At 45.0% G+C, this 72,089-nt stretch overlaps 1 protein-coding gene across 1 annotated transcript; it reads left to right on the plus strand.

Moving 5' to 3' along the window:
• Positions 1–50,283: 50,283 nt before the first annotated feature.
• Positions 50,284–54,918, plus strand: PCDH8 (protocadherin 8). The gene is made up of 3 exons (XM_087813840.1): positions 50,284–53,092; positions 53,272–53,479; positions 53,949–54,918. Exons 1-3 carry the CDS (start codon positions 50,459–50,461, stop codon positions 54,320–54,322), a joined length of 3,216 nt encoding a protein of 1,071 aa, XP_087669966.1. The 5' UTR covers positions 50,284–50,458; the 3' UTR covers positions 54,323–54,918.
• The last annotated feature ends 17,171 nt before the right edge of the window (positions 54,919–72,089 follow it).

Genomic DNA, 72,089 nt, shown 5'->3' on the forward strand with positions numbered 1-72,089 from the left:
AATAATAGTATTGGCTAAAATGTATCGGCCACCTATTCCATGCCAGGCAGTTATCATTATCCCCACTTTTCACTTGGGAAAACAGGGACAAAAGCAAACCAAGTGACTTGCCCTCAGATTATGCAGCGAATAGAGAGCAGAGCTGGGATACCGATGAGGCAGGGTGGTCACACGGCTGCGTAGCAGAGGCTCCTGTTGTGAAGGCCATGCCTGTGGGTAGGGAGTGGCATCTCTCCAAAGGAAAGTGGAGCAGATTCTCCTAGAAGAAACCAGAATTTGTCAGGTGGCCTAAGATAGGACAAACATTTATCACCCAAACTAGGATACTTTTCAAAATAAAAAGTGGCACTATTAGCAACTATGCTGGGAAAATAGGTGTAAGCCAAGCCAGTCCCCAGCAAACCAGGAGTCTTAGAGGAGCCACCGGAGCTCATTCTGATGGTCTCTGCCACTCCAAAGACAGACAAGAGATAAACAGGGTGAACACAGGAGCTGCAAGGGAGGACAAGTCAACCAGGCCTTAGAACCAGGCCTAGTTGATGATGATGGGTGTTTCTTCCTCCATTTCTGCCTGGGTTTCCTTTATTGTCCACAAACTCTAGGAAAGACTTGTTAAATGTGCCCCTCCCACTCCTCGCCCCCCAGTAGTGAGGTAGAACTAACCAAGAGGGAGAACAGAGTGGGAAGCAAGGTCCAACCCTCCCTTTCTACTGCATGGAAACTCTTCCCGCTGCTGTCCTTGGATGGCCGGGCCTCTGAGGGGGAAACCCTACCTAAAATCACAATTCCCCCGAAAGTCTCTCTAGCGAGGTCCTCATCTAGGAATCTATGACTCTAGACTGACGCCTCGATCATTTTCAATGAGCTCTCCCACGCCTCTCTCATTTGCCCTCTGCAGCACGGGGACAGGCTGCACTCGCTTATTTTATACACAAGGCTCAACAAGAGCAGCCACAGCAACCGATGCGGGAACAGAGGTGATCAGACCTGACGGGGAGCCGGATTGATTGGGCTGGGTCCGCTAACCAGGAATAATGACCATCTCTTTCCTTTAGGAACTCCCGAGGTGACCACTGTGTGGTTCTTCTTGAGTAAATAAAATGAGTGAGGAAGCATTTTTGCTTTGTGCGGAACTGGCTTGAGGCAGCAGGTCCGCGCAAGTGAGCAGCCCCAGGGTCATGCCCAGTCCCGGCTCATCTTTCTTCCTCCTGAAGCTGCCAGCAGATGTCCTTCCCACAGCAGCCCCGGCCATCCAGATGGCACGGAGAGTCCGACTGCCACTGTCAGCACGGAGAGCGCATTCCAAAAGAGGAGGGCAGATCAGGCAGGGGAGAAAATATCTCTTCTCTCTGAGGAGCCACCTACTGCCCGCGTTTAACACAGCCCGCACCCCACGACGCCGCTTCTGCCATCTGTGTCTGAGGGGAAGGACTGGAGGCCCCTTCTTGCTTCCAGGACAGATGGAAGCCATTAAGAAGGGTGCTCTTGCCACTCACTGTGCCAGCCCTGAAGAAAAGACATTAGCCTCAGAGACTAGTAAATATGACAAAGCCAAGTTTTGGTGAATATGTGGAGCATTAGAACTCTTATACTCTGCTGGGAAGCCTATAAATTGGAGCAACCTCTTTGGAAATCTGTACATCATCACCTAGGAAGGCTGAAGATTCCACTGCCTGTGACCCTGCCACCCCACTGTGAGGAACGTGCCCTACGGAAATGCACACCCACGTGTGCAGGACACACAGACCAGAATGTTCATAGTTACCACAAACTCGAAGCAACCCATGTCCATCAACAGTAAGAGGAATAAATAAATTGTGGTAAAGGCAATCGATACCTTTACCATTGTTATTATACAGCAATGAAAATAAGTCATCATAATCTTGAGCAAAAAAAATATGAAAGACAAAAGAACATGCATAGTATGATTCCATTTGGTAATGTTCAAAATCATTAAAAGATCGAAAACCTCTACCACCACGTTATTGATTTAGGATGCATTTGAGTGTGGTAAGCATTAGCATAAAGCAAGGAAATTATTATCAAAAGTCAGTATAGTGTGGATATGCCTGAGGGAAGGAAGGGACTGTGACGGGGTGGGAGGGGTGGGGAGTCATATATGAGGGACAGACACTATTCTATTTCTTGACTTGAGGGAGGTGGCTACACAGGTTTTGCTGAATATGTGTGCTTTGAATTTTTCTGTTGATATGTTACACTTCATACACACACACAAAAAGAAAGCTTTAAAAAGAAAAGCAAAAGTATCTCCTCAGGCCTGAGGGCAGCTGCCCCCTGCTGGAACCAAGGTTCAGATGGGGTGTATTTGGTGGATGGGAGGAAGGGAAGGGCATGAAAGGGATGCAAGAGCTGTGGCCTCAGAAGAATTATACCCACATCCCTTTCTAATTTTTTCTAAGTGTTATTCATGAGTTGTTAACCATTTTGTTTAGCAAATCGGTTTATCCCAATAACCTCTGTGGAGGTGGCAGATGGCACTAAAGAAACCCCCCTAAACACAGCCCAAGTCTGTTTGCTCACCCTCTGCTCAGGCAAGAGTGCAGTTCCCAGCGCTCAGAGTCTGAGTTGGAGAGAGAGGAGACAGGGAGGGAGGGAGGGAGGGGAAGGTTATGTCAGCAGCAGGCAGGATCTGTGGGGCTGGATATAAACATGGCCTTTAAACAAACAGCAGCCCAGAACTGAGCCTTTTCTAAGAAACCCTGCAAATGCACACAACTACTGAAGCCTGGGAAACCTGAACTGCTAAATATAATCCCTGGGGCAAGAACCAGGGGTGTACATGAGAAAAAAGCACAGAGAGCATGAATAGGTATGAAAATCCAGCAAGGAATTGTATGAGAGTAAGGGTAAGAGCCAAGAGGCTAGAACTCTTAGCTCCCCCATGTCGTCAACAGTCCCATCTGGTCCTTCAACTGCAGGAAAGAGAGAGTCTGCAAATCAGGGTCTTTTCAGGACCCTGACAATTCCTCTGAAAAGGAAAGGCCAGAGCAGACATTTTCAGCAGCTTAAGTCCTGACAGGACAGGAGGAAAGTGAGATAGTGACAGGAGATGTAGTTCTATTCTTCGATATTTTGTGAAATGCGTACTGGGACTATTCATTAATCAGGTTAAAATGTGGTTTTCCTCTGTTGTCTAATGTTAGTGGCAACCCAATTTAGGAAAAGAGAACACTTTAGGAGTCCTTGGGTCTGTGCTTTAAAATGACATTTTGCATCTCTTACCTTTTTAAATTTGAAGACGGTTGGACTTTCATAATCTAAAAAAGGCCTCCCCTCAGTTTCTGAAACACTGCATCAGGGACTTTTGAAGCTGTTTCTAATTCGCTGCTTTGAAACAGTTGCCCCCAAGTATACTGATGGTCCCAAGCCCAAGGTTTCAGGCAGCTATTCCAAATCAAAAATGACTTATAAGATATAGATTAAACATAACTCTCTATTAATTCACTAAATACTTATTAAGTACTGGCTTGATGCCAGGCCTAGAGCTGGACTCTGTGACTAACAGGGGAGCTTACTGTCTTGTGGGGAAGGAGGTGATGAGAACACAAAGTGATTTGGGGTGGTAAGAGCTCTGAAGCAGGCAGTGCAGAGCACTGTGGGGGCACATGGAAGGGGCTTTATCCCAGCCTTAGGGGCTCAGGAAAGCTGCTCAGAGAGAGTGACATACAAACCAAGATGTGAAGGATAAGCAGAAGTTGACCAGGTAAATGGCAATGTCCTAAGCCAAGGGAACAGCACATGCAAAGGCCCAGAGGCAGGCATGAGACGGTGCACTCAAGATGCAGAGTGTAGACCTGAGCAATGCTGAGGAAAGAGATCTTAGAAGCAAGAGGCATCAGATCATAAGGGGTTGCAAAGGCCGTCTGAAGGAGTCAAACTTTGTTTTAAGCTCATGGGGGATCTCGGAAGTTATGAGCAGATTTCTAGACTAGAAAGAGTGTGTTGGCTACTGTGTAGAGCCTGGATTAGAGGGAAACAAAAGACAAGCATCAGGAAGATGAGCTGGGAAACCAACTGAGTATCCTGATATGGGATGGTGGTGAGCCAAGCGGGGAAGTAGAGGTGGTATGGAGATACGTGGGTGGGCCTGAGGGAGAATTGATGATTGTTTGACCACAAAAGAGGAAGGACCTACACCTACTATATAACTGTGCTTCAGAGCAGAAAGGAAACACTTTAGAACACAGAGCGTTCATTTCTAATATGAGCAACTGATCATTTTCTTTTAAGTATGATTGTGCGCGTGCTGTGTATTAGGCATGGACCAATACTGGGGATTCAGCGATTCCAATAAAAGGCTCAGCAAGCATGCCATCGTGGCACCATCCCAGCCTAGCAGGCAAGGGTGCTGAGGTCAGGCTGATCTGGGTTCTAATTCTCCTCCGCTCACTCTCTATGTCACCAGGGACAAAACATTTAATATCTCCAAACGCATTTTCATATTTATAAAGTGGGAGAGCAGTGCCTGCCTTCTAGGTTTGCTGGGGAAAATTAAATGAGATAATGTATATAAAGAGTCTAGCTGAGTCCAGGCACAAAAGGGTTGTTCCATAAATGGCAGCTGTTGTTATTACTGGTGGTGATGGCGGTGACCTTTTCAGTATTGCTTCCATAGTTCAATTCTACAAATCCTGTTTTATCATAGCTGGTGAATCCTGTGCAGACATATAAAGACCGTTGCTCGCATTTTTCCTGCGGTTGCTATGCAAGTGAAAGTCAAAGCTGTTGTCCCAAGTGCCCAGCTGACAACACAGTACAGTCCAAACAAACATTGATCAGACCCTTACAAGCGAGGAGACACAGTGAGATGCCACCAGCAGCAGTGTGGTCACTTGAACATGATGGTGATAATAACATCTTTGAAATATAGATAACTCTTTCCTCTCAGATCCCATACCCCAAAAGGTACACAAATGGGTCTGAGCAGCTTCTCCGAGTCAGCACAAGGCTATAAACTGGCCATAAGAAGACTCAGAGCACACCCTAGATTGCACAAAAAGCTCCACCCTCGGAACTTGAAACGTTCCCCAGCAACACGTTGCCAAGAGCTGCCCTGAATGTTGTTGCCAAGGCAGCTGGGCACCCAGTGATGGACTGTGGAACAGGGAAGTGGGAAAACACAGCAAGAAAGGTGGCCCGGCCCAGCGTGGCTCAGGGGTTGACCATCGACCTAGGATCCGGGAGATCGTGGTTCGATTCCCAGTCAGGGCACATGCCCGGGTTGCAGGTTCGGTCCCCAGCAGGGGGCGTGCACGAGGCAGCCGATCAGTGACTCTCTCATCATTGATGTTTCTCTCTCTCTCTCCCTCTCCCTTCCTCTCTCTGAAATCAGTAAAGATATGTTAAAAAAAAAAACCAGTGGCCTGACCTTTGGGAGACTGAAACAGAATGAGGCCAGAGCTGCATTTAGCTCCCCACTAAAAGGACCAGAAGTTGTATCAAACTTTCTTCTTGGCTCTGCTATCTGCTTCTTTAATTTTGTTGTTGTTGGCCAACAGCAGGTCAAAGCAGAATCATCCTCCAATGCTTCAACATTGAAGCAAATCAATCTGCAGCTCAGCCCCACGGGGCTAAAACAGTGTGGAAGATGGATAGAATAATAGCAGTGTAGTGGAGAAATATTTTGAGATTTTAACCGAGGTTCTCATGCCCTGAAATACCCTCTCTCTCTCTACCCACCCCTCTCTCCCCCGGCAGACACTTCCAAATCCCACACTTAGTGCCTCAGGAAATGGATGGCGCAGCAGAAATGCTGAGAGAAAGAAAAAGTCAATTCTTGATTTGGGAGTTTCAAATTTGAAACTCTCAGCTGAGTTTAAGGCAAAGACTTTTGCATTCCAAAAGCGCAGGGGAAAGCTATTGTCCTAACAGTCTCACAGAAAATGTGTGCAGGCAAAGCGGAGGTGAAGATCACAGGACACTTGGATGTGTCTACACCACAGCCCCCGGCAGGAGCAGCGAGGGCCCCATGAAGACCCCACAGGGGTTCTGTGGGTGGGAGAGCTGCCAGGGGAAGCCACACAGGGGTAAGGCGGTGGCCTGGGGGGGCTTGTAGACAGCCAGGCTAAGAGAGCCTTTCAGCACTCCCAGCATGATGTGGCGAACAGCCAGATCTTCCATGCGTCCAAGAAAAGAGCAGAAATAAGCACATAAAAGACAGATCTGAAGAGGCCTTGCAGATTGGAGAAGATAGAGCCTTTGCTGACAGAGGCCCAGAGGGGTGATGGGAATGTGGAAAGGGGGTGCAGGCACAAGGCGGCAGTGGGCCAGTGGGCCGAGATTCTGAATTGATTGCAATCAAATTTTCTGACAATCTGAATAGAGACTTAAAATAAATTAAGGTATAAAAAAAACGCGAAAAAATATTTTACATTGTTGCACACCTGACTGTGTGGCATCGCTGTCATTAATAGTGAGTATTGCAGCTCCCCCTTTGTAAATCACCTACTATGTGCAAGCACTTTATTAAAATTGCCCTCCTTATTCCTCTCAATAACACTCTGAAGGGGCGTATTTAGTCTCTCACTTTTACAAATAAGAAAACCAAAGTAAAGACTTAAGCACCTTGTCCAAAACCTCAGGGCTATTTACGGGCAGATCCAGATTTTACCCAGGTCTTCCTCTGGGGCACAGCCAGGTGGCTTTAGCATGAGTAATGAACCTTGAACAACCACTAGCAGCAGGGATGGGAGAAGGAGGTGCCGAAACTTCATATCCCAAAGGGAGGCAAACTGCCAAGGCCGTGCTCCCAGCCTTCTCCCGTGTAACTGTGTCCCCCGCCCCATGGTCCAGCACTGCTCAGGCGCAGCGACGGGCCTCCCAGCACGCTTCGTGCCCGCCTGCGCATGGACACTTGCACCTGTTAAGCCCAGTCTGGCAGGAGTTAGGCCTTCAAGCCTCCCGATGGCCCCCACAAGTCCCAGTGACCGGGGCACCAGGAAGGCCAGACCCAACTGGAGTTTCGTTTGTGTTTTAAGAGAGATCACAAGGCCCTGCTCAAAGTGCATTTCGGAGTGATTTATCACTTGCTCAATGGGCTGATGGCTTCCTGCACTCTTAGATTTTAGGCCTCTCATCCTGCCTGGTGAAACTGATGATGGGAAAGGAGCAGAGCCCCGACAGAGGGAGGGAAGGAGCAATTTCAAACTTGTGAATAAAGAATCCCTTAGGTAACAGATTTGAGCTAAAAGGGAAGTTTGCCCCAAACAGAGTCATTTGTAAGTAATTGTCAGCTTCCATAATGCACATCCTCTCCTCAGAGTAGTATTCCAGTTAGGAGGTGGTTTTCCCTCTCCCTGGGATACTGGAGGGCCAGCTGAAGGCTGCAATTCAGACTGCATGATTTCAGTGCTTAATTGTCACTATTTACTGTCTAACAGTAAACCCCTTATCTTCCAAATTAAATCCCCCCTTCTAAATCCTAAAACCAATAACTTAAATCCTTTTTTCTTTTTTTCCATTCCCTACCCCTCAAAATCCATACTTTGTTCATTCTTCCTTCTCAGTAATCCCCAAAGTGTCCTTTCCCTGCTCCCCAGTTAAGCCCTGCATTCAAGCGTAAATCTCACCCTGTAACAATGGATCTGGCCCCTTTGGCCCGTCCTCTCAAGTTTCCTGCTTCTGCAGTGCTTTCCCTCAACCTTTTTTTTTTTTTGTAGGGCCCATTTTACCTTCCTCCAGGACTACCAAAGCCAGATAAGCAACCTGTGTCTCAAAAAAGCAACAGACAAATACTTTACCACATGTTTCTTCTGAATCAAATTCAATATGCTGATTCACCTTTCAAACTATTCTACCCCCTCCTGCCCTAAACTATGGATTCATTGTTGGTAAAGGAGATAAAATTTCCTCCATAATATATTGAGTCCAATAATACCAGGAGCATTTATTGAGCTCCTGCTCTGTGTCACACTCCCTGTGCATGATGCCAGGATGGACAATGGATTTTCCATAATTCTTTACGGCCATCCACACACAAACAGATACACACGCAGTAAGCCCGGTCAGGGAGGGAGTAGCCTACAAGCCTCCAGATGCTCCTCGCCCTGCCTGCTGAACATACACAGCCTGAACTGCAGCCTTCGGATGTCCCAGTGTGCAGGAAAACCACCTCCTAGCTGGAATACTGCTCCTTGTGAAGAGAGGACGTGCGTGGTGGAAGCCAATGGCTGTTTACAAATGATTCTGTTAAGAGATATGAAAATAAAAATAATAAAGCACAAGCTCACACTTAATTTGCAAAAGATGGGAATGTTCACAGCAGCACATAAATACTAACTCCAGCTCTCAGCTCAGGAAGATAATCTTCCTCACCGTCTTTACTTCCATCTTGGCTCTTACTCACAGTGAATTGTAATTGGCAGATAACTTACCCATTTCCCCCACTAGACAATGAGTTCCTTGAAAGCAGCAACTGCTTAAGTGACTGATGAGTCCCCAGTATCTTGCACTGTGCTTTGTACCCGGTGTTGACCTTAAACAAATGGGCAGCCAGATATTTCTCCAGCAAAAGGGGTTTATTTGGGAACAACAAAGAATTGCCATTTGGAACATGTGGTTTAAGGATGGACCACGAACAAGTCCAAAGAAAGACAAGAACACTCTTACAGACTTGGGAAAGGCTTGTAAGTGAAGAGTCCTTTGGAGGAAACTGAAAGTTCAAAGTAAAGTGACTTTTCATTCACTGAATATGCAGCCTCCCATGGGCTGAGCTGTTACTGGGCAAGGAGGAATATATTCTTCTAATGAGGTAATGAACTAGTATCACTTCCTGTTCTGGATGCAAGGTGCATCTCTTCCTGTGGGGTCAGTAGTGGGCACTGAGTGACACTCAGTGAGTCCTAGTCTCCAGGTTCCATTTTAAATGAGGTTCTGTTTCTTAATTTTTACACTGGCAATAGCATGTGCTCAATGAACATTTATTTTTATTATTGTTTTCAGAGAGAGGAAGGGAGAGAGAGACAGAAAGAGCAATGATGAGAGTCATTGATCAGCTGCTTCCCTCACACTTCCTGCTAGAGATCGAGCCTGAAACCCCCGGCATGTGGCCTGACCAAGAATCGAACCGAGATCTTTTGGATCATAGGTCGATGCTCAACTGCTGAGCCACGCCGGCAAGGCTGAACATTTTTTTTTTTTTTTTTAATTTATTGGGGTGACATTGGTTCACAAAATCATAATACAGGTTTCAAGTGTACAACTCAACAAAACATCACCTGTACACTGCACGGTGTGCCCACTGCCTCAAGCCAAGTCTCTTTCTGTCCCTCTTTTACCCACTTTGCCCACCTCCACCTACCCACACCCCCTTTCCTTCTGGCTATCACCACACTGTTCGTCTGTGTCGATATGTTATATATATATATATACACACACACACACACACATTGTTGTTGTTTTTTCACTTAATCCCTTCACCTTCTTTCATCCAGTTCTCCCTCATTTCTCCCCTCTGAGATCTGTCAGTCTGTTCCATGTATCCATGCCTCTGTTTCTGTTTTGTTCATCAGTTTATTTTGTTCATTAGGTTCCACATATAAGTGAGATCGTGCGGTATTTATATCTTTCTCTGACTGCCTTATTTCACTTAGCATAACAATCTCCAGCTCCATCCACGCTGTCCCAAAAGGTAAGATTTCCTTCTTTTTTATGGCCATGTAGTATTCCATTGTGTAAATGTACCACAGTTTTTTTATTCACTCATCGACTGATGGACACTTAGGCTGTTTCCAGATCTTGGTTATCGTAAATAGCACTGCTATGAACATAGGGGTGCCTATATTCTTTCTGATTGGTGTTTTGGGATTCTTAGGATATACTTTCAGAAGTAGGATTGCTGGGTCAAAAGGCAGTTCCATTTTTAATTTTTTGAGGAAACTCCATACTGTTTTCCACAGTGGCTACACCAGTCTGCATTTCCACCAACAGTTCAATGAACATTTCTTGAATGAATGAATGAATGAATGAATGAATGAATGAACATGTGATGTACCATAAGAACAAATGAGGCAGATCAGTAAAGTCTTCACAGGAAAGGTAAGACCCCAGCTCTACAAAAGTCTGAAAGTTCTTTGGGCATTTGTGAAACAGCAGGTAAATGAATATAGTGGAGCCCTAGACTGGTCGGGGCAGAAAATTAGGCTGGACAGGCAGATGAGGCAGGGTTGCAAAGGGCCTCATATGCTGAGGAAGTTGAATATAATTCTATGCAGTGGGAACCTTGGTATTTTCTCTTCTCGGAATCCTCTAACCCTTTTAAATTACTCTCTCCTTTTAACAATATCAACATATGGCCATATTTCATTAAGGAGAAGAGAGGGGGTGGAATTAAAAGTTCTTAAGGTCTACTCAACAACAAAAATCTAACCACCCAATTTTTTAAATGAACAAAGGATTTGAATAGCCATTTCTCCAAAGAAGATATACAAATGGCCAGTAAACACATGAAAAGATGTGCAATATCACTAACCATTAGGGAAATGCAAAGCAAAAGCACAATGAGATGATACTTCATACCCATTAGGATGGCTGTTATTTAAAACACACACATAGAAAATAACAAGAGTTGGTAAGGATGTGGGGAAATTAGAGCCCTTGTGCATTACTGGTGGGAATGTAAAATAGTACAGCTGCTGTGGAAAACAGTATGGTGGACCCTTAAAAATTTAAACATAGAATTACCCTATAATCCAACAGTTTTACTCCTGGGTATATACCCAAAAGAACTGAAAGTAGGGGCATGACTAGGCATGTGACCACCCATATTCTTAGCAGCATTATTCACAACAGCCAACAAATGAAAACAACCCATATGTCCATCAACAAATGAATGGGTAAACAAAATATGGAATGGAATACTATTCAACCTTAAAAAGGAAGGTGCCCTGGCCAGCGTGGCTCAGTGGTTAAAGCATCAGCTTGCACACCAAAGGGTCATGGGTTGGATTACCGGTCAGGGGCACGTACCTGGGTTGCAGGTTCAATCCCTGGCCCTGATCAGGGTGTGTATGGGAGGCAACTAATCAATGTGTCTCTCTCACATCAACATTTCTCTCTCTCTCCCCCCCTCCCCCCCTTTCCACGCTCTCTAAAAATCAATGGAAAAAATATCCTCAGGTGAGGATTAAAAAAAAAAAAGGAAGGAAATTCTGCTACATGCTACATAACATAGATGAACCTAGAAAAGAAATTGCTAAGTGAAATAAGCCAGACACAAAAAGATACATTTTGTGTTATTCCACTTATGGGAAGTACCTAGAATGGTCAAATTCGTAAAGACAGGCTCTATAATAGCGGCTCCTAGGAGCTGGGGGCTGGCAATAAAGAGTTATTGTATAATGAGTACAGAGTTTCAATATAAGCTGATGAAAAATTTCTGCAGATGATTAGTGGTGATGGTTACACAATAGAAATGTACTTAATGCCGCTGAAATGTGTACTTAAAAGTGGTTTAAGTGATAAACTTTGTTATGTATATTTTGCCACAATTAAAAAAAACAAAAATTAGAAAGTTCCTGATGCCTTGATTTTCTTTTGAAACAGCAAATTTGAGGGACTGGAGAACATCCTGCGGCTGCCAAATCCCCTTCTTTCTCTCACAATTACAGGGACATGCTGTTCCAGGGGCTCCCTTTCTTATCCACTGTTATCTTCACCTCTTTCAGACTCCTAGTGAATGTGTGTCTGTCCATGACACATTTCAATCACCCCCCAGACCTGAAAGGCTTCCCCAGAGCCCACTGGCCTCGGAGAGGGAAACCTGGCATCTCCTGGTTAGGCTTGCCCGGCTCCCACTAATGTTCTTACCTAAATTATCGTATCCACCTGACATACTAAGTCTTTAGCCCTTGGTGTTTCTGAATACTCAAAAACAACTGTCAGCAGCCCATAAATAGGAAGCGTGGTTTTCCTGCCTGTAGGTGCGCAGGGGGCTGTTGTGAGTCGTGAGGGAAGCCTTTAAATTTGTGAGAGAAATAAATGTCTGCTTCTTGCCCCTAAGAATGCCATGTCGCCCGGCCGGGCGTGGCTCAGTGGTTGAGCGTCGACCTAGGATCCAGGCAATCGGGTTCGATTCCTGGTCAGGGCACATGCCCGGGTTGTGGGGTTGATCCCCAGCCGGGGGCGTGCAGGAGGCAACCGATCAGTGACTCTCATCATTGATGTCTCTCTCTCTCTCCCTCTCCTTCCCTCTCTCTGAAATCAATAAAGATATATTAAAAAAAAAAAAAAAGAATGCCATGTCTGACCAGTTCTCTCTGTGAGGCTCATGGGAGCAGGAGCCAAGAAGGTGGTAGGGGCGGGCAGGGAGGCAAAGAGATGCCCTTGGGGACCTTGGCGAAATACTTCAGTTCTTTACACTGAATGTTAGTCAGTCACAGGTAATCATTTGAAACACTGACTGGTGTTCACCAGCATTTCCAATGGCCGTACTTGCTACCGCTCAGGCAGATGAGAAGTCTACTTTTGTTTCCTCAGGGAAGGCCTGACACAGAAGAAAATGAGAGAGATAGTTTGAGAGAAAAAAAAAGTTTTAAGTTTCAAATGCCTAGGACTTGGGGCATAAACAAAAGATTTGGAGTAAAATGTGATCAGTCAGAGCCAGTTTTTCCTGTTTCTGAGAGCTGGATGAAGTTGGCCCCAGCTAGAGAAAGGGAAAAAAAGACTCAGAGGTTCAGAAAACTCTGAGCCTCTGAGAAAGGCTCTGTCCCCTGCCACAGCCCAAATCGCCCCACCCCAAGAGAGCCCCAGGGCCCTGCCTTGTGCTAGAAGAGCCCAAGGATCGGGCAAGCCCACCAAGCACCTGCATGCCCGGTGGGGTGTGAGGGTGGAAGGCCCTGGTCAGCTTCGTGAGTCTCCTGTGGCCCCAGAGGGACTAGGGAGCAACAATCCCGCCCATATTCCAGAGAGGGCTGAGAGCAGCTCAAAGAGAACCGACTGGGAAAGGGTGTGGTTACGAGACAGTTCCAAGGAGTGATCCAACGGAACAAACCACTGGTCACCGCGGTAACATGAGAATGTCCTAGCAAGTGTATGGGCATGGAACCGGACACAGCGGGTCGGGGTTGCCTGTTGCCAATTAAGCAGAGACAAAGTTGAATCAAATATGAGCATTGATTCCATTATTGCCAGCAAAATGGGAGAGCAGTGGGGTTTGTTCACATAAAATATGCTCTTCCCTTCCCTTATTACCTGGTTGGTTATGTTACCAGGAAACCCCAGTGGCTGGGGGTTTCCCATCCCTGTGTCCAATTCAACGGAGGCAGGGTTGAATCATATAAGGCGTTTATTGAGAAGGCCGGCCCACCAAGAATACGGAGCATAGACAGGACCATCCAAAACCTGCCTTAAGGAATGGCCTGAGGGATAGAGTTATATAGGGAAGTGGGGTAAACTGAAGCTAGGAATGGCATGCAGCTACATGCACCCGGGAGGTCCACAGGTGTCACCCTTTTGTTCTTGGTCATCTGGCGATATCTCTATAAGATGATATCCCGACTCCTGGTTGGGCCGGCCTGACCAGGCCTGTTCAATGATACGTTGTCTACAGCTGCGACCCCTCCTTAATTGCTTCGTCAGGGGTCAAGGGGAGTGTAGGGGCGCAAAGGCCTAGGAGAAAGAAACTTAAGGAAAAAGAAACTTAAACCCCTGCTCACATAAGTATATGTGTTCTATAATTTATAAGTAATATGATTATATTTCAGATTAATTCAGGTGCTCAATCTATGGAAATTGTAAGTGTCCCTATCATTTATATAGGGCTGCATGCAAAGGCGGGGGGGGGGGATCACTGCAGGATTTGTGGTCTTGTTCCAGGATCTTGAAGTTCAGATAGCAAGGTAGGTTAATTTTCAATGGTGTTAAAACCCATTTCGGCCAGTTCCTAGACCTGAGAATGGTCAGCATTCCTGAGGTAAACTCCCAAGATGGGGTCAGGCTCCAGGCACAGCAACCAAATCAAAGGGCATCTTGTCCTTTGTCTGTTCTCAAAATGCATTTTCTTTTCTGAGCAATGGACCCATCCAGGCCCCAAAATGTCTCACCTTTTTACAGCTCTGTTTTCCTTCTTGCAGCACATCCTCCAGTTTCCCAGGGTCTGTAGGAAAACTTCTTATCTACAGTTAGTAAGGTGAATAATCATTACACGACTGTGATCCTGTCCCTATTAGGTGCCCTCCCCCCTTTCACAATCATGGTCAGAGCACGGTCAACATCTCTGCCCCTAACAGGCACGTGGCAACCAGACCAGATGCTTCCTCCCACACCTGTGATGACACAGACCCCCTCCATCCACAGCCCACTTAGACCCCTGTTCCAGGAAAGGTAGAGGAGACTCTGAATTGATTCAGGCTAAGTGTCTACCTATCAGTGTAAGAGAGATACAAAGTAGAAATTCTGCAGTGATGGTGGACACAAAGTAAGTTACATTTCTTTAAAAGGTGAGTTTATGGTCTATGGTTTAGGCCTGCTGCGTATTAGTGTGTTTGTTGCTTGTTAATTAATATCAAGTGGAATCATATTTTACCCAAGGGTTAAGTCCTAAAGTTGGCCCATAAAGTGAAAACCAAGTACCGTTGACCCCAAACAACATGTCTCAGGTACTCCTTCTGTTATCTACTGTTATCTTCACCTCTGCAAACTCTTAATGAATGGGTCTTTTTTCATGACACATTTCAATCATTGAGGGACGGGGCACCAACCCCTGCACAGTCAAAAATCCACATATAACTTCTGACTCTCAAAAAACTTAACTACTTGTAGCCTGCTGCTGACCGGAAGCCTTACCCATAGCATAAGCAGTCGACTAACACATATTTTGTATGCTTGGTTACTATATACTGTATTCTTACAATAAAGCCAGAGAAACGTTATTAAGAAAATCATAAGGAAATGAAAATACATTTACAATATTGCACTTTTTTTTAAATCCACATTTAAGTGGATCTGAGCGATTCAAACCCACGTTGTTCAAGGGTCAACTGTACATTCACAAGCTCTCTCGAAAACCTCTTGAGCTTCTCATTATCCAATACATTCAAAGTGGCCAGCTTTTCCCCAGCTTTGAAACAGATTGCTAGTTTGCATTTTCCAATCAAGCACCAAGTATAGTAATTGGCTTTTGTTTAGAAGTATGTTGTGCCAAAAAAATAAAAAATAAGCATTTTATTTTCAAATGCTAAAATCACACACATGTTATGATTTGCTCACGCAGAGGAACTGAGACCTAGGAAGGGCAACGCCAAGCTGAGCCTTCCCTTCTTACTTCAGGGCATGCTCTGATGAGTGGGACGGAAGGGAAAGCGCACCCACAACTTAAATTGTCATGTTCTGTTTCTCAGACGACCAAACATTGAATTCACAGGAATTCAATGCATTTTGTGTGGTCTCTCACCTTTAAACCTAACTCACTTAGTGGTGAGCCTGTGTGAAAAAAAATATTCGGGAAACTATATGTCAATTGTAGCTTGAGTATTGTAGCCCTAGTATTTCTTTACATTCGCTAAAGGTTAGCAGACATCTTTTCCGGAAGGTTCTGCAGGTGAGTCCTAAGAAGGGTTTACACCACACAGCGCACAGTTCCTTGGCAAAATTCCCCATCTGGCATCCCTTCTCCGGCGCCCTCCCCAGCTCACAGCTGCAGGGCCTCCTTTCTCTCACCCCCATCTCCGTCCAGCATTCCTCCCTGGCTCCCTGCCTCCTCGACCCTGCTCTTTTCCTTCCACATTTCTCAACTTCTCCACCTTTTGTCTACAGACTTTACCCACTCCAACTTATATCCTCCCAATCATCAATCCATTGAGCAAAACACTTCTCCAGCCACTAGAATCCACTCCCTTAAAAGGTTAGGGGTTATGTGTAACCGTTTTCCCCCATTACATATTGGCTCATTATGAATGCAACATGCATTTAATTCACCACCTTAACAGCTACTACTTATTAATGAGCTAAGTCGCTTAATATAATGAGCCAGATATTTTATATGTGTTACCCCAATTACTTCCTAACAGTAACCTCCAGAATGTTCTTCAATTCACAAATAGCAGAACTTAGGGTCAGAGGGGTGAAAATTGTATGTCCAAAATCACATAGCTCAACATAATAGCCATAGGTTTATTCATCACACTACCTTGCCTTCAGCCTGGGAAAAGTAAAATGGTTTTATTACCTGAACTTCTCTTGGTCCAGGGAAGCCAAACATCAGTTTTATCTAAGCAGCCAAATCTTGTCCAGGCAGCCAAATTTTCAGGGAAGCACCCCAGAGTGTCAGGTAACTGAGGATACTACCTCATTTCCAAGATCATGGTTCCCGAGAAAAGAAGTATAACAAAGACTATTGGCCAGCTGATCCAAACTCATCTAGGACCTTCCAGTTAGGAGCAGCCATTTGACACAATTCTAATCAACGAGATATAAATGGAAGTCTAGGAAGCCTTTTCAAAAGAGACAGACTGGCTGACCCTTTCCTCTTCTTCCTGCCTGAAACCCAATGTCAAGTCCAAAGGTACAGCAGCGACCCCGTGCCACGCTGACCAAAGCCCCCCACTAAGAGGATATAGTGGAAAGACGGACAGAACCTCAACAACATGGTAGAGACACATTTCAGCTGTGGGCCACCTACCCTGGTCTGCTTTTTATGGGAGAAAAGTAAACTCTTTGTTTGCTGCAGCCACTGTTCGTAAGGCTCCCTGTAACTTGCAGTCAAATGCATTCCTAACTGATCCACTTTCTGAGCATGCTTTTCAGTTAATAAATGGTCTGTCTCCTGCCGCAGAACACCCCTCAACAGCACTCACTAGCCAACATCTGACAATGGGCCTGTCCCACTCAAATGGGTCTTCCCTCTTCAAATTTATAAGTCAAACTCCTTCCTGGGGTGCAGAGTGAAACTCGTTTAGCAAATATCTTATCTGAATGAATCAAAATTATACAGGCCATACTCAAGGAGGGTGTGATTAAAAGAATTAAAATAATGATATGCTCATGGGGGAAGTTCTTTTCATTTTCCCATAAATTTGTTTTTAATGGCCAGATCCCCCTGGGTAAGTGGTGTCTCTCCCTCACCTCAGGAGGGCTGCTGAGACGCAATGGGCTCTGAGTAGCAGAGTTAAGATCGGAGAGAGAAATTCTGCTGTGTCACTTTGAAACCACTAAATGGATTCCCTAATGATCCTGGCCTAGGAGTTTCGAACATCTAAAAACCAAAGGAGACACCAAGTCTGCCAAAAAGAAACCAGCAGGTTGGCAGGTTGGCAGGTCGGCGGCCAGTGTTCGCCTCACGTTGAATGTCGGTGTTAATAAGAATGACACCAGCAAGCGGTGGGGTTTGCTGGAGTCAAACCAGCATTGAAGGGCACTGACGAGCCCTTGGCCTCTCTGGGCACTGCTGCCGGTCAGAAGCCAGGCTAACAGCGTTGCGGGACTTGCTGCGCCACATCGAGGTTTATACATATCAAAAATGTAGACATTAACCCCTATTTACAACATTTGTTCACAGCATACGGCTGAGAACCTTTTTAGTAAATCACTTGAGATAAGCTGTCTGGCCCCAAAGAAAAGATGTTTGCCAATTTCTTGGTAAGACAGAAGAAGAGCTCTTTATCAGAAGCATATTAGCATATTTTGCCTCATTAATAACTTCACTGCAGCATTAATTTGCCTAATTATCACATTTGGAATTCAACATGGTATCTAATTAATTCAAAACTTGAAAAACAAGTCCAGAGTTATAAAGCACACCAACAGGCCTCTGCTTTAGCATTCCTTCTTTCCTTTGTGCATGTGTTTGTGCAAGCATGTGTGTGTGCCCGGGTGCCTAGTTGGTGACATCATTCCTCATTCTGTCCCATGTAATAGAAATTCATTATTTTAATAAAATGTTTTCTTCTAATGAGATGCTTCTCTTCTAGGCATGTCAGATAGTTTTCTAAGTTACCTTCAGCCCTCTCGCTCTCATTTCATTTCTCACAGGCCTTTCCTAAGGTTTTCAGGAATATATATACTTCAAGAGCAAAAGGATCATGGCTTTTTGGCTCACAGAACTGTCATCTCCTTTCTCTACCAGCTAATGCTTTCAGCACAAAGTAAACTAACAGTATTTGTCCACATTTCCTCTCCACGGAAAGTCAACTGAACCAGTTTTCAGGAGCCTAGGGTAAACATGAGTCCCACACTATCAAAAATAAAAATCAGAGCATATCAACCAAACCTTCCTGAAAGGCTGAGTTTTTAAAAAAATGAAACTGCAGAAAACTTTCGTTTAGGGCTCAAAACAACAGCTTTAGACTCGACAGTAATATCCCCTCCACTCACCCACGGCCTGTTGCTTCCCACAAGGATATCGGATCTTAACAATAGGCCATATGCTGTCCTTGCAGTGCAAAGACACAGAAAAGCCTTAGATCTACATGACATCACAGGGCGAAAAATAGTAGTTTAAGTAAACGGTCTCTCCACGATGCTGGCTTTGGGGCTGTTTTTAAAGCATTGTTAAAGTTGTGGCTAAGAACAGTCAGATCAGGTCCATGTACTAGGAAAATTCAGATTTTAAAAGGTGCTGTGAACCGCCCAATGGGAAATGCAGCTCTGGCAATTTAAGATGTAAAATGTGGAGCCTGCTGTTTTCGGGTAATTCATTCTAATTCAAAGAGCAGCTATTTATAGATGATGAGGCATCTTCTGCTACAGGTCAGATCCCCACCAACAATAGTCTGCTTCCCTTGGCAGATAATTTCCTATACAAACGCATTTTTCAAATACTCATAAGTTGTATGCCTAGTGTTTTTGTTTCCTCTGTACCATACTCACGGCCAAGAATAGTCCAGTCCAACAGTTTACCCCATGAATATCAGCAATGACCAAGGAAAAAATGCAGTTGCTCTGTGAGTTGAGGTTTTCCTTCTGCTATATCTAATGTCCACATGCCCTTGAACCTTCTGAAACCACTTTCAGTCTGCCCCCAAAGAATAGCCTTAAAATCAGTGCAGCAAACTTTCACCCTGCATGATCCTGTGGTAGAAGGAAAACCTATTAAAGTCTTGATATCTTCCTATCTTAAGATCAGATGTAGATCAAAAATTCCAAGCCTTGGGGAAATCATGAGTCAATAATTAATTCTGTTTCATGACAACCTATAAAATAACACCACAGTCAACCCTACCTGCCGTCTACCAGAGACGGCTGAACCACCAAGCCCTACCCCGCTGACAGGCACAGGCTCTGGCTAAATCACCAGTAAACGGGGGGAAAAACACATTAAAGTCTCTCTTGTGCTCCTCGGCAAATAGGCAGGAATCCACATCATAAAGCTGCCACGCCATCAGGAAAGATTTACTGTTTCTTCAGGAAAGACGGAGGCCCAGAAGAGCCAGGCTCTGAAGCTAAATAGAATCAGCAAGGAACTGCACGAGCCACTCTGGACACTCCCCACCTCTGAATCTTCACTTCTGTGGCCCAAGAGACAGCAAGCAGAGGAGGTTTTCTTTTTAAGGAAAAGGAAAGCGTTTTTTTTTAATCCTTCATGCTCAATAAAGACTATGCAGACATAAAATCCCTCATTTAAATGGCTGCAGTTTTAATATAAAATGTATTGTACAGGAAAAAGATTTTATTACCATTAAATGCTTGCTGCAATCCAACAACCAAGGAAACTGACCTTGATTCTGAATCTCCTGCCTTTTCCCCCTTTTATTATCCTGACTGTTACTTACTAAACATACTTTCATTATTTCCCTTCCTTTTTGGAGAAATAATAATTTTCCCTAAGAGGTTAGAAAGTGTGCATTGTTTTCTCAAGACTGTTTTCTCAACAGACTATTTTGCAAAGAAATGCTTATACAAGAATAGAGACAAGACTCTGGAGACCAGAGAAACTCAATCTTGAAAAATAATAATGGAAACTGGCTTTCCCTGGTCTTGCAGACTCAATTTGAGGGGGAAAGAGGGAATTCAGAGAGCAAGTAGTAAGACAAAAAAGGTGAAAGATAAAAGTATAGCCCTTCTGAAAGTTAACAATAGGAAATTCTTAGGGGGAAAAGAGGTCAGAGAAATCACCACCCTCCCAGTACCAACGGGAGTCATCAGTGGGAGCAACACTAAAACATCGACTTCAGCAGCACTAAAGTGATGTACACCTGAATCTGTCAAGGTCTCAGAAGTAAACAAGTGACACACTCAGGCTGAGCAATCCAACTGTCTTAATACGGAAGCTAATTTATAAAAGTGTGGGGGGTGTTTGGGAAGGCACCAGAGGCAGTGCAGTAGCCAGGGACTAGCACCAGCAGAGAGCTGTTCCCTAGTGTCACCACCCCCAAAACCTCATGGGGCCCGGGGAGGGAGCAGTTAAAACCCAGAGAGGGGAGCTGCATGGAAAGGGCTGCCTCTCAGGAGCTGTGGCCTTCAGTAGAGGACCCAACAGAGAGAAAACTTGGGAAATAAACACCCGCATCTCATTTCCCCCCACCCGCTCTCCAATGCCCTGTTTGTGTCTTGAGTTGGACAGACCCAGCCAACTGTAAGCCAAAGAACAAGGGCACCAGTCAAAACAGGTCAGTCTGCCAGCTCACAGAGCAGAGTGGAGAGTGCACCTGAAGGGACTAACAGAAGACATCAGCATCTAAAGGCCAAGAGTTCAAACAAACAAGAAGAAAGCACAAACTCAGTCAAACCAGAACCTCAGAGTAAGAATGGTAAATTCGCATACGCCTCTGAGGTCAGACAGCTCTAGATTCAAATGAAGCCCAGCTACGCCAATAACTGTGATGTTGAAAATCTCACACACTGAGCTTCAGTTTCTTCCCCTATAAATGGGGATAATACCACATACCTACATGACGAATCTTAGTAAGATAGAACCAAGCATTTAATGATTCTCCATGACTATGGGTGTCTCCACCCTCCCCACTTCATGCTCCTTTCCTTCCTTCAGTGACTGTTAACTGAACTGTGTTACATAGAATACAGAAGAGGAGACTGAGTCACTTGTCTCTGTGTGTGTAGGCCCAGCCTCACCACCCATTAAAGGACACAAGGACTCCTCACCTCACTGTTATGGTCTGTGACTTTGCCCAGTCATCTGTAGCCAGAGAATGAGCCAGAAGTGGCCAAACCCAAAGCTTTGAAAGATCATCTGTGTCAGGTGCTCTCAGGCATTCTCCAAGGGCACTAGTTATGGTGAAGTTGCTGCTGGGCAGGTCATGGGGTCAGGCTCCAGTAGGGCTGGCAGGTCATCTTTGCCCTTGCAGACCCAATTTTTCTTTGATTCACCTTGAATCAGAAACAAGAGAGCACTGGAACTGACTGGGCCTGCACAAATCCCTTCTAAGAACCTAATGCTAGGCTCTTTCTTAAAGAACAATGTCTGTCTGTTTCCTTTCGTCTTCTGAGAGGCTACCTGTCATTCCTCAGGGAGGTTCCCCAGCACAAAGATCGCCAGCACTCTAGTTTTCATGAGACGCAAGGAAAGAAACTTTACAGCTCTTCGGCACTAAAATGTAATAACTTTCTCCACACGGCTGCACAAAGGATTTTTCTGGGAACAAGGGAACAAGTTTCACAGTTGCATAAATATAAACTAAAGTAGAAATCCATCTTTGAGTCTGCAGGCACAGTCAACATTCCCATTTTTCAAGAGTCTCAAGGTCATTCTTCACTATGTGTTCTTTCGGCTCGGCTTTAAAGTTAAGCTAGTTTAATAATTCATGACATCGTACCCATTAAAATAGGAGTATTTTCTACAAAAGGAAACAGCCTGTTGGTTTCTTCCCCTTCCACGAGCCCCTGCATAGGAAAGCAATGTTGCTGTGCAATAGCAACTGATGAAGTTTCAGAGAGAGGCTCGCAATTTTGTGTGCCGCTGCACACAACCAGTTTTATCATGAAAAGCCTGTGCCATATGCCAGAGGAGACAGGTTAAGCCTCTTAAAAAAAATGTTCCTGACAACAATGAGCTTTCATTTGTAAAAAGTAAACATCTGCCACACAGGGAAATAATCCACAAAACAATGGCAATGATTATTTGTTTGTTTGATTTATTGTGACAGCACAGGGGGCTGGGGAACTTTGTCCATGATGTGTCAAAATACAAATAGTTTCTTAAACATTTTTAATAAAAATATTTTAAATCTTTTAAGGACATCAAGAGAGCACCCTGCATGCCATAGATACCTACACGGAGGAGATGATGGCTTCGAAGATTAGTAAAGAGAAAGTCTAGAATTCTGCCTGGACTAGCTATGAATCTTGGGCAGATTTTTTAACTTCTCTGGGCCATATTTTCCACATCTGTAAATAAGGGTCAAAATGAAATTTATTCTACCAAGTCAAGGGTTATTATGAGACATCAATGATTTATGACTCTAGAAGTACTTTGTAAATGGAGCAGAAAAACAAATGTTAAGGTGGTGGCTGGTATTAACAGACAAAAGGGACATTTGGCTCTACACTTTTAAAAGTCAATAAGCAGAAGATTTATTACCTACGTGAAAAAGAAGTTTTCTCTTACTTATGGATCTTCCCTGGAAATGGCCACAGATCCCAGCATATCTTAATTTGGCTCAGTGAGCAGGCGACAATGATCTGTTGTCTGTCTCCTGGGAAAAAAATGGACTTGTAGTTATGGCTGGTGTGCTTGGGAAGAAGGAAAGATAATAACAGTACCCATTATCAACCTTTATGGTTAGCAAAAACCTCTCTACACATTTTTTAATTTGACAAATCTAATAGCCGTAAGTAGGCATCCTTAGTCTCATTTAAAAATGAGAAAATTGAGATTCAAAGAGACTCTAGACTATGCATAGCTATCAAGGACAGTATGGAAACCTAAAGCCAAGGAGAGAGAATTTAGTCATGATTGTTCACCCCTTCCTTGTGCCTCGCTGGTCCCTGTACAAACACGGAGCATGGCACTCACAACCTTCTCTATTACTCTGTTTGCACATCTTTCCTCCCCTCCCAGGCTGCAGATCCTTGAGGAAGGAACTGTATCTTGATTACCTTTGGGCCCCCAATCAATCCCTAACACAAAATGTGGCACAGAGCAGACACGTAAAAGGATTTGTTGAATGAAAGAGAAAGGAAAGTAAAAAGAGAGGAAAATGAGTTTCTTTCTTTCTTTCTTTCTTTCTTTCTTTCTTTCTTTCTTTCTTTCTTTCTTTCTTTCTTTCTTTCTTTCTTTCTCTTTCTTTCTTTCTCTCTTTCTTTCTGACTTGTAGAAAAGTCTCTCTACTTCTCCTGAAACTCCTTAGGCTGTGGGAACAGGCCCCTCTCTTGGGCTCAATTATGGAGTCCACAATTAGTTGTAGGAAGCAGGTGAGAGCGAGAAAGATTCAGGGAGGCTCCAGGCATATACAGCTAGCCAGGGAGGTGGTGCAGAAAGGGGGAGCACAGCAAAATGCCTCCAGAAATCGCCCCGGGAACCACTCAGGGAGATGTGTGCCAGACTCTGACCTAATCTGTCTGGACCACACAGGGCTTTATCAGGGAATATAAGCAGCCAGCACTGAATCCAAAGTCGGATACTTGAGCGGTGTAGATACCATGGCCTCTGTTCAGCATGTGCCATATGACTCACATCTTCAAGCAGATAATCAAACACATCTTGCACTTGATGACACTTCTAAAGGAGCAGAATGAGCCAGTTTGAGCAAACCATTTTTTGAAACATTTTTGTATAAAAGCCTGTTTTAGGTTTAACTGCCACTGTCTTATCCCTTTTCCCCTACCTCAAACTGAGCACCCTTCCCAACTTCACCAGCACTTCCTCTCCCAGCTTCACAACCCTGGTCATGTTTTTTGTTTTTTTGTTTGTTGCTGTTTTAATTTTTTAATCTGAAGGTATCAAATATATACAAAAGTAGAAAAACCCATATAATACACCCTCATGTATGCATAACCTAGTTTCAACAATTGTCATCTCATGGTGAGGCTTGTTTCACTTATACCCCGCCCGCAGCCCCTATATTTGATTATTTTGAATCAAATCCCAGACATTATATCAGTTCATTCATAAATATTTCAGCATTTATCTTCAGAAATAAGGGCTCCTTTTCAAAGCATTTCTGGCAATATTTTCTAAGCTCCTTCTTCATTCTTCACACCCAGTTTATCAATAACTAACAATAGTTCTTTTTCCATCATGGTATTTCCCTTTTGTTTGTTTGTTAACATCCTAACGTCATCCTGATCTTGGTTCTCAGCACAGAAGACCAAAGAGCCTCCTGCTCAGGGTCTTAACTCTAAACTCTCCCCTCTACAAGCCATTTTGTGTTAAATAGCCATTGTCGCTGTCCAACAACACCCTTTCATGATCCCCTTGTTTAAGAGTCTATGGTGAGGATTTCTATTTCCTGTAACTAAGATTAGACTAGACCTCCTGCTGAAACAACTTAAAGCTAGACAAAACATGATGTAATTGTTTTCATAAATGGCATGCAAAATCACAAAACTGATTTCTTGAGAGAAAGGAAATTCATAAGTTGAGTCCCATCTGTTCACTAAGGAACAATTTCCCAACTGGGTGACAGTAAGCTGGAGACCAACCAGAGCAGAGAAATCCTGGTGAGCTGGGTGAGCAGAGGTCAGAGTTTGGGCAACTGGAGTGGGTGGATTCTGTGAGGTGGAACACAATAATTAGAGGAACCATGCAAAAGGCTTCTCAGAAGTCCATGTGGAGATCTCTGCAAGTACTTAGCCAAGGATTAAATTATACATGTGTAGGGAGAGTTTAGATGAGACATAACAGAATTTGGTTATTCTGGGATTGAGAGCAGAAAGGAAATACTAGCGGTTAAAAAGTTTTGGGGAATGTTGTCAACAAGAGTGGAGAGACCTTGCCCATAATGGCTCAGTTGGTTGAGAGTTGCCCTATGCATTGAAAGGTTGCCAATTCAATTGTGTTCAATCCCCATTCAGGGAATGTAGGGAAGGAACCCAGTCAATATTTCTCTCTCACATCCATGTTTCTCTCTCTCTCCCTTCCTCTCTCTAAGCATGTCCTCAGGTAAGATTAAAAAAAATAATAAAAAAAAGGTGGAGAGACCTTGATAACACCTCTTCACAGTTCAGACATCCAGCTGAGACATCAGAAATACCGCTCCTCAGGAGTAGGAATTATGCTCCAGAGTAAAGCTTATAATAGGCCTACCTACCAAAGTTTAAAACCAAGCTTGGACAAGATTGTAATACCAGAAGAAACAGAGACTAGAGATAGAGTCTAATAAGTTAACAAGGCTCTGAAAACATGTTGAGATTTTCACATAAAACCAGGCCTACACAAGTTCAAGGGGATCTACCAGTAATCCCACTAGCTACTAAAACAAAAATTAATACAGAAATATCACAAAATCCAGTCTTCACACTGATTCACCCACAACATCCAGTATATAATCAAAATCACTAGACACAAACACACAAAGTAAAATGTAATGCAGAATCAAGGACAAAAGCAGGTAGCAGAAACCAACCTAGAGGCATTACATATATGCAATTTATCAAAGAAGCTGTTATAAATATATTCAAAAAATCAAAGGAAAATATGTCCAAATCATAAAGAAAAACAGTTTTAATGACTGAAAAGGTATATAATCTCAGCAGAGAAAATGGAAACCATTAAAACTGGTACAATAATTAAATTGAAAAGTATAATAATTGAACTAAAAAATTCATGGTTTTTAGCAATTGAGAGTAGCAGAAGAAAATTTCAGCGAACCTGAAGATAAACAATAGGAATTTCCCACTCTAAAGAAAAAAGAGATTGAATAAAAGCCTCAGAGATCTAAGGACAATATTAAACAGTCTAACTTAGGTGTAATTGGAGTCCCATAAGGAGAAGAAGGTAATAACTGGAAGAAAATTGTTTGAGGAAATGTCAGGAGCTCAGCTGTGCTAGAAGAGAGAGACCTGAGCTATCAAGTGTTGGGGTGGCAGATTAAAGCAACAATCCAAAGGTGAAACAGTTAAGCCTTTAATCATGCACTCTGATGGAATAAGCAATAAGCTAAAACTAAAGAAAGCACTAAGGAGTTTTATTTTTCCCTGTGAAATGTTTCACCAGTTGAGAGTTGGTTGTATCAGAACAGACATGGGAATTGTCTCACAGTTGGGAGAGCCCCAAACAAAAGACTCCAGCAATTTTATGTGCCTTGGAATCAGGCGAAAGGAGAGGGGGAAGGGCTAAGAGTGGAAAAGTACCGGGCACTGAGTCAGAGTGGGAAAGTATATTCAAGTTTTCTCTCTCTTTTCACCCCAACCACCCATACCTCAGCAGAGGCATCTGAAGAAGTAAGAAGTAGAAATTTTTAGGGTTGAAATAGGAAATGAGAACTGGAAAGTGGAAAGTAAGAAGCAGTAGAAATTTGACTGTACACCTGGTAACTATCGGGTCATGGAATAAATACTGAAGGTGTGACTCTATCCCAGGATGTTTGGGTTTTACCAATGATTCCTAATAAGACTTGAGACCCAAAAAGACTATCTCGTGATTAAATCAAAGGCTATAGAGGTTGAATTTTGGAGCAGAAATCTTTACCACAACCTGCTGAAGTCACGCATGCAAGGGACAGCTTGCTCAGCTATGTAGGTGTCCAGGCCTGATTCCAATTCTGAATTAACCACAATCTTCAATTTACCAGAACCTCCTTTTCACCATACTATCTGAGATAAATAAAAGTACTTTATTTAATATATTCTATTGCATATTACTTATATTTTGAATTATGTTTTATTATAATGTGTTAAAACTATGCATATGGTATGATATGATATCTTTTAATCTGTTGTATATTATTGTATCTATTGTAAATCACAGTATTTTTTATTACAGCTTGGGAAAAGAGGCCTCTAACAGAAAATGAGCAGAGAATAGAGCAGGCCCAAGAGTCAGCACAGTAAAAAGGGACAGAAGGATCTTAATCAGTTCTTAGAAGCTAAGCCCGTTAGGTCAATGTAAACTGAAAGGAATAACATTGTCATGATTAGTAAACATTCACTCAAAACTTGAAGAAAAAATAAAAGAATTTTCTTGTCAGACACATAGAAGCAGAGGAGAATGGTAGTTTCCAGGGACTGGAGGGAGGAGGCAATGAGGGGTGCTGATCACGGAGAATTCACGAATGAGTCCAAGTGAGGTTGAAGGCAAGTTTTATTAGGTAAAGAAAAAGGCTAGAATGTGCAGCTGTGGAAGAAGCAAAAGCATGTGTCCAAGTGGATGCGGGCGAACTCGTGAGTTACACGCCATGGTCAGTCAGTTCTTGGGATTTTATGTGTTTCCAAGAGTAGGCTGTTTCTGAACTTTGTGGAGCCAAATTCTGACTCCCTCTTTGGTTGTGATGGGATCCTGTTCCTAACTTGGTCCGTTCCAGAAGTGCCATAGCATTCGTCCCCCTCATTTGTGCTGTCAGTTTTCATTAAAATGAAGATATAATGAGCTTTGGGGTCAGTCTCTGGCCAGTTTTTCCTCCATCTCGGATTGATCTGGTTTTAGCCACCCTTGTTGTTGTTGACTTCTTGGACCACCGTGGGAGTTTCCTGCCATAAACTATTTCCATTTGATCACCGTGGAGGCGGAGACTCTGAGGAGAGGCTCTAGTGCTTATCAGCCTGAGAGGTCTGCTTCTATTGCCTCATTCCACTTGTTGGGAGTTTTCCCTAACTTCTTTCTATCCTGCCTCAATCAAAGGGTTGAAAGTTTCAATTATACAACATGCATATGTTCTGAATAATCAAAAGGCCTATGATTAGCAATACTGTATTGTTTAAGGAAAACAATGAAACACCAACAACAAAAGGGATGAGAGGAAACTTTTGGATGTGATGAACGCCTGTGATGTAAGGTTGTGGTGATGGTTTCATAGGTGTATCTTTATATCCAAACCCATCAAGTTATATACATTAACTGTCTACTTTTTCTGTATGTCAATCATACCCCAATAAAGAACTTTAAAAACAGAGTCATAGGAGTAAAACCAAGAAGAATTGAGGCGAATGAGTGCATGCATGCATGCATGAATGAATGAATGAATGAATGAATGAGTGAATGAATGAATGAGAATTTGCAATGACCATGTACCTATCAGTCAAATTTGCCTCCTTTGTCTACCTGCCTCCCTCCCTGCATCAACCTCCCTCTCCTGTTCCCACTCCCTTTCTCACTGCGCTCTTTACCTATTTTACCAGTCTCTTTCTTGCCATTCTCATAGGTCCCCTAAATCATTCCTCTGGGCTCCCTATAAACTTTAATTCTACCCTCCTTTGGGGCCAGGCATTATTTCTTTAGAGCCTGTCAGGCCTAAGTTTATAATGTGACCCCTTCCATTGAGACCATTCCATCCCACAAATATAAATCTGCCATCGTGAAATGAAGATTTAGGTTTTAATCCTGCCATTTTATAGTTTTTTTCCTGACTACTTTGTAATTTGGGTGAATTCTAGCAACAATATACGGATGCCTTGATGTGTTTGTTTTCTGATGGTCCAGAGAGCTACAAGCAGTTTATAAATAGCCCACTTTATTTTGCTGGCTCTTGAATTCCCCAGATGTCAGGACACCAGTTAAAATAATTTCTGATGGCCCGAACCTGTTATCACTTCAGGCCTCAAGCCCAGATCTTTGCAAATCAGTCAGCAGAGTGGGTGGTTTACTATTCTCACATTTTTGAAGCTTTCTTATGTGGATATTGCTCGACTGGGTTTTCTTTTGCTAGAGAGCATGAGATCAGTGTTGAGACATCTGACAACAGCTTTTCTTCATCATCCACAGGTGTCTGGGGAATTGATTGGGCAACTCTGCCTGTGTCTGCTCCCTGTTTCCACAGCTTTCTATCACTGCCTCCAACTTCTCATTCCCAGCACCAAGAAAGGCTGGGTGGGGAGAGGGCGGGTGAGTATGTCCTTTCTAATTTATGTTTCTTCTTATTTATTTTCTGTGCAGAGTGTGTACACCCACTTCTAACCCATTTTTAGCTTTTGGTCAATAATTCCCTCAAATATTAACAGAGTGTCTTCTTCTATCACAGGCACTGGGCAGCAGAAAATCAAAGCTTACAATCAAATAGGGGCAGAGGGCAGACATTAAACAACTAATTATTCAATTAAGGATTTAATTACAGTTGTGAGAAGTGTTAGATGGAAAAGATGCCATGAGGGCATGCAAGTGATGACCCAGCCCTGTCTGGGATATCAGGGAGGGCTCCCACGAAGAAGTGACTTGGAGTTGATTAGAAACTGAGCAGCAAAGTGGCTAGAGGAGGAGACAGAGGAGGAAATACAGGGAATTGGAGAAGCAGGTCAAGAAGTGGAAAGGAACGTGGCTCTTGGAGGCCCAAAAACAAGGCTCCAGGGTGGCCAGGGTGCAGGGAACAAGGGGAGACAGCCACAAGATGAATGTGATGGAGTAGGCAGGGGCCAGGTCATAGTAAGGAGTTAGGGCTCTATCTGGAGAAATACAATGTGAAAGACTTCCAGTCCTTCATATCATCAATTTCAAAGTCAGTTCTGAAACCAAAAAAAGCAAATCCACAGATGTTAAGACATTATCTAATTCCCAATGCCATCGACAATTTGTAGGAACTCTATGCCCTCCAGCAGCTGCAGCTCTGAGGCTCCACTGTCCTGCCCAGGAATGTTCCTGATTATATCCCATTATCTGAAACAGCACAGTTGACTGCAGTTCTACTAAACACGCTCGATCTGGTCCCACCTCGGCCAGGGATAAGGCTCTGCCTTCCTGATAGCATTACCTTTCAGGAACTCTAGCTATCTATTGTACAGCAGGTTGAGTACAGTTAATAATACAGTATAGTGTTGGATGCTGGAAACTTGCTAGGAGAGAAGTTTCAGGAGCTCCCACCAAAACAACAACAACAACAACAACAAAAACCCAGTATGTGAGGAGCTGATATGTAAATTAGCTTGACTAATAATCACTTTACTTAGGATACGTGTATCAACTCATCACGTTGTACACCTTAAATATATGCAATTTTTATTTTTTTAATTAAATTTTAAAAAGCAGGTCTAAATCTTCTGCCTCCCATATGTGGGTATAAACAAATGTGCTGGTGGTCGTTCATAAATAATGAGTGGATAGGGCATTGGACAGAGTCTCTCCGCACAGCTGAGCATCCTCGAAGGGCACGTCCACTGGGCAGCAGGTAATGGGTGGTCTTCTGTTCACCCTTCCAGGTCCACTCTCCACTCTCACTCACCCAGCTCTGTAGCCAGAAGTCAGACCCATGTGGATGACATCCCCAAGCTCCCTTGCCCTCCAGTTTCCAGCTGAAATCAGCCCATGGCAAGCACTAGCACAAAAGCAGAAAATGGATATGGGCAATTATTACTCCCATGTCTTGTGTCAGTCACCGTGAACTGACTGTACCCTCATCTGAAGGTCACAGCTCCACTAGGCGGACCTCTCCAGGCCTCTGTCCTCACTGCCGCCAGTGACTGCTCCCGCCTCTGGTCCTGCAGGCCCGGGAGTCGATGTCAGCTGCTGGTAGGGCTGACCCCTTGGACAGGGCACTGGCCCTTCTCAAACCGCCTACCCTCTATCCTCACTCTGTAAACAGTACCTTTTTAAACTCCTCAAGGCACCTAGTTTAAGGGTGCCAATCTCCCTTCCTGGACCCAGACCCAGGCCCATACAGCACCAGACTGGGAGCAGAGAAATCTCCGAATTCTACCCCCATCGTAGGCCACTGGCTGCCTCTTTTTCCTTTTTTGGCAGATTTTAATTCAGATTCCCTGGTGACTGACCTGTGCAGGTCCTCGAACAAGCTGCCGGAATTTGGTAAGGAGAGACACGTGGGCGATGTTTGCTCCTTGCCTTCCCCCAAAAGGCCCTTCCTGACCTGCCTCCTTCACCTCCAGCCACACTGGTCTCCTTGCTGCTCCCCGAACACTGAGGCACAACCCGCCACAGGCTAACAACTCCTGTTCCCTCTGTCATATCCTTCCCCCTGAAACCCACATGGCTCACTCCCTCACCAGCTGCAGATCTGTTCCAAAAACGTCACCTTTTCAATTAGACTTCCCTGCCCTCTATGATTAAAATTACTCCCTTACCACATGAAACTTTCTAATACACTCTTTAAATATTTGTTATGTTTATTGGTCACACACACACTTTCACATGAATGCTCTACGAACTGCTCCATGAATCCAGGGATTTTTGTCTGTTTTGCTCAGAATTATATCCCCAATAACCAGAACAGACCTCACATGCTACTTGTTGAACAAATGAAATCATTTTGTAGAGATAAGTAGAAGCAACTCCACATCAGTGACCATTTTGGTGCCCCAAATTCTGATCAGTCTCTGAGTATAGCCCCTTCCTGCCGACTTCCCCCTGCAGTAAATGTCCATGGACTCCCCTCAGAACAGAGAACTTAAGCTCTGCCAGGCAGCACCTCTAGTCACGTCTGGTTTGGCTGCACTCATGGGGCACTGATGCATAGCCCTTTCCTGTCTGCATTTCAGAAGCTGAAGACCATTAGAACAATAAATCTTCCCTTTGCCATGAGTAAGACCTACCCTCTGAGCAGATATATCCATTCACACTCTGTGCATTTTGAGAGCTCCTACTACATGCTTGGCTTTGTGCCAGAAGCTGAGAAAGCAAAGGGGAATGAAAGATGGTCCTTTCCCTCCAGTACTGTGACACAGAGCTGGACTTCTACGGGGCGAAAGGAAGGGCCAACACACTAGACTTTGCCGCCACTGGGCAGTGCAGCATCACTGAGCCCATGGAGAAACTCTGCATACCCAGGAGAGCCAGGCCTTGACCCTTAATCTCCACGCATGGCCCATTCCAACATCTGAAACCCAGAGAGAAAAAGCCCAAAGTCCAGGTGAGTTACTGCCACATCCCAGTACTGCAAGGACCCCCCATTCCCCAAGGCGGGGACAGAACAAAAATCATTCCTCAAGTCCAGCACCTGCAGAGTCCCTGGCAAAGAAATATTTGTTGAATGAGGGAATAAATGAATGAGTGAGAAAAAACAAAGCATCTAAAGGTAATAGAGGATTAAAGTCATAGATGGGTCCATAGTATAGATATATCATCTGTCCCTCCTGCACTCTAACATCCTCAGTCCCAAGGGTCCTCTGGGTGTCCACTGAACCCCATGGGCTGAAGGTCAGCACCCAAAGACGGGTTCAACATTAGGAGAATAAACTCCATGGTAAAGATTAGAAACAGAAACAAATCAGTAAATTTAATTCAGAATTAGTGTTTGGACCCTTAGGTGTCAGCTAAGCATTGATTCTTCATTAGATAATGCAATTGCACTCAGCAAAAGGCACAGCAGGAGCCCTGGATGGTTTTAAATAGCAGCCTTGGCTATCTGTACCCTTCAGGCTTGTGTGTTCTGTGAGAAACTAAATGTAGTTTCTCAGGAATAATGCCCAGGCACAGCTTTTTAAGATGGCCATTGAATTGACCCAAATACATCATTCTTTTCACATGCTTTCCATTAAATTTCAGTAACTGTCTCCGCGAGGTTAGACTTCAAGAAGTTGAATCAAGGATGCAGGCTCCAGGATGGCCAAGGGGTGAGAGGCAGGTCACCTACAGGCCTCCTGCAGTGAATTAATTCTCTGAATGCTGGGCCTGGAGGCTTCGCAGGACAGGGCCCCACTTAGGGATCTGCACCCCTCCTAGCTGCTGTCTGATGTTTTTGCTGTTCAGATGGGCTGATCAATACTCTTGTTCCACTGCATCTCAGGGTAGCACCTGGAACATGATTATAAAGCAGCTGAGTATGGAAATGACAATTTTATGTGCAAAGCAGCTGTGTGGCACTGCTGCCATTTTTGGGCATATGCAAAACTTACAGGGTGTCAAAACCTCAACACCACTCTTGAAAACACAGTACCTGTTTACATTTCTAAAATGATGGTTGGCACAATCTTCATTCAATCAATCCCAGAAAGCTTCTATCAACCCCTCTGCAGATGCTTTCAGTCCCGAGTATTTCCAGAAGGAACGGTACTTTTCTTTTAGTCTGCCAGCTGGTCTGAGAAAAGCAGGTGCAGATCTTTTCAAGCACCATATGCACTTGCAGACTCGCCCAGGTTCCCTGCCTCCCGCTGCCACAATTTTGAGAAGGGGTTGTTTGGTGGTTGTGTTTTTATCTTCTACAGAATTTTCCCCAAGACTACTATGGTGAAAAGACAGTTATAAAAACAATGAAAAGCGTTAATAGTAGTGATTTTAAGTTCCCAGTGGATTTTCAACACTTTCTACAATGGAATCTGTCTGTGTCTGAGGATCTGTCTAATCCACGAAGACCAGCCACCGCTGGAAGGAAGAGGAAACTTGACCTTTACTTCATAACCAGTCGGCTAAGAATGACACTGTTCTGTTTGCTTTCTGTGCTCCTCTGTTCTCCTTAGAATTACTGAGGCAAGGAGCCAGTGGAGTACTTCTTCGTGGACTTGCCATCACCGCTATCCTGCCATCCCATTAGATTTTTCATTTTGTGCAGGAATAAAAATAAAGTCGCGAGGCCTTAGCTATCTTTGCTACAAGCCTAGAATAGCAACTAGAGGAATAAACAGCTCCACCGCCTCACTCATTGCTCTTTCAGGTAGAATCCTATTACATTTAAAAGTATCCTTTGAAATTCTGATTAGCCCAAGGCCTTTGAAAGGAAATAGTTATGCAGCAGCCCAGCTAAAGCAAAATTCTCCTGCTATCTGACAGCTCCCCAGCCTTTGACCCTACACCTTCTGGAAACCTTGGGTCAGCCTTCTGCCTCCACAGCCAGATGTGTTAGAGCTCACTGAGGTGAGGGGCAAGCCCTCTCACCCCCCATGCACATCTGAAGCTGGGGACCAAGAGCAAACCAGTCATGTTAGGAAAATAGTGATGCAAATCTATCTGAGAGACTCGAAAGAACCAATGTAAATGCAACCAAAGGGACACAGTCTTCACTTATTCATTCATCCTACAAACATTTATTGAGCACCTACTACGCTGCACAGACACCAGGCAGTGATTAAGCTGCCTCACTTAGGCTGAACGTCTGAACTACACACGGCAGATGAGGCCTCATCTATCATTTCATATATTCTGAGCATTTGTTCTGGGTAAGACAGTGTGATAGTCTTTTATGAACATTACTGCATCCATTCCTTACATCAACCCTGGCAAGTCGGCAGTATTATTATCAACTGACCAGGTAGAGGATTGGATGTGGCTTATGGGTAGCAGTTTTCTGATCCTTGGTCTAGAATGCATGTGCAATGGCTGGAGCGAGAACAGCCATCTTGGACCATGAGGTGAAAGTATCTACTGAGGATGGCAGAGAAACAAGCTAGAAGAAGCCTGAGTCCCCGATTATCACAACACCACCCTATAAGCTAGGTAACTAAGGCCCAGAGAGGTTGAGCAAGGCCAGTCAGCAAGTGAGAGGCTGTGCCATGATGTGAACCTGGGTCTGTGTGATTCGCTCCATCTAGCACCATATCGAATCAGGGATTTGGCACCTTCATTTCAGCTTCCCAGTGTAGCAGTTCATCACTCTGAAGGCTATAATTTTCTTCTTTAGGTCTAATCAAATCTATGTCTCTTGTTTCTAAAGTAGCCCATTCTTTGCTCCCACCCTGCACCCCTTTCCTGAAATATAGGCAACAATTTGCCCATAACTGCTTCATTAGACAACACACCTTTAAATGCTTGAAGACAGCGTGTGGGAACATCACCACCACTCTGCTTTCTCTTCTCCAGAAATAGCAATGCCACGCCATCCATAAAGCAGAAGTCTGCCCCCAGAAACAACTGCAGCATTGCTTGGGGCACAAGAAGAGTGGACAAGACTCCTAGTAAGGGGTGAGCTACAACATTCCAGCAGTTATAGGAAAGGAAACATTTTTGGAAACAGAGTCAAGTTGCAGGGTTTTTCCATAGCTCTTCTCGTAGTACCCTATGATTCTTTGCTTGTGTCAGAGTCCCATTTCCTATGAACTGGGTTTTGGATTTCCCCAAGGAATTCAGCAGTCAGTCCCTCGGACTCAAGAAACCAACTCATTGGAAGAATTACTAAAGGGTCCCACAGGTTCTCCCAATACTACTGATTCTAGAGGTAGCTTTCAACTAACAGCCAAAAAAAAGTGCTAAAACTTGCATTTGCAACTTGTAAATCTCATGAGCATGTGTCAGAGCTGGGTTCCAGTGTGTGGAGCTGGCAGAGGAAGCCTGCTGCCATGGAACATTCCATCCTGCCAACCCTCAGGGCCTGTCAGTTACAGTTATGCAGACTGTCTCTGCATGCCCCTCACAACCCTGTGGGTCTCACTATGTCAACCGCAAAGTTTCATTTGTGGCCTTGCTTAATCTGCATGGGTGGAGAATTCCGGAGGTATACAGAGTACAGAACTCACTCGTGGAAAATGCCTGCTTCATTCCTAGCTAGAGCTTTGGTGCCATATTCTTTAATAGAGCCCTACCTGGTGAGTTGGGCTTAACCACACATGAGTGGTGTATTAGTCAGGATTCGGCTCATTTGCAACTGACAGTAGCTTAAGCAAGATAGAAAATTATTTCTCTCATATAAATGAAAGCCAAAGTTCTCATAGGGTGGCTCTGTGAGAGCTGGTAACTCGGGTTCCTTCTAGCTTATTTCTCTGCCATCTTCAGTACATGACTTCCACCTCTTGGTCCAACATGGTTGCTCTCACTCCAGCCACCACGTATGCATCCTAGACCAGGGATAGGCAAAGTACCACCCACAACCAAATCCAATTCTCTACCTGTTTGGGTAAATCAGGTCTTATTGGAACAGGGCCATACCCATTCATTTATGTATAATCCGTAGCTGCTGTCCAAGTTCAGTGCAGAATTGGGTAGCTGTGACAGAGATCATGAGACCCATAGAGCTGAAAATACTTACTATCTGGTCCTTTACAGAAGTTTGCCAACTGCTATTCCAGACAGAAAGAGAAAGGACAAATAAGGTTACAGCAACCCAGGCGATTTCCCAAAAATCACATGAGACATTTCTGCTTCCATCCCACTGCCAGACTTTAGTCTCATGGCCATACCTAGCTCCAAGGAAGGCTGAGAAATGTAGTCTTGGTTCTAGATGGCCATGTGCCGGATAAAACTTCAGTTTGTATTATTAAGGAAGAAGAGGAGAGGGATTTGGAGATCAATTTGTTGTGCAGAGACCCTTTTTGAACCTCAGACTCAGGCCTGGATAGAGACAGGCTACAGGCTGACTGGCCTTCTTAGTCCTTACCCCAGGTTCATGACTGATGTTGGCCCACAGGTTTTACTTCTCAGACAGGGAAAGAAGTCATGGAAAGTGACCCGAGTGAAGGTGAGTCCCTCCCCACACTGATTGTGGCAAAGCTTCCAGGCCAGGGCTCCATGCTCCTCTGCTCTGAGCCACTCACTGCTGGTGTCTGCTCACCTCATAGAGAGGGCCCCCTCCGAGACAGACATCCCAGACCCACACTATCACACCAGCCACGTGGGAGGAGCATGAAGCAGTGAAAAGGAGATGAGCTGAAAGACAGAGGCAGAGATAAGAAGAGATGCAAGAGAGAGGCCTGAAGAAAACTTTAAGGCAGGTATAAAACTTTGTAAATAGAGATGTGAAAGAGCTATTCATCACTTTATTTTCTTTATTAAATCTAACTCTAAAACACCATCCTGCTGAACTGGTCAGAAATTCACAGTAGTCAAGATAGGGGACCCTCTCCCCAGATTGAGCAAAGATCCCAGGGGCTTCTGAAGACACCAGGTACCTAAGACACCATGGAGTTCCTCAGGTGAGGCTAGGAGAGCTGGAAAACCAGACCCTCCGGATGTGCCACCTCCTCCAAGGCCTTGACCTCTCCCCAGGGCTTGGCGACTCGTTTCCTTCCTAACAGAGGGAAAACTCCAGTCATGCTCCCAATTATATACCCCTTTCTCTCCACCCCCTCTGCTCTTCAAGCAGTTTCTAATTTTGGCCCAGTGCAAAACATAGTAATCAAGGAACTATCAAGAACCTGACTACCTGTTGGAATGGGAAATAATAAGAAAAAGGGTAAATCATAGCGTTTAATAGAGGAATATAGGGATGACTAGGTTTAACATCTGTGTTAAACATCTGCCAGGCTTAGTGTGTGTCTATCTCCCTTACCCTGTAGCCTATTTGCATGACTCTGTGGATCCCTTTAGGTCTTGACTCCACGCTGGGTTTCCTCCTGTTCCAGGGTAGTGAGGGAAGGGGAGCCGGTGGAGTAGTAAATTGGGGGGTTTGGGAAGAAGGAGACATCTTGAGCGCCCCCTTGAGGTATGTCCGCAAATAGCCTGACCTCGCTCTGATGATAACCATACCGAAATTTAAGCCTATGCTAAAGCAAGCAATCATTGATCTTGAGGTCCTTGTTGGACAAAGAAACTGGTGATTGCTAAGTGGGAAATATCCAGACACTATGGATGAGAAGAACTGGACCAAGACCTGTGGAGAGTTCCTCAGAGTGGGATTAGCAGAGTTAATATTCAGTCTACACACATACCAGGAAGGCTGTGCTGGTTATTAAAATACTAAAATATTGACATACTGGTTGATAACCATCCACTGCTGTGAACTCTCAAGTGCCACCCTAGTCCCTCGACTTCTCCCACAACCCAGCAGGAAGCCCATAGATTCTACTCCTAGGTTGAGGTCAGTGTCCATTCTGATTGGTCAGAGCCCATGCCATCCAGTTGCTGAATATTTTGAAATTACCTGACAAGAGAATGTTTTGAAGGGGAGGGGAACATGAGGCACAGAGAGGGCTCCCTCCCAGGTCACCATGCACAGTTGTGCAGGCCGTTCTCTGTACAAGTGCTCCTTCCCGAGGAACAGAATTCCAACCAGTGCTCTGTTTGCCATGTGCCCTGATGGGACTGCGTTCATCCAGAGAAAACAGAGCCTTTTTCTAATATACACAAAGGTTCTGTGTGTTCTAGTAGCAGGTTCACCTCAGAAGCTATTTCAATCATCTAGGCCCAAGTGGAAGAGGCCTGATCAAGGGTGGAGATCATAGGCTAGGAAGTCAGAAATAGATGCAAGTGACATTTTGGAGCATAGCACAACCTTTGGGGGAAAAAAACAAAAACCTGAAGACAGTATGCTGGTGACAAAGAGAGTGACCAAAAAAAAAAAAAGGCGGTTGGAGAAGTGATGGGATGAATTTTGTTTTCTGCCAGCTGCCTGGGAAATTATAGCTGGGTGACCAAACCAAATCCCCAACTAAAAAACATAGACTGGAGCTCAGGAGAGGGGTCAGGGCTGAAGATGGAAAAGCTGGAGTCCTGCACAATTGAAAATCTCAAAGGGGCCTCTGAGAAAAGACAGAAGAACCAAAAGAGAAGATGGTTCCCTGGAGAGCAAAACAGTAGTGAAATTGGGGTGCAGCTTCAGACAATTGAAAGTGTGTGGAGTTTTTGCACCATTAGAATTGGGTTTAAGTTTTTCCTTGCCATTGACCAGCTGGGAGCCCTTGCAGACATTATTTCATTTCTCTGAGCCTCCGTTTCTTTAAAAATTGTCATAATAATACCTACTTTACAGAGCTGTTGAGAGAGTTAAATTAAGTACGTAAACTGCCTAGCACAATGTGTGGCAAAAGTCAAGCGCTCAACACCCACCCGTAACCATGACTGGAAATAATATTGCTATTATTATCAGGAGCGGACTGCGTGCTCAGTGTTGGACAATACTTACAGGCCAGGACAAGGCGAAGAATCAGCCAGGACATATTAAAAGGATGTATGATATGTAACAACCTTCCCAAGATGTGTGCGAAGACTATGCCCCTTTGTCCTAGGGACAGAATGTAATATAGGAATGTGATTTTGATAAATGGCATGTAATATGAGCTTATCTGTGAATGAACTAGAATCAGCTCTGAGCTGGGTTTGGCATCAGGACAGCTGAAGGCTGGGAAAGAGTGATGACATAAAGATCCTGAGGAAGAGGAAAGATTTGATGAAGCCCAGATGGGAGGCAGCCAGGCCTGCCTTAGGAAACTGGCATCAGTCAGGGGGCTTTCGGGGAGGAGCCAAATATTTCCAGGTATGTTAACTAGAGCAAGCAGAAGAGGCAAGGTGTCATTCCAGGCTGGAACTGGGGCCTTGCGTCTGTGGCATCATGACTTCCCCTCAGTGCCGTCCAAGGTGGAGCAGCTTCCTGCCTTGGCCTGACTGGCTTTGAGATGGTCATTGGGCTAAATCTTGAACACTGGGTCTGCCTGGCCACCTCTCTCAACTCACACTTAGTATAAAGTTAACCAATAACAAGTGTTGTTGAGGACAGAGAGAAAAGAGAGCCCTTGTACACTGTTAGTGGGAGTGTAAATTTGTGCAGCCGCTATGGAAAACAGGATGAAGGTTCCTCCAAAAATTAAGAATAGAGCTACCACTCAACTCAGCAATTTCACTTCTAGGTAGTTATCAGAATAAAACAAAAATACTAAATCAATAAAATATATGACCCTTATGTTCATGGCAGCATTGCTTACCATAGCCAAGACATGGAAGGAGCGCAGGTGTCCATCGATAGATGAAAAGATAACGAAGATGTGACATAGATATAACGAAATATTAATGAACAATTAAAAAGAATGAAATCTTGCCATTTGCAACAGCATGGATGGACTTAGAAAGTATTGTGCTAAGTGAAATAAGTGAGACAGAGAAAGACAACCACCATATGATTTCTCTTATATGTGAAATAAATAAATAAAAATTTAAAATAAATAAGCAAAACAAAGCTGAAAAATTCTAAAGATGTAGAGAACAAGCTGATGGTTGCCAAATGACAGGGGTAGAGGATCAGTAAAGTTAAATAAATACATACATACATACATACGTACGTACGTACATACTGAGGGGAAATTAACCAGGAGTCCCTGCACGTGTGTGGATGCAGGGGGTCTATATCATGCCCCTGGTACAACTGAAGGAGATGCTTATTGTAGTCACATTACATCAGTCCAACACAAATTTACTGCAGACTGCTTTCTGGCAGGCACTGAGGGTAAAGCATTGAACAAACCCTTCTCTAACCCATGTCTATCTAGCCTTAGCTCCTGCTGTCCAGCTGGGCGGAGTCTACTCTTCCTCCCTTTGCAGCTGCCCCATGGACTTCAGATCTAGCCTTTATCCAGCCTTTCAGGAGTTGCCCCACGCCGCTTCCCTTCCCGCCCCTCATCCTCTCCCACCCACCACGGGTCCGTAAAGCTGGCTCCATGTCCCTTTAGTTTAAGCATCCTATCAGCGCTATGGCTAATGTATATAATGTTTTATAGTCACAAAAGACTTTTGCATTTCTTATGTCTAGGAACCCTCACCTCAACTCAAAGACAGATAGGGTGAGAATCTTCCACTTCCTTTAACAAATTTGGAAGCAGAGTGTTTAGACCAGAATCCCCAGCATGGCATCCTGTCTCCTCAAATTCCCTAAATCCTACATGAAACTATTGTACTATTTTATAATTACTTATATCCTGCCTACTGCAAACCCCTCCTCCCCCCCAAAAAAACCACCCTGACTATTATTCCATATTCATCTCTAACAGGAGACATTTTAGTCCTTGGGTCTTTTGGATATTGGTGGTTATAAATATAGCTTTGGAGGTGCACAATGGCAGTTATTTCTGTCTTATACTTAATCCCAAGCCCAGTGTTTGGCCTAAAATAGCTCTCCCCTTCTCACTAGGAGTTCCCTAAGCCATCTTCTCCCCTTCTTAAATGAGCTCCTAGAATCTGATCTTCTCTCCTGGGCATTTGTCACTAAATTTATCGCAAACCATATTACACTAAAGTGCAGTGGTGCAGCTACCTTTCCCAATGGCTATAATGTCCTAGAGGACAAGAGCTTATATGCTAATGCCTAACACTGAGGACGGCACACACAGTAATGAACTAAATTCTCCTGGTTCCATTCTTCTTGAATATTATTTGTGATTTCCTCTCTACTGGATACCCTGGGGGGGGGGAGGGCATTTAGTCTCCAGGCTTCCCAAAGTGTCAGTATTTATATTCACGTTGTTCTCAATATTTGTTTAGCTGCCCTGAGTATCTACATCCACAGGATTGTAAACCCCCAAAGGGCAGGTGATATAAACCAACTGTAAAGCACTCAGCAGAACATAGTTTCACACTCAGAAAGTTGCTTAGGAAAATGTTTTTTACCCTGATAACTGGTTGATGGTGGTAAAAGTAAAAGCCATTAGGACTCTGATTAATGAAGACACCTTTTGTGCAAGTTTTCCCCAAGCACAAGCAAGAGGACATGTAATCCCATTACCAATACTCAATCTTTCACTCTTGGGGGATTTCCTCACTAATTAGTCTGAAGCTGTAATGTAGCCTTTACTTTAAGGAATGTGTCACATGAGGACACTTCTAACTTATTTTTGACCTTCTTTTAATTTAGAGACACATGTGCCTTTGACCAGCATTTCTCCCAATTGCTATTTTCTTGCTGCAAAAAAAAAGGTAATAGTTTGTCCAAAACCTGAGAATGAGAAAGCTCAGAGCATATGTCCTGGCACTCAGTCTGTCTCAGTCTGTCTAAGGGTTTTGTCCAGTTCTCCTGCTCTGTTCCCTCAAGCCTGCCTTCTAATGACTGCTAGAATGAACTCATTACCAGGACTTTGAAATGGACAAAGAAATGTAAGCAGAAGTGAAGTTTGTAATATCTGGGTAGAAACTTTCAGAGCCAGTACACAATTGCTACACTCCCTCTTCCTTCTGCCACAGCAGGAGAAAGTTATAGATAGATGGTGGCTACTCCCTCAGCCTGAGTCCCCAAGTGAAGACAGCATACAGCACAGCCCCCATCCCAACTGTGATGGACATGCACAATAAGCAAAGAACACACTTGTTTTAAGTCACTAAGATTTGGGTGTGTTTGTTACTGAAGCACATTCTGGCCCATCCAGACTGATACAATTATCCTAAGTTAAAAAACTCTTACCCCAGACTTTGACATGCTGTATTTTGCTATTGCCCCCTGAATTTCCTCCTAGTGCCTAATCTAGAGCTGACCTCAGTGAGCAGCCTTTCTGATCCTTATAGATCCCATGACTTCTTATCAGTAGAATCCCTCTCCCAAATATTCTACTCAAAACATCCCACTCCTGGGAAAAGCCACTCCACTCCTTCTTTTCCAGAAGTCAGCAAAAGCCTCCACTGGGGTTTGATGGAAAGGTGTGTAATTCATCACACATCCTATATTGTTCTCTCCTCCCAGCTCCCAGCCCTGAAAGATGCAGGGCTCGACAGGGCCCCCTGACCACTGAGGGAACAGGAGTCACCCAGTCGCCATGTTCTGACAGCTTGTCACATTATTTTTCCATGTAGGGGCTCTGATCCCTCCATCTAACCCTCTTCTCAGTCCCCTGGGACCATGGGCCTCTATACAAGGCTCCCCAGGCAAAGCAAAGCAAGATTGATGCCTTACAAATGGCTGGCCGTGCCCGGGAGGACTCTCGGTTCAATGCGTGGAACAGCCCATTCTTCCCCATCTTGGGTTCCCACACTGGACACCAAAGCAAGAGCTCAGATCCAGGGCAGCAAGAATTCAACCTTTATTCATCCCCAAACACAAATGATCCGCCACACTCCCCTAATCTCCCTCTCCCCTAATCTCCCTGGCCTCTCACCTCACCTCTTCAAAACCTTTCTGAAGCACCCCAGGCCTTCTTGGACTAACAACGTATGATTACTGTCCTTTGGACAGAGGAGCTGGAATCAAGAGAGGATTCAAAAAGTTTGGGGCGAAAATACCCATTTAAATATTGGCCATGGAACATCCCATCTCCTGGTTCCACTCCCACCAATGTTCTCCTTTCCCCACTGGCCCCAATTAAAGCATGTAGCGCTTGAGGACTGCAGGCTGGGTTATGCTGCTAAAGAATCATCAGTGTTAATGCTGAAGGTTATTTGCATCCCAGTTCCCTGCACGTGCAGGTAAAAGCCTGCTAAGGATTTAGGCCTAAGCGTAGGGCTTTGGGGACTTCCAGAGGCTGTTGAGCACTATGTATAAGAATGATTTTATCTAAATTATATAAGATACACCAAGGTTGTGTGTTCCATCCCTGGTCAAGGCACATACAAGAATCAACCAATGAATGTATAAATAAGTGGAACAATCAATCAATCTCTCTCTCTCTCTCAAATCAATAAATAAAAATTTTGAATAAATAAAAAATAATTCCTTGAGAAGAGTAATAGACCAAAGCACCTCTGAAGGATAAAAAGACAACTAAAATTACCTAAAAATAAATGCTTCTAAAGTGGTCAAAAAAAAAAATCCAGGTTGAAGGGAACTGGGAGGCCGATAACTAATCCATCAACTGTGTGTGTGTTTTTCTATCCCACATCTAGATTTTTTTTTCCCAAGGCCGCAGCCTGTCACCATGCAGTTTATCAGCCGTCACTCCATCTTGATGCTGGGTGACATGAGATCAATGGCCTAAAACTGTTCTCAGATCTACAGAGAAATTTATAACACCGGGCTCGTCCGTGCCCTGGCTGGGCCGGGGTCCCAGGGCTCTGAGGATGGGGCTGCATTTCCATTTCAAGAGTAGATCGTGACTCACTTGGAGCAGGGGGTTCAGCCATCAGATGCAAAGGAAGCCTGAGTCAGATGTCTTCTGCACTGACAGAACAATGACATTGAGGGAAGAAAAAAAAAGACTTGTCAGTGATTAAAATTCTCTCTGCCTTGAAAAGGCTCTAGCTTCCTGCTTTAATTTCTTTTGAATCATGTGGGATTTATTAATAACAAAACCTAAAATTTGCAGCAACATGTTTTGAACTCTGAAAGCAGTTAATCCTCCTGGTTTACCTAACTACAGAACTCATGCACTGGGTTTGAGCAGAGATTTGTGGGTTTTTATTCCCTGCTGAGGGCTCCTTTAGCTAACAAAAACCTCTTTTCTCCACCTGAACTTTGTAATCGAATCTAACTCTGCCTCAAAGTGCCCATGAACCATAAGCAAGGTCCTAGGAGCCCAGGCTACATCCAATATCCCACACTTTCCAACCAGAGGGCTCCACACTTTCCAACCAGAGGGCTGCAGAGAACTCCCTCTCCCCCCCAACTGAACCCTCAGGCAATAAAGTGAACACTGGCTCTCTGTCCACACCCCCAGGCCATCCCCAGCTGTGGAACAGCCCTGCTCAGCTCCCAACCCACCACCATGGTCTTGGACAAATGCCCACAGAAGACACACTGAGGTGACTCCAGACTTGCTCTTGGCTGAACCCAGAGAAGCACAAGCTCTCTGAGCAAAAAGAAAACCCTTCCCCCCACTCCTGTCCACCGACATTGTCCTTGGAAAAAGACTTCCAAGAGCAGGTCCCCAGGAGGGAACTGCATTGTCCAGAGGACAGGTGGTGACTGGAGTGTCACCTACCTGCTCTTCCCACACCGCTGGTGTCAGCACCCTCTGGCTCAAGAAGGCAGGACTGACATATTAGAAAACGCAGTCCTCTGAGGCCACAGGGGCAAGCGCCACCTCAATGCACGCCTCTCTGCCCTGAATCTCTTGGGGTTCGGCTGGACCACTAACTAACTGGTCACCGTTTCCTGGTGAGTCTTTTGAGAGAGTTGCCCTTCGCCTTCCTCCCAGATGGAAGTCCTCCAGCTCAGACTTTGTGCTCCACTTTCCCCTCCCTGTTCATCATTCACCTTCCCTTTACCTTAGTACAGCAATTTTCAACTCAGTACGTGCCACAAGGATTTTTAAAACATGCCATACTTGACTATTTAGTCAGGGGCACTCACCGTGTTCCCTTAGATGGTCAAATAAAAAAATGGCAACAGCCAACACGACAGTAGCCAACCTGCGTGAATGAATCTAAATTATACCTGTTTTTGGTCAGATCAGCAAAAATTATATTTTTTGGTGTGCCACAGAATTTTAGCAATTAGTTGATGCATGCCATGAGGTGAAGAAAAGTTGAAAATTACTCCCCTAGTGAGCCTTTGTTTCCAGGGGTGACATCCTTTAACAGCTCCACATTGCTTGAAGGATAAACCTGGAATTCCTTAACATGGGTACACAAAGCTCAGTCTGGCCTTCTTCACCCCAGTGCCTCTGCCCAGCCCTTCATAGCACCCTGCACCCCAGCCTTCAGTCCTTCATGCCGCTGAGGTGGCTGCTCCTTCAGCAGAGTGTGCCCTGTTTATCTCCACCCTTCCTCTCCCCCATATCCCTAGCTAATTTCCACTCATCCTTCAAAACTCAGCTCAACACCACCACCTCACCAAGAAAGCTTTTCTTAAGCACTGTCGCTCCCCAGCAAAATTGGGCCCCTCTCTTCTGGGCTCATAGGGGCATGCAGGGCACACTCACACTGTGCTCTTGGGGCCTTGTGACATGTGTCCAGGTAGCCCACTCTCCCAAAGACTGGGGGCAGCACCCATGATCTGCAGCAGTGTGGGCCTTCATCACGGCATTTCTCACACAGATTGCTGTCTCCTCCTTCTTCTATCACCCCTGTCCCAGGGCTGGCAAGCAAGGTCTATGATGCCTTTTGTTCTTTTTAAAAAATAAAATAAAATAAAATTTATATTTAGAACAGTTTAGAGTTACAGAAAAATTGGAAAGATATTAGAGAGTTCTCATAAACTCCACACCCAATTTCTCCTGTTATTATTTTACATTAGTATGATGCTTTTATTACAATTAATGAACAACATTGATAGGTTGTTATTATTTAAAGTCCATCCTTTATTCAGATCACCTTGGATTTTCCCTAATATCATTTTTTATTCCAGGATATCACATTACATCTAGTCATCACACCTCCTTAGGTTCTTCTTAAAAGTAGCAGTTTCTCCCCCCAAATGATAAGCTGCTGCCCATTAAATATTTGTATCTGTAGATGGCTTCAGTCATGATACATGGCTTTTGTGAAAATAAGTGGTTAAAAAAAAAAAAAAGCTACTGAACACTTCTTTTTCTCATCATCTGATCTTAACCAGAGTAAGGTACAAAAATTCTTTTCAATGACATGAGAGCATGAAAGTGACTTGAACCCTCACATAACCATTTTCTCCTCCCTTTTGGTTCTATACACCTACTACCACATCTGTTAGCATTTCTAGGAAAATACTAATAGAGGGGGAAGAGATTAAAAAGGAATCAGAAGGCCAGTTGTAACTACAGCAAAGAAGCAATCAGGAAATGGGAAGGTTGTGTGTTTTTTTTCTTTCTAAACAAATCCCTCACCTATAATAGGTTTAAATTATACAGCCTCTGATGTTTTTTCCCAGTGCTTTAAAAAAAATGGTAACGAACATGCGTTCAAGGCTTCCTAAGCACCTGATACTATATCTTACACAGTCCTCAAGACAACCTTACAAAGTACTGTAAATATCCCCATTTTACAGATGAGAGAATTAAGACAAAGAGAGATCAAGTAACTTGCCCAGTGTCACACAGCAAATCAGTGGTAATGTTCACATTTGAACCCACTAGGATGAACTCAGAGCCTGCAGTCAACAGCTGTGTTTCTTACCACATCACGTGGATATCCCAGAGCATTTGGACACATAGAACACGCAAAAGGTTGAGTGGCCCAAGTGCAGGGGTTTGAGCATCTGGTACTGGCATCAATACAAAATTCATGATTAACAACAGTTACCTTCACCCCCAAATTGTTTCAATGTCACTGGTAAGTTTGGATCAGGAGAGGATGTTCTGTGGTTTGGTGTTAAAGTTTAAAAGCCATTATGCCGGTACTGATAACCAAATAACGGGGGGAGGGGGGTCACTTTTTTAAAAATATAAAACATTTGGAGTGTAGAAAAGAGCTTGGTTACATTTCTAGAGAGCAAGCCGCAGTAAAACTCTGGATGATTCAAATGCTGGAGTGAGCCTGTAGGAGGAAAAACGACAGGCCCAGAACGTTTATGTGTTGTTTTTTAAGTTAAAAGATTAAAAAATAACCCCTCTCCCCATCCATCCTTAAGAATTACACTTTCCAGCGAAGTCTAGTTCCCTTTCCTGGCAGATATAATCCTAATTAAAAATAAATTACATGCTGTATAGAACTTGAAATGGAAAAGATAATCCCATTACGTATGAGAATGCATCCTGATTTTCCTGCCTGCTAAACTGTGGGAGATGGGCGATCAGGCTGAGCCCGCCCATTGTCGCCGCTTTGAAAACCCGCCTAGAGCCCTAATCCGTCACGTGACGCCCGTGTCACTCTCGGGGTCCGCACGCGAGTTTCACAATGCGGGCATTAGGCTCGGTGACAGACACCCAGTTTTGCGGAGCGCGAAACATTTGCATTCGGAGAAAACGCCGGCCATTGTGGGGCTGCGTTTGTTCTCGAGATTTGGAGACAGTTGCCGGCGAAGTTGCTAAGGCCCAGAGAAAGGGGCCCCTTTGAGCCAGCCTAGGGCTTTGCTACGATAACAAGTAGATTTGAGGGGCTTTTGTGGGGCCAGATCAGCCCCGGAGGGGGGCGAGCTCCCCTCCCTACTCCCTCCGCCCCCGGCCCTACCCCCGCTCCCCCCCCGGACATTGAGCTCCCGGGAGAGCTGCTGCGGGCGCCGGGGCGCTATTTTAAATCGCATTTCCATGACCTGGAGGCTGCGGGCGGCCCAGCTCGCGCGCCTTCGCTCCTCTACGGCCGCGGGGACACGCCTCGGCGGCCGCCCGCAGCTCTGCCCCGCGGCTCCCGCCCCGCGCTCCTCCCGGATCCGCGCTCGGGGCTGCGCGCTCCGCGCCCGGCGCCGCCGCTGCCGTCGCCGCTTCCGAGCGGCCGAGGGGCGCGCAGAGGATGATGGCATGGAAGAGTTTTGAGTAAAAATATTAGGTAGTTCCGATTCTCCAGCCAAGCAAGCCAATTAATTAATTAGTTAATTATTAAACAGCGAATCCAGCCCAGAATTGAGGCTCGGGGGCGCAGGGGGAGCAGATGTGGGGTCCGGCTCGCAGCCGCTCGCGGCCGGGCTCTTGGCAAGTGTCCAGTCAAGGGAACAGCTGAAGACGTGGGTTCTCGGCGACTCCGGCCCTCTCCCTCCTTCCGCCCGCCCCGCGCCGTCGGCTCGGCGGCAGGCGCGCGGCTCGGGCCCGACGCTCCCGGGAACGCGCGGAGCCCCGGGAGGCCGCTGTCCGGGCGCCGGGTTCTGAACCTGTTCGCGTCTGCGCCGCCCCGGACCGCGGGCGAGCAGGGAGGGCCGGACCCTGGGGGCGCCAAAGGTCACCAGCAGGCTAGGTGGGAAAGCTGGGGGGCTCAGGAAGGAGACAGAAAGTTCTTTCCTCTGGGCTGCGTGGAACCTGCGAGAAATGTCTCCTGGGAGGGAGCAGAGAGAGCAATGGGGAGGGGAAAGGAGTGGAAGAAATGGCTGACAACTGGGCTTCTGCAGGGGGCGTCTCCTTTTGCGTGTCCCTGCGCTGCTGCGGTTGCCTGGCCTCATTGCTTTTAGGATTAACACGGCTGCAAAGCGAAAAAGGTGGGAAAGGGAACCGAGAGGCATGACCGCTCAGAGGGAGCCCCCAACTATCCACGCCCCCCCCCAATCTCGTAAGAGCTTTTATTTATTGATGGCTAGGGCTACATTTTTCGCTCCCTGGCAACTCCAAGCACCTCCTTCATCTTCCACCACACCCCCACCGCCTACCGAGCTTTCTGCTTGGTCTCTCTACTTTGAGGAGACTCCTGTATCTTTTTTTTGGGGGGGGGGGAGGACAGGACACATTCCCTTGGGTTTGAAAGACAGGATGTTGAGAGCAGGACTAAAATCAGGATTCAGAAGAATGTTTACTGAATGAAATTTGTTTATCAAACCCAACGCCTTTAAAAAAAAAAATTTTTTTTTCCAGTGTGTGACTTGTTACCTCTCCTCTTTCCAGTTATATTTTCATAGCCTGCTCAATAAAGCTCTTCAACAAGAATCAGTAAGAATTCCTCTTGTCCCTGCCTGGAACCCCATCTCCCGGATCTGCAGGGATACCGGGGGAGGGGAGGGGATACCTGTTGGGGCAGCGCCACGCCTGACCGGCCGGGGACCCACCCAGCAGGGAGCCTGGCGGTGCCGAAGCTCAGCACTTTCCTAGGCAGATGGTTCAGTTCCCCCAGGTTCGTGCCAGGTTTCAACATCCTGCTGTGATTTTGTTCTTCTGGAACCGGATGAGTGTTGCTTCCCAGGGCGGCCCTATTAGAAAAGAAAGAAAATCCTCTAAATAGGCGGAACAAGGCATCAGGAGGGAAAGTTCTCTAAATGCACTTTAATACGAGCTGGGTATTGTGCGGAATTCCGCGCCCATCGCCGTTTAGCCTGGGAGTTATGGCAGTGATTGGGGATGAATAGAGGACCATAATGGATACATGTGGCGTCTGCTCATTATATTCAAGTTAGCCCAACTCCACTGTGGAAACTGTTCAACTTTCTCTCCCCTTCGCTTGTCACAGGGAAATAACACAGACATTGGGGCCTCCAGTGGGATCGCCTGCCACGCCATTCTATTTCCACTGCTAACGAGGGCTTCATAAGCCTTTGATACAGCCTGATCTTTGAAACCTTTCCAAATCTCCTCAAGCTTATGCTAAATCCTATTTGGAACTTTTTTTTTTTTTTTTTTTTCTCCTTGCCTGCTAGCGCCCAGGACTTAAGAAAGCCATTTGGACAGTGACACGCATACTAACACATCGCAGGGCTCTTTTCTGAAGGAGAAGCGGCAACTCTGACCACCGGGGCTCACATGAGCGAAACACAATTGCGTACACACATTTGAATAAAATCAATTTTCCCTTCTCCTCTGGGCTCCTAATCGAGAGGCTATTCAGAGCGCCGTGGGAGAGAAGGCGAGCGGAGCCTCGCCGGGCGGAGCGGGCCAGCGGAGAGCGGGCTGCGAGCGCCGGAGCCTCCGAGGTGCAGAACTGGGGGGGGGGGGGGGGGTCCCCGAGCCGCAGGGGCTAAATCCCAGCGTGTTGTGAGATCAAGCAGCCGGCGCCGGAGGGGCACAATGAACAAAATCTGTGCCAACTCCTCTATACGCAGGAAAGGAAAAGCAAAAGGAGTTAAGGAAACAAAGGAAAGATTCCCTAATTTTCCTTTCTTGTTTTCCGCTCTAAGCCTTTCCACATTAAAGGGATTGTCAGAGGCTGGTGTAGGAGCCGCGTGAGGTCTAGGTCGCCATTGGCTGCCTGGCTCGGGTTATTTGCATATCGGCTGCTATAAAAGCGGAGGCGTCGCGCGGCTGCTCAACAGCGGCAGCAGCAGCTCGCCAGAGGGAGGGATCGCGAGGCGCCGAGTGAGGACCGGTCCGCCGCGCGTCCTCAGAGCCCGCCGGAGCCCGGGAGCTGCAGCCGGCGCACTTCTCCCGCACGGGGCTGGCAAAAAGCGTGCTCCGAGAAGCCTGGGGCTCACGTCCGGACCTGCAAACCAGAGAGGAATCTTTTCTTCAGCCTTTTGGAATAGCACTTGGGGCTGGCAGCATGAGTCTAGTAAGGCGCGGGGGTAGCCCCTGCCTTTTACCTTTGCAGCTCTTCAGCCTCTGCTGGGTGCTCTCAGTGGCCCAGAGCAAGACGGTGAGATACAGCACCTTCGAGGAGGACGCCCCCGGCACGGTCATCGGGACCCTGGCTGAGGACCTGCATATGAAAGTGTCCGGAGACACAAGCTTCCGCCTGATGAAGCAGTTCAACAGCTCGCTGCTGCGAGTGCGCGAGGGCGACGGGCAGCTGACCGTCGGGGACGCGGGCCTGGACCGCGAGCGGCTGTGCGGCCAAGCCCCACAGTGCGTGCTGGCCTTCGACGTGGTCAGCTTCTCGCAGGAGCAGTTTCGGCTGGTGCACGTGGAGGTGGAGGTGAGGGACGTCAACGACCACGCGCCGCGCTTCCCACGGGCCCAGGTCCCCGTGGAAGTGTCCGAGGGCGCGGCCGTAGGCACGCGCATCCCCCTGGAGGTGCCGGTGGACGAAGACGTGGGCGCTAACGGACTGCAGAGCGTGCGCCTGGCCGAGCCGCACAGCCCCTTCCGCGTGGAACTGCAGACGCGAGCGGACGGCGCCCAGTGTGCCGACCTGGTGTTGCTGCAGGAGCTGGACCGCGAGAGCCAGGCCGCTTACAGCCTGGAGCTGGTGGCCCAGGACGGTGGGCGCCCGCCGCGCTCTGCTACGGCCGCCCTCAGCGTGCGTGTTCTGGATGCCAACGACCACAGCCCGGCCTTCCCACAGGGCGCGGTGGCCGAGGTGGAGCTGGCAGAGGACGCGCCGGTGGGGTCGCTGCTGCTGGACCTGGATGCGGCCGACCCTGACGAAGGCCCCAATGGCGAAGTGGTGTTCTCCTTCGGCGCCCGCACCCCGCCCGAAGCTCGCCGACTCTTCCGCCTGGACCCGCGCTCCGGACGCCTCACCCTCGCGGGACAGGTGGACTACGAGCGCCAGGACACCTACGAGCTGGACGTGCGGGCGCAGGACCGTGGCCCCGGGCCTCGATCCGCCACCTGCAAGGTCATCGTGCGCATCCGCGACGTCAATGACAACGCGCCGGACATCTCCATCACCCCGCTGGCCGCCCCGGGCGCACCTGCCGCCTCGCCCTTCGCCGCCGCTGCCGCCGCCGCCGCCGCTCTGGAGGGGGCGGACACGACCTCGCCTACTGGGCCCGGGACTCCAGAGGCCGGTGCCATCTCTCTGGTGCCAGAGGGGGCGGCACGCGAGAGCTTGGTGGCTCTGGTCAGCACCTCGGACAGGGACTCGGGCGCCAACGGGCAGGTGCGCTGCGCCCTCTACGGGCACGAGCACTTCCGGCTACAGCCGGCCTACGCGGGCAGCTACCTGGTGGTGACCGCCGCCTCCCTGGACCGCGAGCGGATCGCCGAGTACAACCTGACGCTTGTGGCGGAGGACCGCGGCGCGCCCCCGCTACGCACCGTGCGGCCGTACACGGTGCGCGTGGGTGACGAGAACGACAACGCGCCGCTCTTCACGCAGCGGGTCTACGAGGTGTCGGTGCGCGAGAACAACCCGCCTGGCGCTTACTTGGCCACGGTGGCTGCCCGGGACCCGGACCTGGGCCGTAATGGGCAGGTCACCTACCGGCTGCTGGAGGCAGAGGTGGGCCGCGCTGGGGGCGCCGTGTCCACCTACGTCTCAGTGGACCCGGCCACCGGGGCCATCTATGCGCTGCGCAGTTTCGACTACGAGACGCTGCGCCAGCTCGACGTGCGCATCCAGGCAAGCGACGGCGGCGTCCCCCAGCTCTCCAGCAGCGCCCTGGTCCAAGTGCGGGTGCTGGACCAGAACGACCACGCGCCGGTCCTGGTGCACCCGGCGCCGGCCAACGGCTCCCTGGAAGTGGCAGTCCCCGGGCGCACTGCAAGGGACACGGCCGTAGCTCGCGTGCAGGCCCGGGACGCGGACGAGGGGGCGAACGGGGAGCTGGCGTTCGACCTCCTGCAGCAGGAGCCGCGGGAAGCCTTCGCCATCGGCCGCCGCACGGGGGAGATCGTGCTCACCAGCGACCTCTCGCAGGAGCCGGCGGGCCGCGTGTTCCGGGCGCTGCTGGTCGTGTCCGACGGCGGCCGGCCCCCGCTCTCCACCACCGCCACGGTCAGCTTCGTGGTGACAGCCGGCGGCGGGCGTGGGCCGGTGGCGCCCGCCAGCGCGGGGGGCCCGGAGCGCTCTCGCCCGCCGGGCTCGCGGCTCGCGGCGTCGGGGCCGGCGCTGCAGTGGGACACGCCGCTGATCGTCATCATCGTGCTGGCCGGGAGCTGCACGCTGCTGCTGGCCGCCATCATCGCCATCGCCACCACCTGCAATCGCCGCAAGAAGGAGGTGCGCAAAGGGGGGCCCCGCCGGGAAGAGCGGCCCGGGGCGGCGGGCGGCGGCGCCTCGGCTCCTGGCTCCCCGGAGGAGGCCGCCCGGGGAGCCGGGCCCAGGCCCAACATGTTCGACGTGCTCACCTTCCCTGGCAGCGGCAAAGCGCCCTTTGGCAGCCCCGCGGCCGACGCGCCCCCGCCCGCGGTCGCGGCAGCCGAAGTGCCGGGCTCGGAGGGCGGCAGCGCCACCGGGGAAAGCTCCTGTCACTTCGAGGGGCAGCAGCGGCTCCGCGGCGCGCACGCCGAGGTGAGGCCTTCCTTCGGCCGGGCGCCCGCTCGGTGCTCCGAGGACAGGCTGGGGGAAGGCGCTGGAGGGGTCCGGGTGGGCGTGCTCCACGGATGCTAACCTGTCGCGCGTGGTTTTGTTTTGTTTTGCTTTGTTTCCTGCCCAACCCTCACCCCCGCCTCCCTCATTCCCCGCTGCAGCCCTACGGTGCCTCCCCGGGGTTCGTGAAGGAGGCGGCGCCCCCCGTGGCGGTCTGGAAAGGACACTCTTTCAACACCATCTCCGGCCGGGAAGCGGAGAAGTTCAGCGGCAAAGACAGCGGCAAAGGGGACAGTGATTTCAACGACAGCGACTCCGACATCAGCGGGGACGCCCTGAAGAAGGATCTCATCCACCACATGCAGAGTGGTGAGGGCCTGGCTTTCCCACCCAGTTGAGCCTCCCCTCTCTCCCTCCCCTTTTGCCACTGTTCCCCTCCCCTCGATCTCCGCTCCCAGCCCCACTCCCCCTTCCCCACTCTTTTCAGTCCTGCAGTTGGCAGGTCCCATAAAGTGAATTTTTAAAACGCAAGGTTGAGGCAGCTTCACGGTTTGAATTAAGCAGGACCCCATCCTGGTAGGCCGAGTTAGGGGTGACGCTAGCTATCTGTTAAGGGGGTTTGGGGTTTTGTTTTGGGGTTTTTTGGCTTTTGCTTCCAGCAAAAGAAAATGAGCCAACTTAGAGTTAGGCGGCTTTACAGGAAGCAGTGGCGTTCATCCCCATACAGGCTTTCCTTTTCAGCCACCTCCCCCCCCCCCCCCCTTTCTGACATTCTGAAGATGGAAGCCTTCGAGGAATCTCAGGAATAATCAGTCTCTCCCTTTCCCTTTTATGTTAGGGCTGTGGGCTTGCACGGCTGAGTGCAAGATCCTGGGCCACTCTGACCGCTGCTGGAGCCCCTCGTGCGGAGGGCCCAACGCTCATCCCTCGGCCCACCCACCAGCCCAGATGTCAACCTTCTGTAAGAGCACATCGCTGCCTCGGGATCCTCTGCGCAGAGACCATTACTACCAGGCCCAGCTGCCCAAGACAGTGGGGCTGCAGAGTGTCTATGAGAAAGTGCTGCATAGAGACTATGACAGGACAGTCACTCTGCTCTCCCCACCTCGTCCGGGGAGGCTCCCAGACTTGCAGGAGATCGGGGTACCCCTCTATCAGTCCTCCCCTGGCAGGTACCTGTCCCCAAAGAAGGAAGCCAATGAAAATGTGTAACCCCCTGCTGCATGTCGTCGCTCATATACAGGTCACTCTGAGAAGCCCCTAAGTTATTGACCGGTTTCAGTGTTGTATATATAAATATGCAAGATGTGCCTTAAAATGAAGTTGTTGGAAGCTATTTCCAATCACATTGGTACTGTTTGGTATTTGCAAACAAAAATGTAGTTAATGTAATTTTTATGAAATGTGTGCCGTATTTAATTTTTCTTATCATGCTATTGACTTTAGTTTCACTTGCAGCTTGCCATTTTCTTAGTGTTTTTAACCTGTACATTGTGTAATGTAATGTTTGTATATAATGAAATTTTGTTATATTTTTATATAATAAAAGCTAAAGTGGAAGTTATTGCCAAAGGAAATGTCTGTAAGACAAAAAAAAAACACAAAAACATGTTGGAATTACTTAACGGACATTTATCTTTTACCTGAAACAACCTAGTGTTTGAGAAGTTTTGCCTTGCCAAGTATAACTTGTATATCTTGAGTCTGTGGTAGATTTCAAGTTCAATGTTATTTAATTACATTTGGTTTTCTGTAAACCGTGTCACTTATAAGCACAGTAATAAAGGATTTGTCATGTGTTTGAAGAATCTGCTCATTGCTTTTCATGAAGTTGCCTAGTCAGACATTCACAAATAATTTGAGTACCAGAATTAAACCTTGGATAGGCTAAGTATTTGGGCATTATTAATGTTCACTGCAATATTAAACCTGTGGGGTTCAAGTATTGGAGAGCCTCACCAAAGTATTAAAAATATTTGTTGATTTTTTAAAACATGTGCATCTCCATAAACATTAGGGACTCTACAAAATTCCCGCCCTTGCCTATTCACTCAACAAATGTTTATGGAGCATCTACCATTAAGTCAAGAAAAGCGGTTTGGGCTTTTCATTCACTAATTAGACAAACATTGATGGAGCTTTTACTATAACCATAGTAACTCCTAGGAGCTGGAGTTCAAGGTTAGGAAAACATAGTCCCAAGGAGCTTTTAGCATATTAGGGATGTTAATATCAAAAAGACACTCAAATTTATGGGTGAAATAACATGATGCTTGGAATTTGCTTTAAATTTTGCTATGTGAAATGACCGATGAAATATTGATCACAATGCCAGCATGGGTACATGTGTGTAGGGGGTAATTATACCAATCTATTTGTGTGTTTCCGTTTGAAAATGTACATAATGGAAGGTTTTTAAGACCTATGTCTTACACTCTATGCATTCATGTCATTTGAAATTAAAAAGATAATAATGAGAGCTAACATTTAATGAGCAAGCTTTTACATGAGCGAAGCTCCTTACAAAGCACTCTGCGTGAATTATCTCATTTAATCCTCAATCTATCCCTATGAGATGGGAGCTATCATTATCTCCATTTCACAAAGTTTTTAAAAAACCATACTGGGGCACAGTGAGGTTAGGTAAAATGCCTAAAGTCACACAGCTAATAAGTGGCCAGGATTAAATTCAAGCCCAATTATTCAAGGCAAGAAAATAAAATGAAGCAACAAGTTTTTTGTTTTGTTTTTTAACTTGAAAGAAACAAAGTGTTAGGTGGAAAAGTCCCAATGCATTGCCTTTACTGCCTGATTACTGTTTAGCCCTTTATATTTATGAAGTGCCTGTGTTCCTTTATTACTAATTATAGAGTGTGAGGCACTGTAATGAACAGAGGAGCCCTCAAAGCTGCCTGTTGAAGTCATAATTGAAACCAGTGGTGGCTCCAAGCTGAACAGCAGGGTAGGCACACACAAGTGCTTCGCCACCCACATGGCCTGTGCAAAGTTCTGTGGTTTCTACAGGCAACGAACCTGAGTTGAGCCTGAGCTGAACTTGTGCCTGACAAGCTCAGACTGCCCAGAACTCAGGTTCTGAAAGAAAACACTGGATGTGGCCAGGCTATCAAACAGTTCCAGACCCATGGTGGCCAGGCCCCAGGGGAGCAGAGTTCCCATTCTAAAATTTAAAGCTTTATTCTTGAGCAGTTCCATCAAATGCAGAGCAGAAGAATGAAGAATCCCACATTGCAGTCTAAAATTGTCCAGTCTCTGAAGGTGTTTGCCTGCTTTGTGCTTCAAAAGTAAAATAATGTCATTGTCATTATTTTATTTTGTGCTGTGAAAACTATTTCATTATTCCAAAAATTTGGTTTGCAAAACCTCTATGGTGTCATTGTCATATTTTCCCCTTAGAGAAATGACCATTAAAAGACCTTATTTTTGCTTGGAATTTAAAAAATATCAAACACACAATTCAGTCCTCTAAGGGTCAGCAGCAGGAACCCTCAGAGAAACAGGAGCTATATAAAAGAGGCTTTTTGCTTTTCCCCAAAAATGTTTACTCTCAAGCACATTTTTAGAAAACATATTGCTTTATTAAATTAAATGAGATGATATATATGCAGAGTACTTAGAACAATGCCTGGCCTATAGTAATACCCACTACTTTCTATCTTTCTCTTTCCTTGCCTTCCTTTGGAGCCAGTTTTTACTGGAATTGCCAGAGCAGTGCCCCCCACAAAGGAGATGAAACAGACAAAACAAACTGAGGAAGTGTGGCCTTGCTCTGACACTGGTTTGTTCTCTTTACTTCCTCTCCTTTCACTCATTATAGTCAACACTATGCAAATAAGTACGGCTAACGTGAACATTGCAGACAAACTCACCAGACTTAAGACTATCGTGATGGTACCACAAATATCTCTTTGGAGATAGAAATTGACAACTCTTGGGCACCTTGGCTGTGAGCACTGGCACATGGGAAGGCCCTTGGGGAAGTGGGAGGTCACCTTGAAAGAGAAAGCTAAAGCCAGACTTCACCTATTTCACATTTTTATGTCTGACCCCGTTGACTTGGATGTCCTATGCTTCCTATATAATAAAATATCCATCAAAGAAACCACTTCAAAAAACTAAAGTGTAAGTGGTTTCAACATCTATTGAAAATGCATTGTAGAACAGAGCAAAAACAGGATGCATGTTTTCCAAATACAAATATATATGCACATGGAGAAAAAAATACATGTATATAATATATGTAAAATCAGGATGAGTTCCATGGCATAATTAACTAAATGTCTGGCATATCTCACTTGGTAAATTTGAGCTTTTATCATCTAAAAATTCCATTTTAGTAAACAAGCAGACTCACTTTAATACTGAATTCAATAACAATAGGATAATTGGAATGCTGTAAGTTTTGAAAGCAAACTGAAGCAAAGTAATACAATACTCAACGGGGCACTGTGCTTTGCAACAACTCAGAAGGGTTTTGAAAATGCTGTTTAGTTTTCAACACCTATGCAGTAATTCAAGAGAGCATTTATTATTCCCTTTCTTCAGAGAAAAATCATCTACAAGGCAATTCACCCACAGGTTCAAAGTCACCTAATAAGTGAACAGCAGGTAGAAAGAGAGAACAGGCGGTTTTAAAAGCCATCACTTAAAGCACCAGATTAAACATGCTCTTGTAGCAGGGGCAAAATCTTCACTCACTAACAGAGTACAGGATTGGCCCCCACAAAACTTGTTTAAGGAATTTCAATATGCCCAAGTGAAGCCTGTATAATTTAATACAGAATTAGGGAAATTTCATTTGCAAACCCAGTATGACACTTGGCAAGATCGCACATACCTCAGACTCAGCATGTCCAAGTCAAAATCATACTTTCTTCTCTGCCACCATTACCCTTAAAACTACCCCTCTGGCTATTGGTTTAAACTCAATGAATGGGACTTCAGTTTTTAGATCAAACACAAAAGTCATTTTAAGACTTCACCATATTTCTTACTTCCACTCATCCAGGTCTAGTTTCGACATGTTTAATTGTCCCTTCCTTCCACTGTAGTAGCTACGATGCTCTGCCTGCGCCCCCACTATTGACCTCTGAGTTCACCTCGACCACAAAGGACACTTCCAGCTGCATGGTGGCAGCCTCCATCTCAAGCACCTGTCTCTGCTCCTTGAGAATCGCTGAGGACTTGGGGTCCCATCAGTGTTGGGGCCACAGAAGCTTGTTCAGCCTGTGCACAGGGCAGTGTGGAAGTACTGGGGATTTAGACCTGCAGAGCCATCCCTTGGCCAATTAGGGACAGGTATTGGTGGATAAATATCCAGTTTTCCCATCCCTTTCAGGGACAATTTCTATCCCCAGGGTCCCAAATGAATTTGAGCCCCACTTGCCCACAGCAGCAACCCACTCGGCAACATCCCCTTCATTGGCTTTCCTCCCTCCCTGTCTCACTTTCCTCACTGTGCTTCCTGGGATCCCCTGCCCTAGGTCCTTGTTTCAGTGCCTGGTTTTAGGGGGAATCTCCAAATTAAGGTGGCTGCATAAGAGCAAGAATAAGAATAAAGACATAATTTTTCAGTGATTACTGCGTTCCAAGCATTTACAATTAATTCTCACAACCTTTCCAGATAAGCACTCATGAACCATCTTATATACGGGAGAGTGAAACTTGGAGAGGTAAGGTAACTTGCCATAGGTCATGCAGTTACTATTAGAAGGAACTGCCATTAAATTCAAGAGCTGTCTGATATAGAATAAGGCCTGCGGCCTTATTTAAATTTTTATCGCTTCTTTCCTGGGCTCTGGCAAAAATCTCCTATCTGCCCTCCCTGGAGTCACCATCCCATCCTCCACACTGCTGCCATCAAGACCTTTCCTGAACATCTGATCTTGTCACACTTCTGATTAATACCTTCATAACTTCCCATTTCCCTTAAGATAAAGTCTACAGTGCTGTCCATGGCATCCCAGACCCCCCTTGCTCTGGCCCCTCCTTGGTCCTGCTGTTGTCCCCCTTCCTCCCCTTCCCCGCCCACTTCCTCACCCACAAGCTCACCTGGTGTTTCAGCCAGAAAGATCTACCTGTGTCTCATCTCTCCATCCTGGTCCTTCTGCCTGGAATAACATTCTATTACCTCTCACTCTCTCTCTATCCCACCCTTTCTCTTTTTTTGCCCTTTCTTATCCTTAAAGACTGCTGAAGAATCCCTTCACCCCCTCTTTCAGCCACCAGCCCCACAGGCAGAGTGTGCCTCCCCTGTGCTTCCTTAGCATTCACCAAACTGAGGGTAATTGTTGCTCCACGTATGTCTCCCTCTCTGACCCATGAGATCAAGGACTGTTTGTGTCCTTCATCTCTTTATCCCTAGCACCTGCTACACTGGCTGGTGCAGAATAAAGATTCAACAAAAGCACTTGCTGAATGGTATGATTCACTGAGCCAAGCACAAAAGGTCATAGTTACAAACCATAGCCAAGAGACTCTGTATCTACAAACCAACGTATGTCCCCACAGAGGGTCTGTGCTAAATATGCCTCCAAATCAAACATGACCAATAGATTTCAGCACCTCATCCACCCCAGTAAACATAATGACTCCAGGGGCACTTGGAGGGTGCAGAAACAGCATCAGCCATGACCATGAACAGTCACCTTACATACTGAAGGTAAGGCCCCCCTCATCTTCCAGTCTCAATAAGCAGCATCTTTTTAGACCCAACTCAAGAGATTCTCAGAAGTCTGTGGGCACCATATATCTAGAGATTTGATGTGGTCTAGTCCATTTTGGTATCTGAAGCCACATGGCTTAAATAATCGAAATAATTGTCAAATCTTCACTTGTGTTCTTTAAACACAACAAACCATTAAGTTGATGAAAGCATCAGATTGTTTTCTATGCTAAATGTTGGATATTAGTCTGTTATCATATTAGGACTTTGTCTAGTTTGCCAAATTTTCTTCCTATCAATTCTAGGAAAGTCACTGTTGAGGGGTGAAGATTTGCTTCTAATGAGTGCCAATAAATCACCAGAGAAAGGACTGGGCTATTGGAGATGTTGGGTGAGTGGGTAGAGATGGAGTCTCAATATTATTCAGCAACTGAATTTCAGCTATCACTTAACTTGGTTGTGATTAATTCTGCTTATCTGCCAAAAGCCCTCAATGATAAGCCCCACTGGAGTTTTGAGAATGCACTGATGAAGATGCCAAAGTGCTGCAGGAATGCTAAGGACTGGGTGAGCATCCTCCTGTGCTAAAGAAATTCAGTGTCACCACTCTGTCCTGGTGTTCCTCTCCATGCACGTGGAGGGGCAACTCCCAAGTTATGTCTACGTATGGAAGCTAGTCAAAATCACATTCTATGTAATTACCTAGGTATTTTCAAGTACCCATAGGGGACTCTTAAGTCCTGCTCTACGTGATTCTCAAATGATAGAAAGTTTAGCACTCAAGCTTTTATTCCAATTGGCTTGTAAGAGCACCTCAATTCCTTCCAGTTTTCTGAGAAGAACCATAATAATTCCTGCTTTCCTGGTTGGATGCTTCGCTGATCTGGAAGACTAGGTCTGTTGTTTTCACCTTTTATGGTATAAATCCCAACTCCTGTCCCTGTGAAAATTGCCTTTGGTTTGTTGTAAGGTATTTTCCAAAGCACTTTTTAAAATATACTGCTCACAGTGACAGCCCTCTGAGAGCAGATTATGATAAGTGGCCCCATCTTACAGAGAGGGAAACTGAGCACAAGATTATCAGAAGCAGGTATTTTCCCAGGCCTTTCTTTCCCTAACCCTACCACTTCACCCCTCTCTTTAATGCTTATTAAATGGAGATATTTATTCATCATAAGTCTCCAGACTTAAGTTCACTTAAAAATATTTAAGAACTGAGTCACTGGGGTTGTGTTTTGGCTGACCTCCTGCATTCACTCATCCCAGACCCATGTCCTAGAATACAAAGCCGCTGTGATTCATTTCTGCCCTTCAGCTTCGCAAATCACAGAAGCCCATTGCTCTTGCCATGAGCTGAGTGATATAAGGGAAATTCCTAGGCTGAAGGTATTAGTTTCAGATGCAGCTAAAAAAAATAAATAAATAAATAAATAAATCATCAGGCAATCTGATTTCCTGTAGCTGTGAAGATGTGGGGGGAAAAGAAGAGCGACACTGGGTTGTTTGTGCCATCTCTTCCTCCTGACTGTGGACCCAGACAGCTGACAATTTGCTTGACCAAGTCATCCATGTGGGCACTGCTTCTGCGTAACTCCAGCCACGCAAGGAGGAATGAGCAGGCCAGGGCAGTGCAGGGACAACCAGTTCATAAGGACCATCACTAGATACAGGAAATTCATTTACAAAACTCCTCTCACAAAGAGTCCTGCGTGTGGTTGGCATGTTTGGATGGAGGACCTGGGGAGGGCTGGGAGTGATCAGCAGCTAAACTGCCTTTTGGAGCATCTGTCCATTAATTGTATTGGTTTTTGTTTGCTAAATGGAGCTGGCGAGTTTGGAGAGAGCTGAACTGCTGGGAGGAGGAGAGGGTGATTACCCTTTTCTGCCCTTTCCTCGCTGCCATTCTTCAAAATAAATGTGAAATGAATATTTAAAGGATTTAGGCTTAGGGGAGTTAAATCTTGCTTGTAATATTTTATTTCTTTTATTTAAAAAGATCTACAATAAATGTGACAAAACATTAACATTTGTCAATTCTGGTGAGTGGGGCACGCAAGAGTTTGTTATTTTCATATTTTTTCAACTACAACAAAAGAACGCAGCTTTGAAGGACCACCCCATTTGTCAGCACGCCCAAGGCTCCAATGGGTCTTTATCCCACAATGTTATCACTGTGCCACCTTGCCCTAATTTGCACTTTTTATCCCCAACTAAGCACAGCTTTGGGCAAGATAAAGGTCAACGTAGCAGTGGTGACCATAATTACAGATCTGAAGATACTAACATACGGATTTCCCGGTCAGGGAGAAGCATACGAGGGTCTGGGATAGAAGAATAATGCCTCTGGCAGCCTACCTCTCCTCCAGGGACCACCTCCGAGGTGGCAACGTCGCTCACGGCCAGCTGGCGTGAAGGGCATGTAGAGGAGAGAGAACCCAGGGTGCTGTTCATGCTACGATGGCCTTGAGAGTAGCCCAGGATCTGCAGAGGCTCTTACAGTGCTCAGGATGGGCCAGCCCCTTGGCTCCTCTTCATGAATGTTGGCTTAGTGATATTCGCACCCAGTCCAGTATGACCATGGCCCTTTTTTATTTTGAAGGACCTTAGCCTTTTAAGCACCAAACATTTAGGGAAGAGACCGAAAAGAAAAATTCAGATTGTGGCTTTTGATAGACCAGAGAGGATAATGGCTGTTGAGCTACTGAGTCTGGATGGGTCCGAGGTGATTCTTAGAAGGTATAGGGTTAAAGATGTGGTTCTCAGAGTATGGTCATTGGACCTCTGGGGGTACCTTAATATCTTTCAGAAAATCTACAAGGGAAAAAACTATTTTCATAACGATACTAAGATATTATTTGCCTTTTTTATTGTGTTGACAATTGCTCTGATGATGCAAAAGAAATGGTTGGTGCAAATAGGGCCGCCTTAGCATAAATCAAGTCAAGGGCACCACTAAATACCTTGCACTTGCAAAGGAAAATGTCCTCAAGAATGACCTTGAAGAAGCAATCACAATGGTCACTTTTATTAAATCTTGACCATTGAGTATATGTCTTTTTTATATTCTATGTGACAAAATGGGAAGTACTTATAGAACACTTTTGCTTCAAAAAGAATTATGATTATTTTCTCAAGAAAAAGTACTAGTATGATCAAGTTGCAAGCTGAACTAGCTAGCTGCCTTTTCATGGAACACCATTTTAACTTTATGACTGGCAAACAAACTATGATTATTCAGACTTGGGTATTTGGCAGACGCCTCGAAGATTAACGAAGTGAAACAATTGATAGTGCTTGTTTCAACAAGAACATTTAAACTTTCAAGCTAAAATTAGAATTTTGGAAAACCTGTTAGCTTGACAGACACCCAGTACCTAAAGACTTTTTTAAATGAAGATGAGCCCTAGACGATTTGGCTCAGTGGTTAGAGCATCGGCCTGTGGACTGAAGGGTTCAGGGTTCAATTCCAACCAAAGGCACGCACCTCCCTTGCAGGCGTGGGCCCGTGCGGGAGGCAACCAATTGATATGTCTCTCTCGCACTGATGTTTCTCTCTCTTTCTCTCTCTCTCTCTCTCTCTCTCTGAAAAGCAATGGAAAAAATATCCTCGGGTAAGGATTTAAATAAATAAATAAATAAGCACAAGGTTGGTGGTGATATTAACAAATGCCAATGTTTCAAAACTTAGGTGATCTACATAATTCCGTGAATCAATAATTTCCACGTGATCAATGGCACTGCTATGGCTTCAGATTTCATGTTGCAACTAGCCTTCAAGAAAAGACCACTTGTAGAATTCTGGTGGGGTAGCAAAGGGGACCACAGTTATATGAAGAAGGCTAGTAAAATACTCTTTCTTTTTCCAATGACATATCTGTGTGGTGCTTAATTTTTTTAAATCTATTTCAACCAGAATAACACACTGCTACAGTATGAAACAGGAGCAATTATGAGAGTCCAGTTATCTACTAAGTCAGACTTTAAAGAAATTTGCAAAATGTAAAACAGTGACCCTTTCTCATAAATTTGTTTTGAAAATACAGTTTTTGCCAGGCTGGCATGACTCAGCAGTTGAGCATCAACCTAGGATCCAAGCGATCGAGGTTCGATTCCCCTCAGGGCGCATGCCCAGGCTGTGGGCTCGATCCCCAGTAGGAGGTGTTCAGGAGGCAGCCGACCAATGACTCTCTCATCACTGACGTTTCTCTCTCTTCCCTCTCCCTTCCTCTCTCTGAAACCAATAAAGACATATTTTTTAAAAAAAGAAACTATAGTTTTTTTCATAATTATGTTATTGTATTAATACATATTAATTTTATTCTTTTAAAAAAATTTATTATTGTTATTTTAAATTAAGTATATTTTAATTTCTCAGCTTTAATTTTTTTACACAGTAAATATGTATAGGTATAACCTACATTAAGAAAAAATTCTTTGAGCTTCTCAATAATTTTTAAGAGTGTAAAGAGGTCCTGAGACCACAAAATTTGAGAACCAATTTTAGAGCATTACAGGAAGATTGAACTCAATCTTATATATAATCTGTACATAAAATGTCTGGCTTATAAAAAGTACTTCGTTATAATATTAACAGCCTGTATATATTGACTATGTTCAGGCGCTGTCATAAGTGTTCATTTAGTCCTCACAGCACTTCTGTGAGATAAGTACCGCGGTGGAGGAAAATGAGATGCAGAGAGATTAAGGAACCTGCCCAAGGTTAAACAGTTATAAATCGTGGAACTGGGATTTGACCCCAGTAGTTTAACTCCAGACTGGGCCCCTGATCCCTGTATTATACTGTCAGTAGGTGTTGGTGTTGATGTTTGTAATGGTTGTAAATTAGAGTCTGTGGTTTCAGGTTACTCACTGTAATTATTTTCCTCTTATTATCCCCAAGCCTTTTCTAAGGCCTTATTTAATATTCCAAATTAGTCTCAAATGTGCTATGGGATATTAAGGGACTGACATAAAGGGATGGTGTTAATGGAGAAAGCAGTACCCCCTCCCATTTCTGTGAAAGAAGCAGTATAAATTCGCCAGGAGCTCAGAAGAATTAGCTGGAAAGTCTAGCAGCCCCTCCTCAGGCAGAGATTTTTCCCCTCTACAGTCGGTCTTGGAGGATTCATATTTTGTTTGTTAAATAAAATGGTACTTTCCCTATACATGGACACCAGCCCTCAAAGAAATAACAATCTGGTTGAAGGGGCTAGAACAAATATATGAAATAACAGCCAGAACAGATGACAGTAACTAATTAAGTGCTAAATTAATATGAAACCAGATTGAACTTTTAGAAAATTTCTCTTAGATGATTCTGAAAATACTTTAGGGTCCACAGTGCCTCTGGTGCTAATTAAGAACAGTAATTATTATTGAACTCCTGATGTCACAGAATTCCAAGTTAAATTTTTTCACATCTTAAATTGGACAAGCTTCTTCCCCCCACTGGTGATCCTAGATTTGGTTCTCAGTTCTTCCTTCCTCAGACAAAAATGCCTTTTTTTCCAGATGAGTTTCACTGTGTGGCCCTCAGCCACCGGTCAGGTGCTAAGGAGTGTTTTTTCCGTGCACCACTGGTAAGTTGTTGAGGGTTCTCCTTACAACACACAGCACTCTCCTTATGGGCGATGGCTGTCACGTGCTGGCACAGACAATGACTGGGCTTCTCTAAGCTCCTGGACTGTTTTTCTTTCATGCACGTTGTAGATTCTGTGTCTGCCCAGGTTTCTCTTTTGTTTTGATGCATAGATGTGTGGACAGTTAGAGTCAACTCTGTGGCTGGCCCCCCTCCAGGTGCTCTTTTGTTATACAATTCTGTTGTGACCTCCCTCTCAGCTCCTTTCTGTTATTTGCTTTCTTCTTTTGTTCTTATTTGTAATTGTGCTTCAGTTACCCTTAAAAACTGCCTTAAGTCCTTACAGAAATAAAGTGGGTTATAAATAACTGCTTTGTTCTACCACCAACTAGCAATATGGCCTTGAGCAAGTCCTTCAACTGCCTGGGCTTCTTACCTGTAGAATGCTCACCCCCAGGTGTCTCCCAACTCAGTTTAGGATTCTTAGTAGCAGATAGTGGAGAATTGGAGCCAGGGTGTTTCAGGGCAAGGTTTACAAACTATTTGCTGGGGTTCTTCTTTGATGTCACCAATCAATAGATATGGGTACAAAGAGTGGAAAGTGGAAACAGTGCTTTCATAACGTTTCCCTCTTGTCCTTACTTGCGGCAAGGACACTTTCACAACTTGCTGAGCTCCTGCTTTGTCCACGACAAGATGCTAGGAGCAGAGACAGAGAACAAAATATAGCCGGTCCTTGAATAACACTGTTTTGTTATAACATTGATGAGACGAAGAATCAGTTTCAGGCTGGGGTCATGTCTGTGGAGTCTGCACATTCCCCCATGACTGGGTAGGTTTTCCTCCCACACCCCAAAGATGTGCACGAGTGAATGGGCGTGCCTACCTTGTCCCAGTGTGAGTGGGTGTGGGTATGGGTGTGGGTGTGAGGGGCCCTGCCATGGAAGGGCATCCTGTCCAGGGTGGGTGCCTGCTTTGCACCCTGAGCTATCAGGATAGGCTCCCATTACCCAAGACCCTAAACTGGAAAATAACGATCTGACTTATTTTTATTAGTCTTTTTAAAATGTGTGCATAGCTCACATTTTTTCAATGTTTAATATTAGAAGTGTTTTGGGGTCTTTATTTAGAAGTTTTGGTGATGTTTTTGTGAGCAGAAATGTGCCACAGGAACTTAGCTCTTGTTTATATCAATTAACCTGTGGTAAAATTGGTTTTAGCTATGTTGTTTTGCTTAAAGTTGCTGTTTCCAAGAACCTATTGATGAGAACCTTAAGTGAGAACTAACTATAGATAAAACGTGATCCCTGCACTTGAGAAGCTTAGCAAGTAAGAAGACAAGGGGAAGGAGGGGTGAGAAGGGGAGAGGTACTAAGTGAGGGCTGACTGAAGGGCCAGAGCTCCTCTAGCTCCTGGGAGCTAAAGCCCAGCAGCTCTGACTAGAGAAGTGCTGGGGCCAGAGAGCCCCTCTGAGCAGCAGCAGAAGAGGAGCCCTGAGGGGAAGGAGGCAGCTCCCGCGCTGCAGGTGCCAGGGTTCCATTCGTGTGCATCCACAGTAATAATAACTTCACACATGAGTTAACTTGTCATCCAGGCTCTGCCAAGTTTAGGTGCCAGATGGTCCTTGCCTCCCACATCTGATTTACTGTAGGGAAGACCAGCTGCGCCTCAGCCCAGGGCAGCCCACATCTGGCAGCCAGTTGGTAAAATCTCTCCACATGACACTCGTGTCCTCCTAGCATATTCCCCAGAGCAGTTCTCTTTCTATCTGTCAAGGATTTTTTATGTTTTTCTCTTCTTGCCTCATTTCTAGGGCTGTTGAATATCTGTCAGCAACAGTTCTGCTTAAGCACCTTTATGTCAGAGAAAAGGCTCCTACTGTGATAAGGAAATAATGATGCTCCCATATTCTGTAGTAAAAACACTTGTGGATAAAGTAAAGAGGCAGGCATGGCTGACCGCACAGCCAGGAGCCATCCTCCCTTCTTCCTGTGTCTGAAGGACTCCAATTTTATTTGGGGAGGGAGCTTGCTCCAGGGAGAACCTTAGCCGCCAACTCCAAAGGATGTGAGCTGATTGCTTCAAGGTGACCCCATTTCTCTTTCTAGTAATTGGATTAGGGTTGTGAGGGTGACCTAGGACTGGCCAGTGATACGTAAGTGAAAGTCTGCTGGAAAACTTCTAGAAATCATTTTGTTCTTCCTTCAAAGAGATGATAGATGATAGATGATAGATGATAGATAGATAGATGATAGATAGATAGATAGATAGATAGATAGATAGATAGATAGATAGATAGATAGATGATAGATAGATAGATGATAGATAGATAGATAGATAGATAGATAGATAGATAGATAGATAGATAGATAGAGATAGATAGATAGATAGATAGATAGATAGATAGATAGATAGATAGATAGATAGATGATAGATAGATAATAGATAGATAGATAGATAGATAGATAGATAGATAGATAGATAGATGATAGATAGATGATAGATAGAGATAGATAGATGATAGATAGATAGATGATAGATAGATGATAGATAGAGATAGATAGATGATAGATAGATAGATGATAGATAGATGATAGATAGATAGATAGATAGATAGATAGATAGATAGATAGATAGATAGATAGATAGATAGATAGATAGATGATAGATAGATGATAGATAGATAGACTAAGAGGAAAACACATGTGCACACAAAGACCGGAGCCTGAGTGTTCATAACAGCTCTACTCATAATAGCCAAAACTTGAAACAACCCAAATGTTTGTCAGCAGGTAAATGGATAAACAAATTATAGTATATTCAAACAATGCAATATTAATCTTCAGTTAAAATGAACTATAATACTGATACATGGATCAACACTGATGAACCTCAAAATCACCATGCAGCACCAACAATTCCATGGCATGTCCCATTTCTCTGCAGACCTAGAAAAGTTCGATTTAATCTAGAGTGGCAGGAAACAGATCAGTGCTTGCAGGGGGTTGGTGGGAAGGGGTTCAAAGGAACTTTTCAGGGTGATGAAAATGTTCTGTCTTGATTACGGTGATGATTACACAGATGTCCACATTTGTCAACTCTTCTAACCATACACTCAAAACAGGTGTATTTTAGAGTATGGAATTATATCTCAATAAACTTGAATTTTTTTGTTACTGAACTAATTAGAAAGCCTGTACCTTTTTTCCTTCCATGAACATTGCTGTGCAGAGACGTATGCTTGGAACTGAGGCAACCATTTTGCAATCACAGTTCCCAAACTGTGTGCTAAGGCACACTGGAGTGCCACAGTGAACTCACGGAGGTCTTGTGCCATAAATTATCAAGGGAAACTTAAAAACAGTGATACTTGACATCAGTCAAACATCGTGCCAACTACCAGTTTGGATATTAGATCACATACATTCCTTTGTATGACATTGTATCTCTATGAAGCTAGGTTTCAGCAGTTGCTGTGCTTAAAAGAAAAGTACTGTGTGAAAAGCAACACGAAATAGGAATTGAGGGCAGTGGTGGGGTCTGAGGAGTTGTGCAGTGCCCAGTGCCCATCAGGAGCGCACATGCCACTTATAAGTAATTGTAGTTATTCACCAATTAAGTAGAAGTAATTTTTCTTTCAGTGAATGTGTACTTTTTTTCCCAATGGCTACTAAGTTGTTAGTACATAAATGCTTATTACATTCTTTGGGCATAACTAACCTACTATAAGCAGAAATGTTAGATATTTCTTTTGGCCTAGTGTTGCCAGGCATAAGAATTCTGAAGCACGAAGGGCACTGTGAACTGAGAAAGTTTAAGAAGGTCTGCAAAACACTGAAGAGCAACAAGCTGACAGGCTGAGGAATGGCCAAGCAGAGAGAGAACAAGCTGGAGCCCTTGGTGGATCACTGACTTGCTGCCCAAACCTGCTCTGGACTACCTTCCCCCAGACTTTCTAATTATGTGAGATACTTAAGTGTCTTTATTATAAGAAAAAAAAAAAATCAAGCACAAAAATAGAAAGAATCTACATATTCCACCAGCTGACTCTCCTCCTTAGAAGTGAGGCATGTATGCTCCAAGTTTCTTTCCTATGCATTTATATGCAAATAGTTGTAGCTTATATATGTGTTGATAACATAAATGTAGCATTTTTATAACAATTTTTTTCACTTACGCCTCAGAGATTTTTGGAAACTGCTGCTGTGTATTGCATTGTGTGAATATACCATTCCACTACTAATGGATATTCAGAGGGTATCCAATTTTTAAGATAAGCATCACTGAGATAAATAGCCTTGTAAATGTCTCTTGTGCAATGTGCCAGCATTTCTGTAGCATAGATGTCTGAAGTGATGATGCAAAGAATGTGCAAACTTTACATTTTGAAAGACAACAGTGGCTGTGCCAGTGCATTCTTCCATCAGCTTGAGAGTACCAGCTTCCCCACACCCTCCTTAGAGTTCATGGGAGTTCACCCCCCCGATGATAGAGATAACCCTAAGCTCCTTTCCCAAGATAGATTTAGGGATGGGCAAGGGACCCAGATCTGGGCCAATGAAATAAGAAGAGAAACTGCTTGGGCAACCTTCTGGAAAGGTTTCCTCACTCCTAAAATGGCTCCAAGAAAAGATTTCCTCTGTCTTTGAACCTTATCAGGACTGGATGTGTTATCCGCAACCAAATTAATCCCTTCATTACAAGAGAAAAACTTTAGGATGAAGTTTGGCAGGCCAAGGAGAGAGGGAGAACCTGAGTCACCAATGTCATTACAAGCCACTGAAGGTACCACATCTGGAGCTGCTGTACCTCCTTACTTTGGGTCATGTCAGATAACAAATTCACGAATCCCTCAAGGCAGTTTAAGTCATGCCTTGAGGCTACTTGCATCCAAAGGCTTCTAGGTGCCATTATGGAATGGTTTCTGTCTATCTATTATGTGTAAAAATTGACAGCGCACCCTTATTTTAATTAACACTTCCCTTTATTAATAATATTGAGTATTTTTACATAGCGACCTTTTACGTTTGCCTTATTGTGGATTGCCTATTTACAACTTTTATCTATTTTTCTATGTCCGTGTATGTTGATTTATGAGTTCTTTAAGTATTATATACATTAATCTCTTGTGTATTTACATCCTGTAAACATTTCTTCCCATAGTTTTGGTTTTGTTTGGTTTTGATTTTATGAGTCAGATCCATCACTGTTTTCTGTTCAGATTTTTTGGTCTGTGTCTTTCATAAGAAGGCCTTCTCCATTTAAAAACATGATAAAAAAAAAAAGCACCCTATCTTTCCTTTCAGTATTTTATATTTAGATTTTATGATTAGCCTTTTAATACATCACTAATTTACTTTTCTGATAGTGTAAGATGGAAATTATCTTTATTTTTCAAAATGAATAGATAATTTTCTCAATACCTTTTTGAATATAATTTCTCCACTAACTGAAATGCCATCTTTATCATAAGCAAAAGTCCCATAAATTGATTCACCTGTTCCTGGATCCTGTATTTCTATATTACTAACCTATTTGTCAGTTTTTGCACCAACACCACACTGTTTTAATTATTAAACTTTGGTAGCATATTTTCATATTGAATAGGGCAAGTGTTTCCTCTTTTACTTCTTAAAGTGTTTCTTAGTTATTCTAATACTTTGCCACCCCTACATATTAATTTTAGAATAATTTATCAACTCGGAATTTTTATTTGAATTGCACTGAATTTGTAGGCTGATTTAGGAACAATTTTCATCTTTACCAATACTGAGTTACTTCATTTAAGAGCATGTTTCTCATTTTGTTCCGTGTTTGTTTTGTTTCTTTTATTTGTTTGTTTGTTCTACAATGTTCTCATATCATTTTATACTTCTTTTTCCTTTATCAGTCTCGCCCCTTTGTGAGATTTATCATTTCCGAATTCTTGGTATTTTGTAGGTGTTTTGCTATTGTGACTATGATTTGGACCTTTCATCCTTTCCATTCTCTAACTGGTTATTACTGGTATGTAGAAAAGCTATTAATTTGTGCAGGTTAATTTTGTAACTGGTCACCTTATGGACTTCCTTTATCAGGTCAGTTAATTTTCTGGCACTTCCTAGCTAGAGGGCCATATAAAATATTGTTCTTGATTTATTTTAATGCATTTGACCTTGAGTTTTTTTTATCTGATACTAATTTTACCTTGTTTGCCCTTTCTGTCTGCCTTTTCCTGGGCAATATTTTCCCATCCCTTTATTTTCTACCTTAGTGTGTGTGTATGCAGCATGTGTGAATTGTTTTATTTAGATCTAGTTTTGTTTCTTTTTTAAATTTCTCTTCATTGTTTTAAGTATTATAAATGTCCCTCTTTTCCCCCCATTGATCCCCTCCACCCCACCCCCAGGCCTTCCCCATACCATTGTCTGTGTCCATAGGTTATGCATATATGTTCTTTGATTAATCTCTCCCCACCCACTCTAGATTTAGTTTTTAAACAGGATTTATAAAAGTCAAATTTTAGACAGTCCTTTCATTCATTCAACAAATGCTTACTGAAGGACTCAGCAGTGAACTAAGCCATCCTGGATCCTGGCCTTCATGGTCCGCACATTCCAGCAGCACTTCACCTACACGCACCCTGCTGTGGTCCCTCTTATGTTTGGCATTATTCCCATCAGCTTACGCTTTCTTTTTCCATATGTCTTGTTATTTATTTTTTCCCTATTTGCCTTTCA

This window comes from Miniopterus natalensis, chromosome 2, assembly GCF_054644295.1.
Source record: "Miniopterus natalensis isolate mMinNat1 chromosome 2, mMinNat1.hap1, whole genome shotgun sequence".
Classification (NCBI taxonomy): domain Eukaryota; kingdom Metazoa; phylum Chordata; class Mammalia; order Chiroptera; family Miniopteridae; genus Miniopterus; species Miniopterus natalensis.

Excerpts from the sequence above, each read along its gene's own strand:
- PCDH8 (XM_087813840.1), top strand. The coding sequence starts at position 50,459 with ATGAGTCTAGTAAGGCGCGGGGGTAGCCCCTGCCTTTTACCTTTGCAG. Across the intron at positions 53,093-53,271 it reads TCCGCGGCGCGCACGCCGAG|CCCTACGGTGCCTCCCCGGG; the intron begins GTGAGGCCTTCC and ends TCCCCGCTGCAG. Across the intron at positions 53,480-53,948 it reads CATCCACCACATGCAGAGTG|GGCTGTGGGCTTGCACGGCT; the intron begins GTGAGGGCCTGG and ends CTTTTATGTTAG.